Source organism: Emydura macquarii, unplaced genomic scaffold (genome assembly GCF_026122565.2).
Source record: "Emydura macquarii macquarii isolate MOO-44397 ecotype Brisbane River unplaced genomic scaffold, CSIRO-AGI_Emac_v2 contig_3506, whole genome shotgun sequence".
Classification (NCBI taxonomy): domain Eukaryota; kingdom Metazoa; phylum Chordata; order Testudines; family Chelidae; genus Emydura; species Emydura macquarii.
The window spans coordinates 9965396-10037484 of NW_027133643.1; the positions used below are offsets into that span (position 1 = coordinate 9965396).

Here is a 72089-nt window from a genome sequence, read left to right on the forward strand (position 1 = left end):
ACATACTTTCCCACAGTGTAATCAAAAACCTGATCTGAAAGGAAAGTTGAATTTCCTACCGTAAAACATACAAATAGCCACCGACCTGTATACATTACTCACATGTATTAGTAATAGCTCATATAGGAAACCAGACTGCATTAAGAATTGATGTGATACTGTATATGTTGTATTATAGTCACTCTAGTGAACTATGAGTTACCAGCTCCCTGCTGAGTGCATACTTGTGTCAATATTTCTGTTAATTGTTGCATTACAAATTGTTACAGATCCCAGTGGTGGGAGTTCACATTTATTCCTGCAGTGGAGTTGACAACACCTACACACAATCCCATGAGGTTTCAATATACTGTGGGATTTGCCTTTTGAAAATGTTATCACAGTTTATCAGTCCAATGTCATTCCACTTAGCACTAACAGAACATAATCTAGAACTATGCAATGATGCAATGGATTCTCTCAGTCTTCTCAAGCTTTGTGTAAACACTGTGTGGTTAGACTACCAGCATGAAATAGCTAAAACAAATTAATTGAAGGAAGTTTGGTGCTCTTCTACTTTGTGTATGGGTAGATTACTGATCATATTAGGCATAGAGAGTACACTTATAAAGTTTGCAGACAATACCAAGATGGGAGGGGTTGCAAGTGCTTTGGAGGTTAGGATTAAAATTCAAAATGATCTGACAAACTGGAGAAATGGTCTGAAGTAAATAGGATGAAATTCAATAAGGACAAGTGCAAAACACTCCACTTAGGAAGGAACAATCAGTTGCACACATACAAAATGGGAAATGACTGCTGAGGAAGGAGTATTGTGGAAAGGGATCTGGGGGTCATAATAGATCACAACCTAAATATGAGTCAACAGTGTAACACTGTTAGAATAAAAAAAAGGAAAAAAAAAACAAAAAAAAAAAAAAAAGCAAACATCATTCTGAGATGTATTAGCAGTGTTGTAAACAAGACATGAAAAGTAATTCTTCCGTTCTACACCACAATGATTAGGCCTCAACTGGAGTATTGTGTCCAGATCTGGGTGCCCCATTTTAGGAAAGGTGGACAAATTGGGAATGTTCAGAGAAGAGCAACAAAAATGATTAAAGGTGTAGAAAACATGACCTCTGAGGGAAGATTGAAAAAATTGGGTTTGTTTAGCCTGGAAAAGAGAAGACTGAGAGGGGACATGATAAGAGTTTTCAAGTACATAAAAGGTTGTTACAAGGAGGAGGGAGAAAAATTGTTCTCATTAACCTCAGAGAATAGGACAAGAAGCAATGGGCTTGAATTGCAGCAAGGCTGGTTTAGGCAGGACATTAGGAAACACTTCCTAACTGTTAGGATAATTAAGCACTGAAATAAATTGCCTAGGGAGGTTATGGAATATCCATCATTGGATATTTTAAAGAGCAGGTTAGACAAACACCTGTCAGGGATGGTCTAGATAATACATAGCCCTGCCACAAGTGCAGGAGACTGGACTAGATGACCTCTCAAGGGCCCTTCCAGTCCTATGATTCTATATTAACTAGCACCCTCTTTATACTGTGAATACAATTTGATAACGGTGGCATACCTGTTATAGAGATGGCTGAAAGGGTCAGATTTATTAAAGGCAATATTTTATTTGAGTTTCAAGAGTTTATCTGATAAAACCCAAAAGTCTCACTGACTTCAGTGGGAGCAGGATTAGGCCCCTGGTGATCATTGTGAAATCTCTACATACGAGTGCCTGCAAATGAATCAGAGGGCTGCAGATGTTGTAGAGGGAAAAGTCCTGTGGGTTAATTATCCTGGCAAGCGCAGGGTTGTTCACTACAGTTTACTTTTTTCGTGCTTTCTTGCAAATGGCAAGTATGATGGATGGATGACATCACGTTTCTATATTTAGACACTGGGCAACTATTACTACAGCAATATTTAGAGTAAGTATTTTAAAATTTGAATTGAGATGAACATCACCTGTTTGAGCTAATTAAGGCAATGAAAAATCTCTCTCCATCATGACAATGACAAATCTGACTCACAGGCAAACTTGCTGTCCCCGAACTGTGCTGATAATGAATTCTCAAACAAAGGTGAGTTGAGGAAAGCATTGTTACCGCCCATAAAAAAAAAAAAAATCATGGGTGGTAGCTATGCGCATGACACTGAATTTTCTGTGACTTCATCTACCTGTGTGGTAAGGTTTTCTACTCCCAACCTCTGTGCACCCTCAAGGGATCTGCTGGAGCCACAAAGACATCTGGGTGAAAGCCCAGTTCATCCACTTTGCTGTCAAGACCCAGCCTTGCTTCCTCTCCAGATCCCTTGCAGTGTGGCTTTGCGGGGAGAGGGGAAGGGTTCATTGCTCCTGGAAACCCTCATGCATGGAGATTCCACAGCACGAAAGGGATTGTGCAAATGGCTAATTACAGCCTGGGGCTGCATTAACCTTTTGTGTGGATTCCCCACTGGGATCTCTGTGTGTGTGTGTGTGTGTAAAGCACCCATCCCCCATCCTTGTTTTATCTTTTCTCTCCTGCCCCCTCACCACAGGCACAAGGGCCTTCTTCAGAGTTGCAGGATAGGTGGGTGTGAAATGGTGCCATAGAGACATCTGACTGCCCCACTGCTGCTCAGGAACAGATATGAACTGTGTATGGGTCCCTTCCATGATCAGAATCTGCAGGGCAAATCTCTCAGAAAAATTGAGAGTTGGGTTGCTTATTGAAATGTGCACTTTACAGAGGGCAAATGCATGAGGAAGGGTCCGGAGTAGAAAGGAGATAAATGCTTTGTTAGAAGTGCAATTGAGATCAGGAGTAGTAGTAGTATATAATATAATATAATATAATAATTAATAAATTAATTAATTACAATAAATGTTGCGCACTTACATAGCATTTTTCATCAGATCATTCAAAAGTTCTATAAAAAGGTAGGTAGGTATCATTATCCATATTTCAGAAATGAAGCACAGAGACGTAAAGTGACTTGCTCAAGATCATCAGATGAGTCAGTGGCAGAGTTGGGAACAGAAACAGTAGTGGTTTGGAATAATAATTGCCAGTCCACAGTAAAAAGGCGTGCTTAGTAAGTGAACTCAAAATTACTCCCACAAGGCTTGCCGCTATAGTGGCTACTCAGGCCAAATGAACACAAAAGTAAATAGTGATTTTTGCCTGAGTTTGACTTGAAGGATTGGGCCCTAAGGGATTCCGCTAACAAATCCCTGACCTTCATCCATCCACAGGGAGGAAGGCCCTGGTGGAATCATTAAAACGATATTTCTTTAATTCAGAAAATGATGTTTTCTAGGTCTCACACGTGGAACTTTGCACTGTGATAGGAAGCTGGGCTGCCCTGAGCAGCTTGCATTGCCTCCTGTCACACACCGACTCACAGAACTGCCACGTCCCACCATCGGCACTGTTACATGTCACACCTGAAAACGGTCTGGGTACTATTGTGATAATAGGCATGCCACCAAAGCAGCCCCTTTCTATAGAAACACCTTCTGTAATAAAGCCCTGATCTTTATTAACTCTCCCCAGGGTAAGTTGCCCTCTTATAGGAACTTCTTCCCCAGCCTGCTTTTCATGGTCTGGTTCTTTAAATTTGGCAGAGCCAAGCAGATGCAGCCCTAAAGTGGCCATTTTGTTACGGGCAGTTGCTTGGCTATACCTTTCTTTCTTTCAGGTGAGTGACTGTCTGTTCTATAGCACCTTCTTACTGTGGGGAAGGAGAGCCTGGGGAATAAAAACAATTACTGTAAGCAAGGCAGCAGAAGGTTTGGAGTCAGGAGCTATGCCTTTTCTTCCCAGATCTGCCACACACTTGCTGTGTCACCTTGGCTCAGTCTCTTAACTTTTCCGCACCTGAGTTTCCCTGTGTGTAATACGGGGGATGATGATATTTACCCACCACTGTAAAATGCTCTGAAGTGCTTGGATGAAAGCTGTTGTATGCTAATGTTATTCTTCTTAATCACACAAGTTTCCCTATTATCCACAGTAGACCCCTACTTTAGAATAATGTGTCATTTTTCTTTTAAAGGAGAGTATCAGAGAAACAAGTACTAATAATCCAGTATGATCATTGGGGAGCGATGGGATTCACTTTGGAAAAAGCAGGTAGCATAGAAGTAATGTGAACCAAATGCAGTAGTTACAGTAGAAGTAATTTACTACTAGGAAGTGTGGATGGTATTAAAATACGGGCCAAGGAATCAGGATACCCGGATTCTATTTCTGCTGTACTTCAGATGTACTAGGGGGCTTTGGGTAAGTCTGTGTGCTTCAGTTTTTCCTGTCTATGAAATGGACACAATAGTTACCTGCCCCATCTGGTGTTGTAAGGTTTAATTCACTGAGGACTGATCCTGCAAGACTTGATTTCAGTGAGTGCTGGGGCACTCAGAGCTACTTAGGATCAGGCCTGGGCTGTACTGGGCTTTGAGATCCTCTGAGGGAAGCTGCTACAGAAATACGATGTATTATTAATAGACGCTGATTCCTTCAGGTCAGTTTGGAGGCATGCTGAAGGGAAAACACAGTGTGTGCTCCCACTAGAGCTCCTTTTTGGAAATAAAGAGAACATCTGAAGCACATTCCTCAGTCTATTGTACTTTAAGAAATAGTCATCTAAAGAATCAGACATTTTCTATTAAAGTTTTAAAAACATAGCTTTAAGTCATACATTACATGGACCACTTTCATATGTCATCTGATTCAGTAGGTTTTAAACCCCACAGAGGTCACATTTTGAAACACTAGTCACTTTTTACAGCATCTCCAAACATTAAATAAAAATAAAAATTATTAGGAGGAATAGAGGCATCCACAGAGGCTAATAATGTGTCACTTTGACATTATTATTAACAATATTATTATTTCTGGTACATATTAAGCAGCTCATTATTGCTGATAGCTATACACTAGAAAAAGTAGCCTTTAATTTTGGTCCATCTATGTTACAGTTATATTGGAGTCGGGGATCCAGTTACAACCCAGTTGTCCCTGGACCCAGTTACAACACCCGTAACATTAACAGTGTCCCAGCATCTAAACTAAGGTCTGGAAGTGTGCAGCTCAGTTATGTGACCTGGTTACAGGAGGGTAAGGATGCTTCCACACAACAGATTTTAAGTGTCTTGTAACCAGTTTAAGATGAACCTTTTGTGGTCAGGATCCCTGATCAGATAGTTTAGAGGTAACATAAATTGGGCCTGTGTTCTTATTATGATTGGTGATGGGAAGGGAAAAAACCTCTCATCACTTATCTTTATAAATGGCTGAAATAACAACCTGGATCTGAAAAGCACCAAAAGCTGGGAGCACCCCAAATCAGAAGTTCAGTGTTTGTTCTGATTTGAGTCCAACACTCATAATGTTTCACTTAAAAAACAAAATGACTCCTTCGAATTCTACTAAGCACAAATACAAATCTTGTTGTGTTACAAATGCACTGGGATCTGCTGTCAAATACAAATTCAGGCAAATAATATGCAGGCAGCTTGTATTTAAATGTTAAAATGTAATTATTTAATTAATTAAATTAATTAAAACAGCAAACTGTTGAACTGGTCGGGTTTTCTAATCTCTAAGGCTGAGTAACTGTAGGCAGCCCTGCGTTTTTTACTCTGTTGCAGTTGCAGGTCATATTTAGTGTTGATGATTTGTAATTTATCCAACAGGTATAGGCACATTTCCCTCAGGTAACATTTGTAAACAGAAATAAAGCTGGTGGTTTATTGTTTGCCTCAGAAACTCTGCAAACTCTGTGTCATATAGCAGGCAGTGATGTGTAACCATGACCAGTCATAAAAAGAAACTACCGTTGTTTTTTTTTTAAGGGAGAGCTTTAAAACCATACTGTGTGGATTTCCATGGTGTAGTGGCCGAGCCAGAAATGGCTTTTTTTTTCTATAAGAACTAGTTATCTGATTCTCTTTTGTTTCCCTTATGCCAATGTTCAGTTGCATTTTAGTGTTCAGAGCTATAAGGATGCATTGAAACGTATAGAGCCTGTCATTTTAACTATCTCATCTTAGCATGGTTCATCTCAATTTACTTTCTTCAGAAATGTAGTCTAGAAGAATATGAACCATCTGTTTGGGCTCACTAGAAGGCTGCATTAAAGGAATACAATACCAGCCAACTTGTAAGAAAGGTTCACTTATTATGGGGCCGATCCTGCAACATAATTAACGCCTCCTGGGAGCTGGGAATAGCCCCAGCTCCACTAAAGGTCTATGGGATTGGAGGGTACTCAGCCTTCATCAGACCCTATTTCCACACTGTGCTTCTAGTTAGATAATAAACATTAGCAAAAGAACAAGTAACAAGTTAGTAGTGTCAATGGTTAAGTACTGTGAAGAATAAAAGAACTTCAGGTAAACATGGTGGGTTTGTAAGACCTAGCAAAATCATGAATCCGGGATCACACTAGCTTCTGTTCAGAAAACATGATTTTTGCACTGTGGATCCAACCTGCAACCGCATTAGGGCAGATCCTCAACTGGTGTAAATTGTCATAGGTCCACTGACTTCAGTTTATTACTTATTCCCTGACTTTAAATAGAGCTATGGCATTTTATGCCAGCTGAAATTCTTCCCCTTTGCGCACAGCTCCTATGATAGCCCAAGGGAGTATCACATACAGACCCCTGGCAGACTGGACCTTTATGATGTGTTACAGTCATGATGCAAAATGCTCTAGCTGGAGCAATCTGAACTAAGGCATAGTAAACTGCCACAGGAACACATTTTAGTGTTTTAGACTTGATTTCAACAGAATTCAGATTCACCTGAACAAGTACTAACTATAATGTACTGTGGGTCCTGCTACTCTGTTAGCATAATGAAGAGTCAAAACACAAGCAAATATCATTAATGTGTTGCATTATATGAATGAGAAGCTATTAATGTGTTCAGAAGACACCAAACTTTCTCCTTCAAGAGTTCAGTGACACTTTGTCTGTCCCCTTCTCCCTCTACATTTGTAGTCACTGACACAGTGAAACAATAATATATCACAAGACCTGACCCTTTGGCCTTTATGAATTATCTGTTTTAGAAAGGTGTGAAAACTACCTTTTATATCCAACATAATAGATATTTAGACATTGTGGATCAATAGTGAACAAGTTTGCTGGTTTTAGTTAATGGGTGCCAAAGGGGCATTCTGACATTGACCTCTGACACCCTTCTTGACAAGAAATCTATAGAGGGGGAAAAAAATAGGAAAGACTGCCCGTTTTTAAAGTTACAAATATAGATCTACAGCGAATAATGGTAATTTTCACTGAGCAGAGATTTTTCACACTTGCTGTTTCAGAGAAATTTCTCAAAAATCCTTATTTCTAACCAATGTAAAATTAATAATTGGCCCTTGGTGAACATGCGAAGACAACTGCTTTGCTATATGACACATTTTTCCATTTGTCACCCATATGATATTGTTCTGCTGTCAAAGAAGACTTTTCCCTTTATAAATGGGTCGTCATTTATAATTCCAAACAGGCACAGCTTATTAAACAGCCACATCATAATGAGTCTCTATAAGAAGAAATACAAGCTCCTAGTCCTTGAAAGAAACTAATCTAAAGAGATTTTTAAAAGAAATTAAGTTTTAAAAAATTGAATGTTTAGGATTTTCTATAAAACTTGTTGCTAGGACTATATATTGCCAGTGGAGTATTCAACTAAATATTTTATTATCTATCTATTGAATACACTAGTTAGCTTCTCATGTATTTAACTGATGTAATGAAAGACTATCAATAAAGATGGCAATGGCTACTGATATAAAAGTATATTGCTGTATCACATACTTCATGGTACATGGTAAAGAAGGTTAGATTCACCAATCACTGTTTATCTGAATCAAATAAATAGCGCTAATTTCTAACAATCTGCTCTAGATGGTAGCACAATTCAGTATTCATCCTGGTAATGAAATTAGCTTTGTCATGTTGAGCCAAAATGAAATCTCTGTGAAAGGGAGGGTGAAATTCCTTCCAAAGAATATACCCAACAATGTATATACTGTATTATTATGTCACACTTCAGTAGCACTGAACTGAAGTCTCAGTGGTCTTCCCGCTGCTCAGCACCATTGAAAACACATTTGTCCTGACTGTTCTTTTCTTTTAACCCCCCTCTCATCTTGTGCAAGATGAATCACTGCTGGATCCAGACTGACTCTGAGGGCAAAGCCAGGTCTTGAGGAGGTAACCTGCCTCCTATGGCTTAAACATTTTAATTAATTTTAACACTAATGCACAAATGAGAGTTAATCACTCTGCTGCAGTGCTTTCTAATTTACCAAGTTTATTCATTAAAACTTTCCTCACTGAGCTTTGATTGAATGTCATGCTTTCTTAAAAGGCCTCTAAAACAGCCCTGAGGCTTTTTAAACTGATATCTCAGGCAACTGCTGAAAATCTCTTTAGTATTTGCTTTGCAGGCAAGAATGTGAAAGTTCGGTAGGTGAGGATTACTGAGAAAAAACAAAAGAAACCAACAAGGAAATATAATCCTTAAAAAAAATTATAGTAAAAGTAGAAGTTACTAAAATTTTCTGATAAAGAGAAAATTACTTAACTTTTATAAATTCTTACCAAAACAAATTAAGAAGCAGTACACTATATATATACATTTACATAATCATGATTTTTTAATTAGTACCCTTCTTTTTTAGTTCGTACAGCAATATAGCATATAATAAATACGAATAATAATTTTACTAGGGTGTTTTTAATACTATAAATGCTATATGGTTATATATTATATTGCTGTACTATATAATGAAAAAGCAAGGTGATAATATTATGTGTATTAGGTAATATATTTGCAATGTGTTTGCTAATGGTATTATTTTAGTATCAATATAATAAAATCTTAAGTACACAGTTTGGTCTATTAATTGCTATAACTAAAATCTGAAATGTATTGTTTAAATGGATTCTTTATTTCAAATTAACTCAACCAAAATGTAATCTTTACCTTTTAATTAACTATATTCAATATTAGGTAACAAAATACCTCATATTTCAGTTTCTTAATGAAGGCTGCAATCAGAAAGGCTGACATTCAATCATACATTTAATTGGATTTTTTTTTTTAGTCATTTACATTATCTGGATCTACCAGTATACTCAGACTAAGAAATGAAAGGTTCCATGCACGCAATTTTGGGGGAAATTGACTAAACTATTACATCCAGAATATTGGTGGACAAATACTTCAAACAGTGTGTAAAGGTAAAACTTTATACCTGGCACTTCTGTATGGCTAAATGTTATACACATTTATTCCTTCCCTCCACTTCCTCATAGGCACATCAGGCTCTAATCACTGTGTGGGCTGCCTAGGAGGATTCTCCATGACCCTTTTTGTGTGGCAATATAGAATTTACCTTGTCCGCATTAGGAGTTTGCACTCATATAACTATGCCAGTACTCAACCAAGCCTATAGCTGCTGGCTTCTGCTGAAATGGCTGCAGACTTCAATGAGTCAGTATTGGGGAACTCTTCAACAGAGCCCCCAAACAATGCTCCTGTGTTTTATCCCAGACTGAAAAAAGATTGTAAAAATCTTGGCCTTTTAAAACAGATTAGGTGGAATTATCTCAAGAACTTTGTCACACAGAAATTGCATCAGTTCCAATACGTTTTTAGATGGTGGCATTTCAGCTCTAACTTTGACTCTTCAGGATTTGTGCCTGACACTATGTGCCCCGAGAAATGTGGTTGAATTGTCATAGCACACATTTATACTTAACTGAGTCCAGCAGCCTCATTTCCTTTCAGAACTTGTTTTAACCTTACATTATGTTCTTTCTCTGACTTCCCATAAATTAGAACATCACCCATAAAAACATCTGCTCCTGCCAGGAACTGCAGAATCTCCTTCAGATTCCTTTGAAAAAAATGGGGGGGGGGGGGTGGGGGGGTGCTTGTGATACCAAATGGAAGGCAATATCTTCCAACATTGGAAAAGTTGTCAGCTTGGCACCATCAGGATGGACTGGAACTTGCCGCCATCCACTAGCTGTATCTGTTGAAGAGGACATTGTTGCATCAGTTAACCTGGAGATTATATCTTCCATATTGGAGAGTTTATACCTTGCTTTTCCTCCTTACTGCTTCCCTGCATGTCTTTCAGTCGACACAGATGTGTCCTCCCCCCTATAATAGGCACTATGGTGTGCACAGCTCTGTCCATACTAATTTGTTCTATTACACTTTTCCTCTCCACTCTTTCTTTATTTTGGGAAGCAGCTGGATTGGAACCTTCTGGCCTGGCCTATGGTGAGTGTGTAGGATATGGTCCCTTCCTTCATTACAGTCTGAGCTATTTCTCCTTTAAGCAGGCCGTTTTTACTGAACACTGTCCTGACTTCCTCTCTTCATTCTATAAGCCCCATATTAATGGCTGTGGGCAAGTCAAGGAAGTTACTTATGTTGGCTCCATTAATGGTGAAGATGACAAAGTGATACTCCTTGCCTTGGTAGCTAGTATGGGTGTTGGAATTATTCAGGTAATGAAAGTGTCCAACTTAAGGCTATGGATAAACCCCTTAAAATTCTCATTACAAATCAGTCACCTCTGGCCCAGATTCGGTTTTAAATATATCAGCATTGCAAATCTTAAGCTTGACAGTCCAACCCTATTCATGAATTCTGGCTTTAAGATACAAATCTCAGAAAACAGGCACCACTCAATACTTGACCAGTATTGTCTCATTGTTTCCAAGGACTCCCTCATCCATCTGTAACCATCTTGGTCTCATGTCTTATATTTTGGTTGTAAGGTCTTTTTGTTCTATGTTTCTACAGCACCTAGTACACTGAGGTCCTGGTCCATGACTAGTGCTCATAGATGCTATAATTAATAATAATAATAAATAAATCTCCCAATTCCTTGGTAGCAGATGTGCTTCCAAATCCCTTATTCTTAAAATTCTCTACACAACTTCTACTAACTAAGCAGACTTTATGTGTTCCATGTTCTCCCCTGCCACACCTACTAAATTTCTACCCAAGGAATTCAGTGCTTTTAAAAGTCCCTTTTAATGGAGTTTCTCTTGCACGTGGAAATTTTTTCTTTGATACTTCTGCATTGCATCACTTTCTTATTGGGTGACTTGAATTCTCACTAGCCCTGACTGTCATGCCAGTTGCTCTGCCTGTTCCAAAGTTACCTCCGATATTAACTGTGATTTTACTGGAAGTTCCCTATTTAAAATTCTAACTGCTAAATGATCTCTCTGGTGTCCTTTCTCAAGGACACCAAAGTCACAGTTCTCTGCTTATTCATATGGTGCTCTTTTAAAGGCTTTCTGGGCCTCTAATCCCTTTTGTAAAAACACACCCATTTGTCTACACTTTCCTTTTTTGGACTGAAATGTCCATCAAACATTTTAAGAACGATCACAGAGTGATTCTAATCACCTGCACGGGAAAATTATTTATCAATATTTTCAGCTTTGCTCCCTGTTGTTTAAATTAATGGGCTGGCCTCTACGTTGCTATGTTGCAGTTTGGGTTCTGGTGAAGTGATGGTCCTGCCCAGGCCCTTCTGTGAGCTGATCAAACTCAAAGTCTTGTGGAGGGTTGAATTTTTACATTTTCTTTTCCTCTTAGCTATGGTGTGTCAAGATGAGTCAACTTCTGGCATCATGACTCAGGACAATGGTAAGAAGAATCTAAAGAGTTGCTTTCTTTTAACACTGAACTAGGAACTTAATCAGAATAAGGAATACAGTGTTATCCTTAGAGCTACTCTGTCTTTCTCTCTTGGCTTCTCTATAGAGTTTCTATCTAAACCCTTTCCCAGACTCTCTCCCACTCAGATTTAAAGAAGTATATATAGCCTCACAGTAACTAGTAACAAATCATTTAAAGGTATAGCCAAAGTGAATAGTTAGTGAATTACTTTTAGGCTCAAATACATCTGCATGGAGTGTCTGTGAATTAATTTTAAATGTCAAATATCTGTAAAAAACAAACAAACAAACAAAAAGTCTGTTGTTAGAGAATTCCCAAAGAATAAACAAAAAAAGATTCCATTCTTCAGAGACATTATGAATTATGAATAGTTCACCCAGCTCTAGCCATTACCTAGTGATGAAAAATTGACAATAGTTATAAGCATAATACACTTAATTTAATTAATAAAATTATGAAGATTCACTATTAACCTGCATTTGCTTAGCATGCCAGAGGGGTGATTAGTTAGAATGGCGCAGAAGGTTTTACAGTACTTACTGCTCCTATAAGAACTACCTTTCACCAGTTAGGATTTTCCAGAATATCAGGAATTAAAGCAATTTTTTATGTATAATATGTATACATATACCCGAGCAGTGGTTCTTAAACTGTGGTCTATGGCACTTCCAGTTAGTCACAAACGTGAAACATTTATCCCTCTTCAACCAGAGATTATTCTTGCTCCTTATAGTTCAGTGCAGATCCCTTTTAGGGGTGTTCAGAGATAATTTTGACCATCTCTGGCTGCTTCACATCTTTCTTTGTCAGGAGTTGCTTTTTTGTAAATTCAACCATGATTAAATGGTTGAACAAAAATCTCCAAACAAAATCGGAAGGTAGCAAATACCCAGGAGGACAGAAACAAACTGCAGACTGCCCTGTGAGGGGTTTGAGCAGAGAGAGGATATTCATTATTAATCTATGTAAAATCCTGCACTCAGGGGAAGGAAATAAACAGTACAGATACAAAATATGGTGATGTACTAAACGGTCATCCCCAATGTATTAAAGTGAATTTATTTCGATCTTGTTGCTGTAATATTGTCCTGTTCCAGATAATTGAAAACTCCAATTGCCCCAGGGGAATTGGAATTGCGAAATTTGGATAGGCGATCTTAAGAAGTGGTCCACAGACTGAAGAAATGTGATAACTACTGTGGAGACAAACCAGATGAAGCATTTAGATTTGTGAATGAATAAACATTTCATTTTGATTGCAGAAAATGTATCAACTTTTCCAAATAGTATTGTTTCACAACTTTCCATAACATTAAAAGGTTTATTTGCCCTGTTTTGAGATGAAAATAAATATCAAAATATCAAAACCTTCCAGTGGATGAATATTCCAGTGTTGATCAGTTCTACCTAAGAGTCATGGTCTAGAGATCTGAGCACAGAAATGGAACCCAGGAACTTCTGAATTCTATTCCTGGCTCTGACATTGACATAGTGGTGTTAAACAAGACAGTTCTATTCCTCACTCCCTGGCTTCCTGTTGTTGTAGTTGCTGTGAAGACAAATTAGTAAATGTTTGTGGTTAGCCGTATGGGCTAAATGTTGTTATATAGATGCTAATGTGGGATTGAAACAGATCATTTGGGGCCAAATTCAGCAACAATATATCTGACTTCAATAACCTGGAAGACCCAACAAAAGATTATTTTTTATTGCTTCGTTGCTGCAGAAGCTGCCTGTATTTTTTCCCCCTGAGGCAAACCTCCAGGTATCAGAACCAAAGTGACAATATACCATCAACACATGAAACTACTTTGAATTGTTTCTTTGTTAGGTTTTTGCTAATATTTAATTAGAAGGGGATGGATCTGAACCAAAACTCTAGATTCTAACTTTTAAGCTACTTCTTTCAAAATCCAACTCCAGATCTGGATCCAAATTTTACAGTTTGAGCCCATCTCTAATAGCTAGTACTAAAAGGATGATGAAATGAATGGAAGCTGGTTTGAATCCCCATATCACTCCCACCCCACCCCCAAACACCACATACATTCACACACGCTCCTGAAGGGTGAGAAAGTAACAAGAAAATAAACTGAGAATAAACAAAAAATAATTGTTGATCAAAAAGTATTTTTCTTAATGATAAACTGCAGACAGGAGCCTATATTGTAGCAAGATATAATGCTGATTTTCTTCCATAGAGTAATGCATGGCTTCTCCTCTGCTGACTTTGTTTTTGGATTGTCAACTCTTTGGAATAATGGAGTCATATGCACCCAGAGGAAAAACAATTAATGGCTACACACACACACACACACACACTTTCTCTCTCTCAGGGAGAAGTGCAGTTTCTCTGCACATATGAACCAGCAGAGGCTGCTACACACCTCATTAAAAATATATGCCAACTAATAAATTTAATTTACTGGGAGAATTCTAAGGGGGAGCTAAATTCTGGGCATTCCCAAGAGGTGAGTAATCTGCCAGACTAGAGCATGTTTTTTAAATTCACTACTAAGAAGTCCCGTCTAGGGTAAACTGTAAACCCAATGGTGTTGAAAGAACAGGACAATGCAGCAGTCCCCTGCCACAGTTCAATCATGTTTTCACTGCATGGTGGAACTGTTTTTAATTGCACTGGAAAACTATTGGTTTTGTAGATTGGGGCTCATCCAAACCTTCATCCAAAAGTTTGCATGTCTTTCAAGACAACCTGGGTCCAGTTCCGAGTGAGATTGAGCCTACTTTCAAGAATCCTGTGACAGGGCATCCATCCTGCTCCAATCTCTTTCTAGCCACAGACTGCATAGAGACCTTCTTCTCCTTAAACACCTTGTGCTATTTATTTACAGTGTCCTTTCCCACCACCTTTACAAACTTGTGCAGCTCTGCATTTACAATAGTATGTGGTTCTTCGTTCACTCAGCCAAGGAGAGGGAAGATGAGGTATCTTCCCCCTGAGAGATCTCTTCTGACTTTCAAAAGCCTGTCTGTGTCTTTCCCCAGCACTTCCCTCCTGGGCCTTTTTACTTTCTGGGCTAATGGGTTAATTAGCCTCATAGCTCTCTCCAGTCCATCCCCAATTTATCACTTAGGCATAGTTTTGCACTTCAAGTTTACTGCAGGGCAATTTAATTGGTGATCCAGTGATCAGAGTGCTGGTAGAGGCCTTGTTGGCCGCACTCTGTCACATGTGCCGTGGTGAATTAACAGGTTGAAATTCAGTGGTTTTGACAGTGTTTCACTTTGAGCTATTTTTATGTTCATTCAGAAAACAAAATTCAGCGGTCCCAACCCATCCACATGGAAACACAAACCAGAACTGCCAAATTTCATAGAATTCAAAGGAGGAGGGAAACATCCCATCTAGGAAGACACCCAAGTATCAACATTTGGATCAACATGATTTTGCCACCTGCAACTGAGGGTATTTGAATCAGGATTGGGGTTTGGGCCTATCTCTGCTCCATACACAAGAAGCAGGGAAGTTATGGTCTTTGGATGTACCTCTAGAGGATTTCACTTTTTACAAGCATCTTTGTTACCAAAAATTCGTCCTTTTTCACCATTGTTTATGAGAAACTATGTCTTTTCATTTTGTCGTGTCTCAAGGGCTGACACATCATGTTGCTATGAGAAACATCTGATTTTATAATTTATATTTCATTAAACTAATCAACATGTCACAAAGTGGATGAAACAAACAAAAAGAAAGGCAGCGAGTTCAGTAAGACCTGAACAGGATGGAAGGAAAGAACTGATTTTACTTTTTCTGTTAAAACACTCTTGTGACAGAAAGAGAGAGTGCCTAAAGGACTGAAAACACAAAAATTGTGTCTTCAGTAGGAAAAAAGGTGAGTTCTTAATTCAAGTTAGCTAACTTGAGGTAAAAATCTGCTGAGATCAGAGCAGTTTATAGTTTTCAAACAAGTTAAGAGGGCAAATTCAAGACTATACTCCCCAATAGTCTTTAATTCAACCTTCTGATTTGTGTGAATACTACACAATGCCTGGTTTTCACTAGGATTTTACCTCAAGCTAACTTGAGTTAAGAACACATTTTTTTCCCCCTATTGAAGGCCAGGACAGAGAGGGAGAGAGATGTCATGCAGTCGCATGAACACAAGACTGGGAAGCAGGAAGCTCTAAAGTCCTAACCACTAATCCTGCATCTAACACAGACTCCCTTTGTTTCCTTGGGAAAATCACTTGGAACAAACATGAATACTCAACACCTCTGAAAATCAAGCCATTGATTTCAGTGCTTAAATATGGATGGTGATATCTTAAAAGGAGTCCAAAGGATTAAAAATTAAAGCATTAAAATGAATATAATATATGTGTTTAAATTTTCTAGATTGCTTTGAAAAATCTCTACCCAGGAGCTTCTCTGCAGGCTTCTAAGTTTGAAAGCGCTGGCCTTAACCTCTGTTTTGCCATCTGTAAAATGGAAATAACACTTTCCTCAGTGGGGAACTGCAAATATCATTTAAGATTTAATGTTTGCATAACACCTTGAGGACGAAAAGTGCTAAGTATTTTATTAATTTTACAAATACTTTAAAGCTTTGTTTCATTTTCTTTAAAAGGGACAGATCATGAACAATTAATGTTAATTCCCCCAAATGTCCTGGGTAATTGGTTAGAATTTCTAGCAAGTGCTAAGTATTTAGGATAAGAAATTCTCCTGACTTCAGCATTATAATCCAAAAATTCTCATTAGTTTCAATGTATTCAAATATAATTTCCATCCTGAAGTTTTTAGGTGATGAGAGAGATTAAAAATGATACCATAACAGTCTGTACAGTATTTTACATTCACTGACCTTTTGCATAATTTGATATGTTCCTTTGGATGTCTATTCGGAGTGTGTTGGGTGAGAACTTGATTTATAAACAGTGTATGCACACAGGATTTTTATGTACTTTGTTCACATTAACCGTTTTTTCTTTAGTCACTTATAGTCTATTTGCAATTCATTAAAGTACTTTTCTTTATCATGTAAATTGTCATTTATTTTTTATGTTTCCAAACTGAGGCAGATTTTGTAAAATGGAAAAGTCCCAAAATGTTGGGTTTATTTTATCTGTCATTGAGTTCTTTGCTTGTGCATTGTATTATGGAACCTATTGCTCTACCATCACAGGGGTAGATTTGGGAGGGATTTTCAAAAGCACTCAGCATTGACCTGACTCTGATCCCACTGGTGTTTGAAACTCTCAACCTGAACTTTCTATTGTACCTTTCAGCTGAGGATTTTAAAGGACAGTATAAATGGTAATTAAATAACCATCACAATACACCCTTAGGGAGCTAGATAAATATTGTTTTACTGCAGGGGCAAAACGAAGCACAGAGTAGTTGTGTGACTAGCCAGAGATTACACACTGAGTCAGTGGCAGAGGTTTTATTAACTCCCAGTCTCATCACTTTCTCCCTATTGAGTACGGAGTTGCTGCCCAAATTTGCTGATCTTCAGGGCATGCTGCAAACCCTACCTATGTACCCAGGCTTTTGAGTAGAGCCACGTGGTGGGGCTGTTGTTTTTGTGAGGAAGGGGCATATTGTTGGATTTCATTTTTGCGATGGTTTTGTTAGTTTTGGCTCTTGAGTATGTAGTAACTACTGGCTTCACTTTTCATTTGATTGCATTATAAATTTTGGCAAATTAATGGAGGATTTTCCTATATACTAGTCTGTTATAAATCTAGCATTGCTTTAAAATCCTAACTTTTGCATTGCCTTAGTTTTGGTGGTGTGGATAGTTTCTCACTTTTAGTCCATATAAAAAATTCGAATTCCCTTTCCTTGTCATCGACAAATAACTTTGGTCTTAATAGCTATTTAAGTTCTATCGCAAAGAGAAATGTTAATAAACTTAGAAGTCGTGAAGGTAATTCTTCCTCCTCTAGCACTTGTCCCTAGTTCAGCACCAGTCTCCAAAATATCTTATGCTTTATGAGAATTCAAGGAACATGTTGGCCTCGTCCAAATTATAAATTGGAGACTTTGTCCTCTTCATGATTGCCCTCAACTATGCAGAGCAAAGAACAGTGGTGTTTTGTCCTTTATACCATATTGACATGGCTATCTTCTTTCCCAGCTGACTTGTCTTTGTCCACGTTTGGTGTGATAACAGAACGTTTAGTCCCTGACACTCAGTACCGCAGCTTGTCTAGTTATCCCGATGCTGCATATGTCCGGATCATTCTGTAATCTACGCTATGCTATTGCATCTATGCTTGTTCTAATAAAAACTAAAGAGACAAGGCAGTTTTAGGCATTCATATTTTTAATTGTCTTTTGAAGAAAGACACACATTTATTGGGACCACTCACATTTGGAACAAAGAAAATCTCTTGTCTCTTCAGTGACATCTTCCATTTTTTATTCTGGCTACATCCGAGGCATTTCCTCTTATCTCCACAGATTTTAAATATATCTCTTCTTCCACCTTTGGTGAGGAAGGTGATGATAGAGAAGACTTGCTCATATCTGCCATATGTTTACAGGATGGAATAATAAAGTAGGGCTGGTGACTAACAGCCAGGGACCTGGGATATGTCTTCACTGCAGATTACCTGGGTGGTTGGCACCTGGGTCTGAACACCTGGGTTAGCCTAGGCCAGATGCAAGCATAACCTATCCATGATACGGTGTCCTCAATTCTTCTGCACTTGCCTGAGTATGCCTGAAGAATATCCCATGGTTCTTTGTGCTGAGACACTGTAGGATTCTTTCCCAGTCAAGTGTGTCAATTACAGAATAGCTTGACTGTCCTGCAGTAGGAGTTGCAGAAAGACCACTGGAGAATTTTGTGCGTTGCATGATTTTTGTGTGTGCGTTGCGTGATTTTGCCTGTATGCTCACTGCCATGTCACCAGGTTCTAGCCTGATTTTAAGCAGAACTTGGGTTCTAACTTCCCCTTTCCCCCGACTGAGTAAGCTAGCCTGGGCTTAAGGATCTCCAGACTCCGGGGAAGGCCACAGCGCCTTCCTAAATGGGGAACAGCATCTCTGTATATGTCATAGTCCGGACCCTCCGGGAGGGCAGACTGTCCAGTAGTCTATCGCCCCAGTCCTCTGGCAGGGCAGGCAAACAAGCAAGCAGTGGGTCCACTATCTGCAGTGGTATGGCTCTCCCGGGATGGCTAGGGAAGGGGGGGAGAGGAGGACGCAGGCCCACCCATCTCCACTGTGTCCCAGCCCAGGGCCCTAGCAGTGGCAAAGGCGTTGCCACTGAGTCGGTGGGGCTCCCGCCGCAACACGCCAATGGGGTCTTGCCCCTGTCTAAGCCACAGCTATGGCTGTCCCTGGGCCACTTCCTCCCCATATCCCCAGGTACCTGTCTCGTCAGGGTCCTCAGGGTCACTGGGGTACTCGGTCTGGGGTAGGCCTGCCAGTCCCTCCTTGTCCACAGGTGGCAAGGCAGGGAGCTCCTCTGCGAGGGGCAGCTCCTCCAGGTCACAGGGCTCATGGGATGGCTTGGCCTCAGGCAGCTCATCCAGGTCCTGTCCTGTCTCTGGGGGCTCGGCGTCAGGCAGCTCCTCCAGGTCCCGTCCGGTCTCGGGGGGTATCTCCCATCCGGGTTGCTCAGAGGTCTCGGTCCAGTCCTGGGGTTCTGGTAGCTCGGTCCAGTCACTGTGGCCTGGTCCAACTACCTGAGGGCCCTACCCAGTCTCCAGGACCTGAGGCAGCATCGGGGAATGGTCGAGGTCTCTGTTCCGGGAGGTGAGCGTCCCTGGTGTCGACTCAGCTCCACTCCAGACTAGGCCTCGGGCAGCACGTCTGCCTCCAATGGCAGTCTCCCCCTTACTGAGCTCTGGGGCCTGTCTTTTATACTGCCTTTTCCTGTAGGGACTCCGCCCGCTGTTGCTGGTTGGGCTGGCCGGGTGGTCCTATCACGGCCCGGCCTTTTGATTGCCAGGCAGACTGGCTTGCCGGCCCTATCACAGCCCGGCCTCTCGGTTGTCGAGCAGACTTGTCTGCTGGGCCTGTTTCGGTTCAGCCAGGTTGCTGTGGCTCTTCCTCAGGTCCAGACTCCAGGGACGGCCACAGCACCTTTCTACGTGCAAGCATGATGCTCCTTCCCTGATCAGCCCACATTGATATCAGTGAAGTGTCTCCAGGGATTCACCAGTTCTTACATAATCATAGAAAAGTAGCCCTTTCTGTTGATGTATTCTATGACAAGGTGGGCTAGGGCCAAAATAGGGATGTGTGTGCTGTCTACTGCCCCACCATAGTTCAGGAACCCCATAATGGCAAATCTATCCACGATGTCCTGCACATTGCCTAGTGTCACAGTCCCATGTAGTGGGATACAATGATGGGCCCTACACACTTGGGAAACTTGTGGATTTTCCAACTCCAGACTGATTTCCCACCGACCGGTAGCAATCTGGCATTGCAAGATTCCACAATGTGATTACCACTTGCTTCTCAACGGCGAGTGCAGCTCTCATTCCGGTGTCTCATTCTTGTGTAAGCTTGGCACACAGATTCAGGAATTTGGCCTTTTGCATGGGAAAGTTCTGCAGCCACTGCTCATCATCCCAAACCTGCGTCATGATGCAATCCCACGGGTCAGTGCTCGTTTCTTGGACCCAGAAGCAGCACTCCGCTACCTACAACTGCTCCCTGAATGCCAGCAACCTTGAAGTTTTCGCTGTATCCCTCAGCAAACTGCCCTCAAAGAAATTGTCACATCCTACATTGTTGCTGTACTTCCTGTGGCTCTGCAAATAGCAGAGGATTGTTTGTCCTGATTTTGCAATGTTCATGACAATAGCGCAGAGCTGTGCAGGTTCCATGCTTTTGTCAGAGGTAACGGACAATAGAAAGTACCGTGCAGGTTTGTGGGACGTTTTCAAAAAAGGAATGAAAACTATGGGATGGAGATGGCATTATGGGATGAAGAAAGTTGCATGTGGGAACTTAACGTTTTGCTCTCAGCACCACTGTGCAACTTGTCCATGCCCCACAGCATGTTGCAAAAATTCCCCAAAAGGCATTGTACAGGAGGGTGGTGTGTGGCACACAGCGATACCTACTGACAGTGCACCACATTGATACAAGCATCCCTGGTGAGTAGGAGCAGCACCATCCCAAGCAGTCAAGTATACACATGCATGAGCGATATACTAACTGCAGCAGCTTTACACCAGCGTAGCTTGACCAAACTTTGTAGTGTAGACATGGCTTGAGTAAGAGACTGGGTTAACTGTGCGGTAAAGACATACTCCTAGAGGAAAGTCAGCAAATGCCACTTTGTAGTGTTCTGGGGATTCTACAGTGGGCTTGGTTGTATTCTGTACTTCTGCTTAGACTTCTGTTTCTATAAAACCCATTTGTTTTGTTTCTTATAAACTCTGAACCTTAGACCTTGAGAAGAAAGCCTCATGTACAAAGTTTGCTGTCTGGAAGACTTTTTTCTGTTGGGCCAGTTGCTCCTCTCCCCCAGTTTATAAGGAATTTGGATGGAGAGGAAGGATTTACTTATCTTCTTTGGTATATCAGCTAATGCAGAACCTTTAGTTGGTCTTTGAAAGGCATTTTCTCTATCTGCGGGGGGGGGGGGATTATTTCTGCTCCCCAATGTAGCAGTTAATAAAGTCTCAATAGTCTTTCCCGCATTTCCCTCAGCAGCTGTTAGCAATCCTAAAATTCTGCTATTTCCGTCACTCTTCAGCCTCTCCAATCTTCTCTTCCAAATGATGTTTTCCTTAGCAAGCGCTTCCAATGTCGCCCCAATTGTTTCAGTTTTATTGAGGGATTCCTCCTCAGTGGATTTTTCTATATCGTTTTAACCACACCAGCAGCCACGTTCTTTTCAAGCAAAATCATGTACAGCTTCTCAAGATTTAATGGCAGTAAAGTTTTTAATGCTACCTTACTGGAGTCCCTTGAGCCTGCAAGAGGCTCCTTCTCTTAAAATTCCATTAAGTCTGACATGCTCTTGCCAGCCATGGAGAGAGATTGCATCTTGCACGCACAGCTTCCAGACTATCACTTGTCCTCCCTTTTCTAAAATACATCCTGTCTTTTTCCTGGAGGGCATTTTGACTCTCTCTCTCACACACACACACACTGTATTTATAAATGTTTTAACTTAGGTTTTATTGTTTTCATTTCTTAACATTCATAAACGTGATAAGAAAATGAGTTCGTTTTTGGCAGTGTGTATATAGGTTATCATTTATGTATGACCGAAGTGGACAATTCATTTTGACTGCACAATAATTCTTCAAAAGAACTCAAGGATACTCCATATATTCTACTATTATTATAATGGCACTTTGTAGTACACCTCTCTATCTCCCTCCATCCAAGGATCTCAACAAATTTATAAACTTAGGCCCTGATTCTGCAGACTCATGTGCATGAGCAGATTCATGGGCCTTCACTGAAGTCCGCAGTGGTCACCATGGGTTCTGGGGCCACCCGCACATATGTGCTGACAGGATCAGGATTTAACAGAGGAAGGCACAACCTGTAGTTAAAACACTTTACTAGGACCTTGTCTACACTACAGGTTACTTTGGTATAACTTATGTCACTCAGGGGTGTGAATAATCCACACCCCTGAGTGATGTAAATTACACTGACCTAAGTTACGGTGCAGACAGTGCTATGTTGGTGGGAGAGCTTCGCCTGCCAGCATAGCTACTGCCGCTTGCAGAGGCAGAAGTTATTAAGCCAACAGGAGAGCTCTCTTCCATCAGCTTAAAGTGTCTCTGGTATAGTGTTGCAGCGCTACAGTAGTGTAGAGCTAACCTAAGACTCAGATGAGCTGAGTTCAAATCCAAGCTGGGCCATAGGCAAACATAGGTTAAGCCTTATAATATTCCTGTCCTACGAATTTTAAGGCAGGGAAGCAATTTAGTGTTTACATCGGAGTAATTCAGGGCTTGTCTTCACTAGCAATGAGGTTGTATACAGGAGCTGTGGTAAGTAAAATGATTGATTTAGCACTCAATGTAGACAGGGACTGTCATGTTTAACACTGAGTCAGCTGGTTGCAGTTAACCCTAGAGATAATGTTACAGGAATGTTGTGACAATTAATTAATACTTATGAAGCCCTTTGAGATCCTCAGACAAAAAATGGTATGGAAGGTAAGTGCTAAACTAGTATTATGTCATCTTTATTAGCCAATAAATGAAATTGCTGTTTTACTTAAATTTCTGCAAAGAATCAGCAATACAAAGTTACAACCTGCATATCTGGCTCATCTGCTCCATGATCCCGGCATTGTGTCATTTTTTAGATTTGGTATTTTTCAGACCAAAGATTCTGGATATGTTGATTCCCTATAAGAAATCCTCATCTGCAAAGATTCCATTAAACCCAATTAAGAATTTTGAAGGCTAAATATCAAATGCTCTGGCTCACAGCTGGGCCTGATGATTAGAGTATCATCACCTGTATCATTAATAATTGTTGTCTTTGGAAACAGCACTTACACTACTTGGACAGTCACAAAAGGTATAAATCACCCCAGGACTCTTAATTACTACCATTAACAGTTGTTTTGTTAGCCTGTATGTGGAATAGTAATGCCACATTGTGAGTTCAATGGCACAGGTGTGGCATTAAGCCAGTGTTGTGTTACTTATGTTAAATGGGTAGGAGGATTGCTCCTCTGGATGCACAGATTTTGGGATACAGAGTTAACTAGTAGCCCTATTACTGGCCTAGTCTTGTTTTTTCATCTCCTGCTTCTACCGTTTTATTTTCAATCTTCTGTTTGATATTATTCTTATCCGAATTCCCTTATCTTTAGTTTGATCTACGCTTAAAAAATTAGACTGACCGAGTTACATTGCTGATTGTTTTAGCAAAACTAGCCAGCTATTCTGGGATTGTAGATTGTGCTTGAATAGAGTATTAATGCTTTCCCACCTCCAGTCTGGTCTGGTCTGATTTCTAGGACCTTTTACACAAGAAAGGGTTTTTTTTTGCTATAAATTTAGGTATGAATTTGAACTGATATTGTTTTATTGGTATAACCTGTGTGGACACGCGTATTCTCAGACTGGAAATAAAGCATAAATTTTTAATGGTGAGCGTAATTAGCCTCTGGATCAATTTACCAAGGGTCCTGATGGATATCAATGACCATTTTAAAATCAAGACTGGAAATTTTTCTAAAAATTGTGCCCTAGGAATTATTTTGGGGGAAGTTCTAGGCCTGTGCTATACAGGAAGGCAGATTAGATGATCACAGTGGTCCTTCTGGCCTTGGAATCTCTGAATATATTCTGGTATAGAGTGTCTTTTCACAGTTTATCTTATGTTGCTTGGGAAGGGTTTTAAGCAAAACTGAAAAAAGCCACTCTTATTCTAGTATAAGAGTGTCCTCCTTGTGGGCTGTGTGTGTTACACTACTATAACTATGCCTGTATTACTGGTAAAACTTTCTGTGTATACAGGGTATAAAACAATTTAGTTAAATCAGTGTAACTTTTGTGTTTAGGTAAGGCATTTCTCAAGCAAAAATCCCATTGATATCTTACATATATATACAATACAGGTACCTGATGTTATCTTCTTAGCTGTTATCTCTTCTCCTATTAATGCTATCAGGAGGATATTTTGAGCAAGATCAAAAGGATTCAGGCTCAGGTGAACAGTTCTGCTATACCCAAAATAAGGGCATGATAAATAAATACACGTGTTTTATTTCTATCTTCCGTTTATAAAATTCACTCGTGTTAAGCCCCAGATTCACGTACAATGCATAAGAAACAATAAATATAAATGATCTGATACACAGGTTTTGGAGTGGTCACTTTCACTAATTTCTTCTACCATTTTGCTTCTCCTATCGTCAGGGCTATAATCTCTGGAGCACTTCTTGGTAGAATCATTTCTGGATATAGAGACATAAAATGTAAGGCCGGGAGGGCTCACCAGATCATCTAGTCTGCCACCAAAACCATCACAGGCCACCAAAACCATCCAGCACCCTCACATCAAACCCAACAACTGAAATTAAAACAAAGTACTACAGTCCACCAGAGACTAGACTATTCTGTGTCACAGGCAGAGACTAGGAGGAACTGAGGCACACTAATGTCTGAGACGCCCCACAATGGCAGGGAAATTATTAAGTGAGACATACCCAGATAATCCTGGCAAGTGACCAGCATCCACACTCTGCAGAGGAAGGTGAAAAACCCCCAAGCTCACTCCCAAGCTGACTTGGGACAAAATTCCTTCCTTACCCAATATGTGGTGATCAGTTAGACCCTGAGCATGTGAGCAAGGACCAGCTTGCCAAGCAGCTGAGAGAGAGAATGCTCAGTGTCACCTCAGAGCCCTGGCCCACCCTACCCAATGTCCCATCTCAAGCCATGGCCATTTCTGATGCATCAGAGGAAGAAGGCAACCCCCAACCCCCAATGTATGGAGGGTGGGGGAATCCCTTCCTGACCCCTTCAAATGGCCAGCTGAAGCCCTATCAGCTTTACTTTACTTTACTTATTACATCATCTTAATATTATGTTAATAGTTATATTAATATTACATTATTTCTATCATGTCCTCTAATGTCTTGTTATGTGTATTTACTTTATTTAACCTCAAAAGATAGTTAGTTGAATTTAAAATAAATTAAAATTTGGTGCATAAAACCTGGCTGAGACCTGTCCTGGGATTCACAGGGAACATGCTGGATTATGCTATCTGGCCGTGTTGTACAGCCACTCCACTGCAAATTTTCAATAGCTGTGTCTACCCTAACTTTTTTTCCTCACCAAATTTCCCTCTGTTGCTGCTGCCAGTTTAGTTCCACCAGTGGCAGCAGTAGCATGAGACATTACCTAACAGTGCTTAAAGATGACACAGTGGCAATGTTTTAGCTAAAATAGTTCTCTCACCATTGGAAACGCATCAGCATCAGCAATGGAGGGAATTTGTGGGGGAAAAGGGTTGGTGTAAACCAAGCCATTGAGTTTAATGGAACTTCCATGCACAGAGTAGCTGCAGCATCCAAGCTCTTACGCTTTATCTTGGAATACTTCAGTCATGTAAAAAACCTCTGACCCAATGTGTTGTGAGGAAAAAGATGAGTTTGTGGAATCACTGTGAAAGAAGACTCACCAAAAAGTTATGCATCTTTCTGTACACTTTCAAGAGTGCTTTAAATTGTCATTGTACCACACCTATGTCTGGTGAGGAAGATTGTATGGCTTTAGAGTAACTACCTAGTGCAATTTGTATGCAAATGAAGTGTTAATATGGCATATAAAAGTAAACTTCAATAAGCTAAGTCTTCAGTAAATAGTGATGTCACAGAAATCTGGCCATTCTTTGACTTTTCCTCCTCACTGCGTTTTTGCTGAATCAGAGTTGTCCACATCTCTGACAAATAATCTCCCATGCAGTTTATTTACATCATGTGATTTAGGAAATAAAGCTAAACAGCATCTTTACTGCTAAGGATGTGAGACACTGGTTTTTATTTGTGCCTGCTGCTATTTAATGACCTAAATATCTTCAGTACTTTTGATAGCTTGGGTAAAGACATATTGATTTCCCTTTAGTTTGTTGCTTGAATTGTGAGGAACTCCTCTTACTAAAAAGCAGTGACTCAGCTAAATCTGAACAAACCGGAGTTGTTAACATGTCTGGGATGGGATACCGTGGTGAAGAAATTATAAGAGTAAGAAATCCTGGATTAGTGCCTTTTGTAAAAAAGATGGGAGCAATTCAGGACAACAGCTCTGATAGTCTCCTGGTAAAATTCACTACCATGCAAAGAGCTAGAACCAGGCGTGCATTACTCCTAATCCTGGGGAAAGTGGGAGTTCTCCTGGTCTGGGGGAGATCAGAATATCAGAGTTCAGATAACTCTCAGATTTAGAGAAGAATTTTGCAGAGCAAGTAAAGAGGTAGGTTAACTTTGAAAATGTCCCTTAGAGTATTTAACCACTTATAATCATATTTTGTAATACTCAGAGCACCTTCTATCTGATGATATCAAATCACTTCACAAACGTTAATGAATTAAACACTTTGTATATAGGTATGTTTTTAACCTCATTTTATGGAGGATGAATCTGAAACACAGAAAGATTTAGGCCAAAAATTTCAAACTTTGGTGACTAAAGTTAGACTCCAAAGTATGGATTTAGGTCTCCTATCTCCCAGTCTTATGTCTTCACCACAAGACCATCTTTCTTCCTTGGAAAGTTTTATTTGAGATAATATTACATTTATATTTTCCCCATTCCTGGAGTAATTTCGAAGCATAACATGCCAGATAAATAATTAAATAAAAATGTTTCACTAACCTTGGTTTCAAAAGCGAATGAGCACATGTCTGAAGAAAAATAACAGCTTTTACTTTAGTTCTGGAGTGGTTCTAAGTTCTGAAAGGTTAAACAAATCCCTGAAGCATGCAGCAAGTTTTAGCTATTCTCTGTCTGGAAAAATATCTGCCCGCTCAGGAAGATCACTGAAATGTTGAGTACCAAATAAAACTCACCCTTATTACAAGATTTCTTTAAACCAGAACAAATGAAAGCAATCAGTTGGTTCCTCTGAGCCATTCATTTTATAAATAATATTACTTATCATTTCTATGGATTACTTAAAAAATAAAGGACTTTATAGGCCCAAGACACCTGTGGCCAAAGTCATCTCTGGCGTAACTACACTGAATTTGGCCTGTTTGACTGTTTTGCTTCGACAGAACAATTCAACTATGTTAAACATTATTTCTTTTGATTTGCTGAATGGTATAAGACACATTCATTATTTATTGATTATATATGGTGAGCTGCAAACCCATTCTGGCAAAAATGAAAGGACCGTTTATGAAAGAAGCTTGTATGCAATGGTCAGTTATGCTAAGAATGTACAAGGGTCGTGCCTAGTTAAAACCCTTGCATATTCCGGGCATAATCCTTGGATTTTTTTCTCAGATACCTTTTGCAATACTATTGTATTGTAACCTTCTTTCACACATATACACATCACCTATCCTCTCCCCCTGCCTCCCACAATATTTAACCCTCTCTCTCACACTTAATCTCCCCCACAGTCCCTTTTTCCACCATATATACCGCATTCACTTTATCATCACCATCCTTATTATTATTTATGGTGCAATAGCACCTATAGGCCAATCAAGTTGGGGATCTGTTGTTCAAGGTGCTGTACAAACATACTGAAAATGACTATCCCTGACCTAAAAGTTTATCATCTAATTTCCTTTTCTATGTGCATGTTTTATATGGCATAAGCCTTCTTCACTTTCATCATATATACACCAATATTTACCATCATATTTGGCCCACATTTTTGGACAAGCTCGCCACCGTCACATCCTGGTTTTACATCATATGCACTATAATGCTTTTGTTACATTATGCATAACAGCAAACCACCTATTCCAGCATATTTTACGTCTTTCTCCTTTCACGGTGTTTGATCATTGCTGTGACATTAAATGTTGCATTGTGCTGCTTCTCTTGCATTTCCAAAGCAAACATGTACTGCAAACCTTTTTATCACAGATCAAACCTGGCATAACCATTCTTTGTCTAATCTTGTACATTTGCAAGAAAATGTCCTGGTCTTTGGGGATATTTGTTAGCCCTGATCCTTTTACCCAATCCATTCTAAAATATATAGTGTATAAACTGTACAGTGGTAATACATGTACAAAAATGATGGGAGTGACTATGACAGAAAGAACACTATCAAGTTAATCTCCTAAAATTACCTAAATAAATAGAGGAAGATATAACTGTTACTAACAAGTTATGTTACTGTAACTACATAACGCTTTTTGTTCTGTTTTAAAGTAGCTAGGTGAAACAGAAGAGTCAATGTTTAGAGAAACTGGCCTTCTTCAGGATTTATATACAGAGTGAACATTTATTGTACCAATAAACTTTAAAAACCTGACGTACTCCATCCAGTCAGCATTCTTGATCTTTGAGGCTTTTCCTTTGGAGCAGCACTGACTTTTCCATGGCACTGAAATGCTCAAAATCTTAAGGCTGTATCTGCAGCCCTGGCTTCTGTTGTCGCTTGTTCACATTTTGTGTGTGCAGTGGATTGTGGCTGCACAAGTGTGTTGCAGTACGGCTATCAGAACCCTCTAGGGTTTAGTTCTTGAAGGGATTTGTGAACTAAACTTTCAATCTTGGTTTCCAGGGTTTGGAATTATAATTATTAATATGTTTTATGGTAGCATTCAGGACCCCCAATCAAAGATCAGGGCCCCCTTGTGCTAGGCTCTGCACAGACACACACAAAAGAGGACAGTCCATGCCCCAGAGTATTTACATTCTAGAGGTCAGACAGGATGCACCTGGTGGAAAGACAGACAAATGGGGTGGGTGAGAGGTCTGGTAACAAAATGAAAAGAGTTCATCAGGAAACTGGAAGTCTACCCTTTCCATTTGGCAAACTAGTGCGAAATGGTAATGACGTGGAGGCATCACATCAGAGATAAATTTTAAGGAGGGATTTAAAGGAGGATTAAGTGGTGGCTTTTCAGAATAGAATTAGCTCTTGTAAATTCACTTGTAGGTTTGTATTCAATGAATTCAAGGCTCCAAGGAAAATCCTTTCCTACCTTCAAAGACCTATTACATTTTGCAATTGCTTGACATCTATTCTAAGGTATAATAATTATGATAGTAGTTTCTCTATCAGCATAAATATTTATAGTTACATTTTTAGTACTAATAACAATGCCATTTTCAGAATATGAAATAACCCAGGAAATTTGCTGGCTGTTCTGGTACTGTAGTTATTTGTAGGTAGGAAAGATTTTGTTACATTCTGGGGGAAATAAATTGCAGCTATCTTTATTCCAAAATTCCTGTGCTCCAAAATGTGTCATTCCCTTTAATCATCCCATAAGGCAAAAGATTTCTTTCCACCCTTTTTTTCACGATTGGGATATTTGAAGAATCTCCCTCGATTTGTATTAGTGGTTGTTTTGTTTCACTTCTTTTACTAATGACAGGGAGAAAGGTGGGTCATTCCTTTTGGCTGGAGGGTGGAATAAAGTGGCTTCCTTTAAAAAAAAACCCTTCTATTATTTAACATCCAAAGTGGGCTAGGTGCTTTTTAGACATGAAGGAAGACATGATCCCTGAGTTTATGTAATAGCTGCCATATTGGCTGACATACCAGGGATTGAACTGGGGACCTCCAGAGCTAATAGCATGAGCTGCTTGAGCTAAAGAATTGCACACAACTGGTTGTGCGTACACAAATGCTTTAACCAAAGGATAGGCTAAACAGAAGAAAAATTAAAGCGAACTAATCAAAGTGATGTCTGGTATATGCCTTTTTAGTTTCATTTTTTATTTAATTATTTAAAGCACTTCTCATTCTTATCAGTCAGCAGTTCCAGAACTCACTCATTTCACAATGCTTGTCCCGTACTCAGAAAGAAAGAAAAAATAAATATACATTTTTCAAAGAGAATTCCACTTGTCAGGGATTGGATAGATCTAATCTCAGTCCACCCAACTTTTTAACAATCCTGTTTTTGAGACTCATCTAATGTAACATGATTGATACTACTCAGTGTGAATTAGCTTGCCTCTCAGAGACCAAGTATGTCATCTATGTGACACAGCTAGCATCTACCTGGGGAATTAGAGCCCTGAGATCGCTTCTAAGACAGAAACTCATGCCTGGGAGTAGGATGTGATGTCTGACCCACCCAGCTGGCCTTCGTCCAAGAATGAATACAATGACAATGATTCAGTCTTAGGGTACCTAAACCACATAAGCTGTTTTCTCACATTTTGTGATGTAAACTGAACCCCGAGACTGAATTATAGCCTCACATTCAATCAGGGATCATTCATTCTTGCCTATGTTATCCATCATTGATACTCCATGGCTCAGATGAGAGAGCTTCAATGCTCAAAACCTAGGGTGCTTAACACCTATCAATAATAGTACTGTTACACAGAAGAATTTTCCTCTGTACGGGGGAAAAAAGAGAAGTTATGATAGCTATCCCAATGAATATCAGAGGTCTAATAATTGTTTTCAACCTAATGCACAGACTAATCAGTCACACTTTAAATACTGTATCATAAGGATTTCATTTAGACTTAGTGCTGTGTATATTAAATACCAAATGATAGTTAACCATTATTTCCTAGTAAAAATGTCATTGATCAATGGATACTCAATTACCATACATTAATAAGCATTACAATAAGCATTACATACCATACAATAAGCATTACATCTTACAGTGTGCCCATATGTCCATATGACATGTTCCATGCAATAATGGCTATATTACAGGTACTTAAAAACATTATTTGGGATTGTATGTCTCAACACTAGATATTTATTGGTAAACCTGTATTATAAGTTTGAAATATCTCAATAAACATGATCTTAATAATTCATTAGTCATTAATATGAAATCTTTATAAGAATATAAGACTTAATGCACTGGATTCTGCACTGTAGGTCAACTGCTCTGCTACACACTGCTGGCTCAAAGCAGCCTTGAAACCAGCACAGCTAGCTACAGAGCCTCACTCCGGTGTAGGGGGATTCTCTAGTGGCACGCAGCTGACATAGCGGCTCCTGTGCCGACCCCACTCCTGACTGTCAGCATAGGGGACGTAACTGGGGCTTATGAGGCCTGGCAAAAGCTTCCCTGCACCTTGGCAAGCCCCATCTGTCACTGGAGCCATTGGTCACTGGCTCTAATTTACTTGAGGGCCTTGACCGGGCCCAGAGCCAGCCCAGGATTTAAGGCGTGATAATCTGGTTTAAAGCCATCTTTGCACAACCACTTTGCTGAATTGTGTTGTGTATTCCTGGGCCCCCACTATAGATCTGGGCCAATGATGTTTTAGCCCTTACATAGCACATTATCTCTTCGGAGCAGGGTAGAAACCAAATTATGGCCCTGTGCACCTCTGGAGGGCTGTAGTGTAAAGGAAGCGCTGCTTGTGCTCCAGTGTTGGTGGAGCGAAGCATTGTGTCAGGGACAATACGCAGCACTAGCCAGCTTCCACTTCTCACGCACACGTGAGAGCTGCCTCCCAGGTAAGTGTGCTGGAGAGAAGGGACTTTCTCCTCTTGTGCATCTGAGGCATAAGTTGGCCCGAGCTGATAAATCTGACTACCTCTTCATGAGGTACATGTATATGTGTATGCAGGATAGGGGTCTTAGGGCATGATTCAAACCCACTGAAATCAATGGAAAGGCACCCATTACATCCTTGGGCTTTGGATCTGACCCTTAAAATACTAGTGAAAATTCAGTACAAATATTAGGTTTGTAATACTTCATACATACAACCAGGATCAGAACAACTGATCTGAGGAATTAAGCACAGGTTTAGAAAACAGGAGACCTGGGTCTAATTTTGACTCTGCCACTGATTTGCACTGTGAATTTGGGCAAGTCCCTTAACTTCTCTCTTCCTTACTTCATCTTTAAGAACAAGAAATGATTAAATTTACCCACCATCGTATAGTGCTTTGAGATCTTTGGATAAAATGCTATATGCTATGCATATAGATCTTTAAATGGAAGTAATATATACATTTTCTTTGCATGTATATGCCAGTGTAATTCTATGTTGTGATGTGAAGTATAATAATCATCATACATTATTACAATTTTAAAAACTTATCTATTGTCAGGACACTATTTATAATTAGCACAGTGTTTCCCTTGAGTAGTGTTAGCAATTAATCTCAGAAATCTGGACGAATTGAAAACATACTTGTGCTCCCCTGTGTAGGCATTTTTTAAATTAAATGATTACAGAATATTACTTTTTCCACAGTGGTTTTTCTAAATATTTTACAATGATGAGGTTGCACTTACAAAATCAAATCAGAAAAAAATTGGCTATGTTTAAAATGCCTGGATGTTAGTGTTAGTAAGTGTTAGTGTTAGTACTTACTAGTGTTAGTATGAAAGAAACTTTCACTTTCGCCCCATGAATAGTCCTAAATATGAACTGTTTCTTCTTCCTTTCTCTTATTGTCTCACTAGACCCTCATTGTGAATTTCTTCAGCAAACAGATCAAGTGGATGGGCAAATATTTGCCCAGCTTCCCAAGTATGTTTGGTCTGAATTTTTTTTAGCTGGTGTTTGCTCAGTTGTTTCCTTTTTTTTTTTTTTTTTAAGTAAATGTAATTCTTTCTGTATTTTTCACTGACGTCTTTAAAATTCAGTCCATTTTTATATGAATCAACAAAGATATAACGAGCCAGATTCATTCCTGATATAATTATTTCAGTGGTGTTATGATAATGAATTGGCCCATTGTTTAGGGAGATAACTTACTGATATTTTGTGGGATTTGGCTAATTTACTGTTAAAAGTTCTATCTGTCTATGTATCTGGGGTGAAATCACGGCGAAATTCGGCAGCAGTCGACAGGAGTTACGCAAGCTACGTAGAATAACTTGAGTATCTCCCGTTGACTTCCTAAGTTTTTATTAGTGTGGCATCCCCACTATGTTGTGCCGACAAAAATGCCCTCCCGCCAATGCAGCATTAATCTTTTTGCGGGGGGGGGGGGGGGATTTATTGAGTCGACTTCTGGATCAACTGAGCTCAGTTGATCCCGAAGAATCGATCCAGTGGCACCGACAGTGCTGCTGTGAGTGAAGACATACCCTGGGTAAATGTATGTTCATGTGTGTATATGTACATATGTATGTATATGTATATCTAGATATACAGGCCTGTAGTTTGTTTTTGTTTTTAAAAACCAGCTAAAATGCTCATGAAGCATCAAGGCTAGTCAGCCCTGGCTAAGTATTTCCCAACCTACTTATCCTGGGAACCTGCACCTTTCCCTCTTGAAGCCCTAACCCTCTCTTTTCCAGATTCCCATTCATGCAGCATGCATCCTTCAAACTAGGTGAATGGCGTGAAACCTCTTGGGAGGCTGAGGCAAATGATGTTGAGTGCCTGAAGGTTCTTATACAATCAGTGGCCACCACCCTCTTTCCTGCACTTGAATCAGATCACCTCCATGAACTACACCAGCCTGAACAGCATAATACCCAAAGCCACGTCTGACCCCTCCACTGCGGTACCCACCGCAGACACCATGCCTCCTGCCACTTATTTATTTAATGTTAATGCCTTGTTATCTCAGCAATCATAATGTGTTGAGCCATGCGAGTAATTAAAGTTAATTTCTGTTAGGGGGTCAGGCACACTGACTGTAAATTCTTATTCATATTTCTTTCTTGTTTTGTGATTCTCAATTGGAGTTTTCTAATAACAGATCATTTCTTTTTGTCTAACTTTAATCTGGCCCTGCTTGACAAGCACCATCCTTTTCATTGAAGGGTAAGACCACTTAAAGAAAGGCCAATAAGCCCTTGCACTGCTCAGCTGACTAGGGTGATTTGTCACCCTGTGCAGTGGTGGTCACACCAATGGATTTATCTCAAGGTAAATGGAGATGCTGAGACCTGGGACCTGGAGCTTTGATTAAGGCCCCCTTTTTGTAGTGTTGATAGATGTTGCTTGTGTTTATCTATTTGAAATGCCACTAAATCTGTGAATACAATGGAAAAAGAGAGTAGTTTGCTGCTGAAAACATATTAGTGATTTATGTTTCACTAAGAAGCACAATAAAGAGACAGAGGCTATTAAGAGGAGCTATTTTCATGAGAAATAGTTCTGTTTTAAAACATTATCAACCACACCTTGATAAAGACCTACATGCATGCATAATCATGTTTACTTATTCCTTTAGTTTAGCACACTATACATTTGCAATGCATAGCTCCAAATTATTAATAAGCTGGTAAGCAGAATCTTTAACACACACACACACAGGAACAGAATACTTTGCATGTTAATTGTCTTCTGGAGTAAAGGGACACATAATACACTGACCCAGGACTTTAGATGGACTCCACATCCCTTAAAACAGTTTCAAATCCTACTGACCAATATTGCCAGCATTTATTCACAACATTTTAGTAGAAATAACCAGTGGGGTGACACAAAAAGATTATAATGCATTGATATAACTTATAACATGAATCAATGTCAACAAGACGCTCCCATTTAAATGAATAGGGTCAGATGAGAGTGCTGTATCACCCTGACTTGTGTGACAGTTACAAATGCATAACCTAGTATGCATAATAGGAGTGTACAAACCAGTAGAGATTTGTAAACTTGGTTCATTTCAAGCAGAACTGACCCTCAGGAATGGAAAAGGCAACTGATATGTCTAAAAATAAGTGATTCTGTAGTTTGCTGTTTAACGAAAAGCATAATGAGGTTTCATTTTCTCAAGCTTGAACAGAGAACAAGGACCCAAAATGCTATTAGGTAGCCAACCTGCTGCTTATCTGCAACGTCCAATTAAAAGAAAAAGATAATACATTTGGTTCCAAACACATTCCTATTTACAAATGCAAAATAATTCTTCAACAGTCTGTCCTGTGTATGCAAATACTGCAGTTACATGTGTGGAATTAACTGTGCTGTGTATGAGTTATTTAAGTGTTCTCAGGATTTCTCTTCAGCACTAATGAACAATGGTGTGGGGTGGGAAAGGCTGTATAATGTGTGTGCACCTGGAGCATGAAAACTAGTACAGTAAGTTATGTACCAGTAGGGTGATACTCTGTCTATGGCTTGGCACTGCAGTGTACTGACAGTCTAGTAAAGCTCTTAAATCTGGATAACACCTGCACCTCATTTGCTTTACAGAAGCGCCATGACCCGACTGCTGATGGTGAGCCTTCCCTTTCATCCTTAGGATTATGACAAGTTATTAATTGCCACCATTAGCTGCAGCAGCCTGCCTGAGATCTCTGCTGCTCTCTGGAGGTGAGAAACTGTGTGCATGTGAATGCAGAGAGAAAGGATGTGAAGCATTGGGGCAAACCGAGCAACAATCTGCCCAAAAGGGATTGTGAGATTGTGAATAATTTATTAGAAAACATTTTTCTTTGTCCTTCCCACAGACCCACAAATCCTCCCCAAGCGCTCTTTACCAGCCTTGCAGATAATGTACTTACACATCTCAGAGCTTGCTAAATAGACTGAGCAGGCCACAGAGTTCACCCTTAACACTGCTGTTTCAGAATGCCTTGCTCAGACGAAACGCTTTCATTCTTTCCTGGAAGCATTTCCTATGGAATTTAATGTAATTAGGGAGGAATATGAATGCAAAATGACAGTGGAATACCAGGGTAGTCGGTTTTTTTTTTTTTTTTGGGGGGGGGGGGTGCAACTATGTATTGAGTTTGTCAGTTACGAGATATGGTGGGCCAAATTCTCAGCACTGATTTACACCTCTTTCCACCCCCTCCCAAGGCATGTCCTGAACTTGCCTCATTTCCTGTTTCAGACACCAAACGTGATGTCTCATAATCTAATAAAACAGTTTGCAGTTCATATGAAAAGATCAAATAAATTGCCAGCCCTGTTGCATAAACTCTTCAGAGCATGGCCTGCATATTCCTCTGTGTGGACAGCACCTAGCACACTGCAGGCACTAGTGTAATAATCATCAGAAGAAGAAGAACCAGGATGAAAATCTCACAGACAAAAAAAGGTAGGTATAACTCAGCATAGTTCTAGTGACTTTGATGGAGCTATGCTGATTTACACCGTCTGAGGATCTGGTCCAATATGTGATATTATTAGCTGGCTCAGTGACCTAAAGCTCAGGAGAGGACTTGAGTTACTTGCTAAACAGGCCAGGGAAGTCTATTCAACAGTTAGTCTTGAAGGGAAGGGGAAGTAATATTGAAGGGAAGAGAGGTATCCTGGAGGTCTTATGTGTAGACTGGCCTTCTGGAAGATCCCCTGAAGCTTAGGAGAGCGTACAATAATATGACCAGTGTCTAAAACAATAGCAGGACCAGATTCTTGTACGCCACACTGATATCAACCTGGAATAACTTCACTTGTATTCCCCGTATTTACACTGGTGAGCACTTTCTATTTTATTCTATATAGATTATTATATTAGACAAGTAGCCCAATTGGTGAATATATGCTTGGTTCTGAAACCTGACTAAGGACCACCTCCCCATGTCTTAAACAACCACTTGAAATTATTCTCAATATATCAATACAACTTTATTTGATTTACTGTAGAGTTAGAAATCTAAAACCCACTTCTTCTTGTGATCAATTTTTGCAGGTCTTTTGGTTAGGTTCCTAAAATAAGATTTTTCCAGTCACGGTGTGTATGTGTGTAAATAGATTAAATAAGGAACTTGGGAACTTTAACAGCCTTGTTTTGGGCAGGCTTAAAAAAATGGTGCATGTTTCCTTTATAGGATGGGGATAGACAGAATCAACTTACAACAGGGATCAAAGATGATAAATTCCAGGGAGTCTAGCAGAAAGTTCCCCCCAAATTACATAATGCTTCTCCATTTATATATTTTTGGGTAAACTTCATTACGCAGATAGAAGAGTATCTAGCCATATTGTTTTTTTAAAGTGTACCACAAGACTCTGAAATGAAACATAATAGGCAGGATAGGTAGAACTTGCCCAGATTTTAAATAATAGTGTATGTGAAAACGTATTTCAAGCCTTGGTTTGCAGTAAGGTCTATTTATGGCTTAGTTTATACTTCTAAAACTCTCAAATGTTTGGTTGGAATGGATGTGCCATGTGACGGCACTATGAAATGCTGGTCTCCACTAAAGGAAATCTGCAAGCAGTCTTCAAGCAACCATAAGTACATTCATTATGGACCAGACACTAGAAAGCAGTGCACATTCAAGTTGTGAATCACATTTCTCCTTTAATGGGCAAGGAATCTTCCACTTAGTTACTAAGGCTGCAAAGTGGTTATGGTGCAGGAGATTCAGAGCAGAGCTCAACTCTTGTTCCTGAAACAATGCTGAAGACAGTTTAGTCCTGTCTATGCTTGCAATTAACTCATTTTCAGCATCAGTTCAGCTGCATCCATTGCAGACACCCATGTCAGCAGCAGGTACATATCTTCCTTTCAAAGACCCTAGTGATGGGTGGAAGGAACCTTGGTTTGAGGTCTCATTACAGTGGGAACTGGTTTGCTATTTAGGATGTCTTTAGCAATATTAGTTGGGTTAGAAGATAGATTAAGATAGAAATCACATTGGAATTTTGCCATCAAATTAGAGTAGACAAAAAAGAACTTGAATCTAGGGGCTTCGGTTACGTAATGATGTGTAGCAGAGATGAAGATGTGAGCAGATGTGGGTTTTGGTATGGCCAGTATGTGTAAACAACACCTAAATTGAGCCAGATGAACAGAATATGAACTGTAGCAATTTAGTACAGTATTTTTGCTTTCCCCTTTGCTTGGCTGTCAAGTAAAAGAATTTATAGAATTATTTGCTTTTCCATCTTTAACCACTGCCTAATAAAGGAGGAAGAGGAAACATCTAGTTCTACTTCCAATGACTTCAGTGCAGTTATCCTGATTTGCACTGGTATAAATAGAGGAGAAATCAGCCCCTTATGTTACTGAGTGTTTTAAGTTCGATTGGCACAGATTCTCAGTATTCGCAACAGTGGCAAGTTGTGAGTTTCAAGACTGATCTGATGAAGAACTCTTTGACTGGAGCTGCAGTTCAGCTGCTACATTTGTACCAGGCTTACTCAGGGAGAGTTACTTGTTTATGTGAGATGTATTTCGTACCTGTTCTGATCTTTGTGCTTAAACACACACGCACCAAAATCTATCCTGTAACTCCTGATTCATCTCCCATTAAACTTAATGGAAAGACGCTCATTGACTTTAATGGGAGTTGAACTGGGCCCTTAGTTCCCACAGGGGTCTTCTATGTGACTCAGCTGGTGTAGTGTTCTGCCCTTTTGATATGCAGACTGCATAGGTATGCAGTGCACTGGCATCTCAGCAAGAGTTTTCTTTTTGCCATTTATTTCAGAGACAGTCATTGGGGAGCACCTGCTTTTCACCTAGTATGGTCCAGGAATAAATCCAACTCCAGAAATTCATTGTTACTCTGAAGGACCCTATGAATATGCAAAGGAAACAGGAAAACCCTCTCAGGATGCCGTACTCAGAGAAAGGAGTCCCTGCTGAGGCTGTCTCACAAATTTAGGATGCTGCTTCACAGAATGATATGACTAATCTGCCTATGTTCGCTTCTCTTTCACATGTCCTAATCCATTGCATAATGCCATTTAGTTATGCTTTGCTATGTGCAAGAAATGCAAATGCCAGATGTTTTTCATATTCTTTACATAAAAAGTGTGCACTTATTCCTAAAAAGGTATGACTTTCTTTGGAGGTGTTAAAATGTTTCATAGAAATGCAGGAATTGTTTCCATAATGAAAAAAGAATCCTAGTTTTTATTGGCCTGTAGTTATACTATAATTTTTTTGAAAAATTCATTTCATCTGAAAGATTTCTGTAAATGTTTTCTAATTCTTTGTATGCTTAATGAAGTAAAATGAAGAGTGATTCAAGTAATGATTAGATCCTAAAACTATAAATGCCTTGGAGCAGAGACTTTCCTTCCTGAGTATTTGGAAAGCACCTAACACATAGTGGGCATACCCATAAATAAATGAAATATAATAATGAGAAAGAGAGGATTATAAACCATGTAGCATTATCATAATTGAGTAAAAAGAATCCTTTATTTTAATTAGGATATTGACACAAGAAATTATTGGCTGATTGTATATACTTAAGGTTGGATTTTCAAAGGCCCCTAAGGAATTTGGGCATCTTAGGGCCCTCTGAAAATCCAAGAATAGATTTAATTAATCGATTAATATTTATAAACAACTAAAAGAGCATTCATGCAACTAGAGAACCTCTGAGCTTTGTAATATGTCCAAAGAATAGCAGACCTTCATGCAGCTATACCACCTAGTGGTGTGATCTCGTTAGATTCTCACGAGCCAAGGATAATGTTTGGCCGACACAAGTGGTGAAAGAAGATGCTGTAGGTAGTGACGTAGGTGGCTTTCAGACTCAGCACTAAATTGGTGCTAGTGTTTCCTCCGTGTAACCAGTGGAAACAATACCACTGCATGGGATTAGGAGGCACAGTGGTATTAGAAGGGCAACGTGATGGGGTGTATAAACCCCATACTGGTTACCATGGGTTAACAGGAACCTGAGCCCAATTAGGCCACTGGGTGGCACCTGGAGCAATGCATAATTGATAATCAAACCCAGCTGGAGTGGAGTTGGGCCTTCATTAAGGGAAGGAGCTCTTGGCAGTGGAGTGGAGGCCAGGGAGGAGAACCCGGTGAGAGGCATTTCCTTTCTTGGGCTAAAGGCTGAAAGAAGCCTTTAAGGTTTGGAACTAGACCAAGAGGGGCCTGAGCCAGGAAGACGCCTGAGAAGCTGTGCTCTGAAATAAGAGCAAGAAAGTAATTTGTAGGCATTAGGCTGAGCCCCAGCAAAAATCCCCGGGGAAGATGGGTTTGAGACCTGGAAAGGAAGCCCAGAAAGCTGATGATGTCAGGGAATGCAATGAGAGGCAAAGAAACCCTGGTTATGGACAGTTAAAAGATAAAGGCTCCAGGAAATGGTGATTTGGACAGCGAGCCCAATATGGAACTCAGATGGCAGGAGATGAGAGGTTCTCACAGTGGCAAGGCCAGGCCAGGTTTCAGTGAAGTGCTGGAAGTTAAGTGGGCCGAGAATACTTGAGCTGAGGTTTCTCTGAGTGGTCAATATTGAAGATCCCAGTTGAGGACCCAGGGGTCAAAATGGGGAGCAAGAAGGGCTAAAGAGACTGAACTGTAGGTATTGTTTTATGTGGACTTGGGATTGTAGTACCCTGAAAGGCGTGCTGAGTGAAGCCATCACCTGGCCAGAAGGTCAAGTCACAAGAAGAGGCAGACCATTACAGGCCTGGAGTGACCGTTGTCAAGAAGCACAAGAGAAGCCAAAGGTGCTTCACTTCACCCAGCTATGAGGGATGTGCACCCATGGTGAGTCCTCTTTTCCACAGGCTGTGAAATAGAAGTTCTGACCTCTCATGATCATTAAATATCCCATAGCACAAGAGAGAAGCCAGCAAACCAACTGATATCAAAAACTGGAAGAAATTGCAAAGTTAATAGAGGATGGAAGGCTTCAATTAATCCAACAGAAAGTTATTTTCAGGGTCTACTAGACACCCAGCTGAATATGTAAATTTGGATCAGAGGTAATGACACCTGTTTGTGACACTTTGGGAAGTGGGGAACTTAACATATCTCTTTGGACTGTGCCTAGTAGTTCAAGTATTTTGGGAAGAGGTTAATGCCAAGCTTAATATGATACTATACAGTCATAGCCCAAGGAACACATGGAGTTTTGGATTACATGACCGGGATAGAGTTTCACCACTAAATGTGCTACAAAAACAATTCTTGTTGAGAGCATCTCACAGAGCAGAGTACATTGGATTGAGAAGATGAAAATCTGCATACTTCTAAAATACTGTTTAGAGGTGCAGAATGATGAAATGAGTGCATTGGTGAATTTGGAGAGTATCTTATACTACTTGAGAGAGAAGACTGTTTTTCATGGAATTGAACCTTTTTCTGGGGTTTATGAGACCAGTGTAATAAATGTACTGTTATCTAGGTTATAACAGTTGGTGGTAGGATTTGTAAATAAGTCCTACATATTGGGCCTGATCCAACTTCATCAGAGTGACTGGAAAGACTCTCAGTGACAACATATACCCCGCCCTACATGTATTATTCCTAGCTTTTGAGTGCTTGACTTTGCAACCAAAATAATATTCTTTTAACTTAGCTTTTAAAATGTAATATGTACAAATTCCCTTTTCCTTGTCTTTCCTTCTCCTTTAAGAGAAACATTAACATATTTTAAATAGAAAAAAATAAAATCACATCACCTTTTACAAAAGAGGGGCGGCCAACATGTTAATGACATTTTACCTACTGAAATTCTGCTAATATAAACTGGATAAAGAGTTCATTTTTGTCTTCACTCCCTAACTGTTCAGTCGTGCTGCATGTCTACATGCAGGTTTACTGCATATCCACACACATGCTGAAATGGTCAGGCTGGTTTACTGCATCCTGTTCCATGTCATTTTGCAGTGCTGAGCCTGGGGTTTGCCCGGTTTGAATTTTAGTTCTGCTAATCGTTCTAGAGTAGCAGGGCGAGAAAAGGGGGAAAGGCCAGCAGGAGAGTCATAGGGAAGGAGGGTGAACTTGAAAGGTGCAAAATTCTCCATCTTTCACTAGACTCCAAATCCAGCTCTCAAACCCAAACCAGGACTGTGCTTTCCTGATGGCTGTTTTGAAAAACCGAACCAAAGATAGAACATTGTGGCTGACAAAGTCAGCAGCAAAGTGGTTAAATCTGTGGTGCAAGCTGTGTACACATGCAAGGTATGTTTGTTTCTGTAGGAATGAATAGAGTCACTGTGAGGAGCAGAGTGTTATTCTAACACCTATTCTCTCCTTGACTCTGTGGCCAGTTCACATGCAACTGAGTGCTTCCGTGGAGGAGCGAATCCATCTGTGTTTTCTCACCTGCAGGTGTTGGGGCTTTAATTAAAAGCTCTATCGAATATGTCACTATTTTGTGAAAAGATGTGAATTATATCAATGACAAATTATGAATGATGAGAGGCAACATGGGCATCCAGTTTAGAATCTCTCTCTCTTTTCTTGGTAACAAAGAAAAATGTAACTTAATGAAATAACCAAGGATGAGCATTAATTTACTCATATGCCCTCTTTGTATATGCAAACAAGATAAGTATATTTTAATCTTACGAAGGGGGCAGCATCCATTTAATGCCAGTGTTTAGTTTTCAATGACTATTTACTTCTACCAGTACAAAACCAAACCCCAGTATGTCAAGTGGAGATGATGCTCTTTACAAAGGGCACAACCAACCCCACCTTTCAAAATGCAGGTGCAAATTGCAGCCGTTGGGAGCTTGTAAATAAAACTACTGCATTTGTTCATGCATGGAGGTTTTATAAGATCCTGGGACCATTCTGCTGTGTGCTTTTGGGTGGGCAGGACTGACCACAATGTTTCCAATTTTATACAGATATTGTGGCTATGTCCACAAGTTGGTATTTATATTTGTTTTAGACGAGGGGGAAGTTCAGATCCGAACATCTATAATATGAATATCCCCTGCCAGCAGGTCTTTTCCCCTCTCACCATGCCATTGATGTACCTGGCACATGGAAGGACCCACCTCCCTACCTCAAAATTGCCATGGTGGATACTATTCAAAATCTTTCAAAAATGTCTATAGTTGAACCAACTATAAGGAGATCTCATAACATCCTGCCCCTGGTCCTTGCCTTAGATCACATCTGCTCCTTCTGTCTTTGGCATTTTGCAGGGACTAATAGCTAAAATGCCGAGGCAGCCACAGGGAGGGGCTTAAAACTCAACATTGGTTATGGAAACCAGTGGAAGTTGTAGAAAACTAAATTCACTCCAGGTAGTTACTGGGGTGCACCATGAAGGACTACATAGACATAGAATATATGAGACAGAGAGCTGCGACAAAATTCCAGAAAGGCGTAAGTCTGTCTCTCCCTAACACACACACACACACACACACACCTCTAAAAGAACAGCAGATAAAGTCCATCCTGCCAAAAGAGGTGCCTGTTGTTAATCATAGACAAGAGATGCTGCCATAAGTAGATTTCTATTCTATACAGTTTCTTATACTGGGCTCATCACTGTAGTATCTGAGCACCTTCTAGTAGTGCATTAAGTAATGTGACTAGCATCTGTCATGTGCCGTTTGTTCTCTCATCTTCTCCTAGAAGTGTGTGCAGTGAATTGTCTTGTTTTGGTAGAGTGGTTTTTTGGAATGTACATGTTGCTATGTATTTATGTTAGAGAAGGCAAGGTCAAAATGTGCCTTGCACTTTCACAAATGCACCTTTCAAGCATCAGGGAGTGCAGGAATGAGAGAGAAGAGTCATATAGCATATGGTGGAGGAAAGGGTCTTAATTCTTTGGGCACTAAAATGCTTTTGGTTGCATCAGCCTCTAAAGTCTTTCCTATCCAGAGCTCCTGCATCACCCCACTCTTCAAGCTTGAGAGTCGAACACTTGACATCCTGCTTCCTCTCCCTGCTCCTTTCATTTCATTCTGAATGGACAGCAGTGCTCCCTTCTGTGTATATGTCCGGAGCGCTGCCTTCCTGGGCCTCTCTGGGCCTCTGTGTAGCTTCCAAACTCCTTGACTCCCATTACAATAGGCAACTTTGGCCCTTGCACTCCCAAAACTGACACGACACAATGACGCATCTGAGAAAGCAGGATTGTTGCAGTATCATTACTGACATTATTAGCTGACGACCCATGGTGTGCTCAGGACTGTGAAAGACCCTGAGGAAGCCAGATCCCTGTGCCAAGGAGTTTACAATCTAAATAAACTTAATCTAACTAAATCCTCAGATCCACGCATTCAGCCTGCAATGGGATCCACCAGGTGGACCTTGTATGTCCATACGGGTTCCCAATGGGACTTCAGTGGACCTCCACAGGACAGCCTTAGTATCCCATTGTAGGACTGCATCCTATACTATTAAAATATGTTAATCAGAGGCTTATCATTGGCTTAAATAGTCAAGATTGGGCCCCTTTTTTCCTGTCTGTCACAATTTATATTCAGATGCAACTTACATAAGCTTTGCAAGTCTAAAGGTCATGCTACCAAAACTATAAATCTGCTTCTGCTTCAATATACCAAGTGGTCAGAACTCTCTTGGAATACAATGGTAAACTCCAGGTCCAGAAGCAGTATGGATATACTAGGCATAGTGGCCATTTAAGCAATGGGAGAGCGTAGTGACAGGCATCACTTTCATGTGTATTTCTTTTTTTAAGTAACATATATCACTGATAATAATGAATGGATAGTGATTGTAAGGCTAAATTTCCATCAAGGGGTTGATGAGTCATTAAACCCCTCAAGCTTTGTTCTCGCAGTTTATTGCCTCATTATCATCACCACCCCTTCATGGAATTATAGCCTTTTAATTAGCACTAGCCCATTCATTACCATCTATATTATTACAGAAAGGGAAACGAGGAAACAGCTAAAATAAAAGTTTTTTGGTTACTTCTCTGTGCCTTGGAAAAAAGATGTTAACAGCTAGTAATTTAAACCTAGATGACTTTTATGACAATGCAAACTGAAAGTTCTCCTAAGCCCAGTGAGATAGAGCCTCAGTCCTAGGTAAGTCACCTTTGCATGGTTCCAGCTATGCAATGAGACTTAAAGCCACTCTAAAAGGCCAGCTAGAGATTCCCCTGACACAGGAGTGTCCCCAGTGGTTTAAATGACCACTCTCAGCCTCCCTGCACACACCCAAGCAATGTTTGGGGATTCAGGACAATGGGAGCTGGGGCATACAGCACTCTGTTGAGCAGAATGGTCTCTAGGAGACTATTCCCATTGGTGTGGTCACAGCAGCCTTGTGACAGCTCTGACTTATGCAGGGGGGCCAGTGTGGCACCTGGCTAGGATGAGGTAAGGTGGAAAGGTGGCTTAGAACCATCTGTGCTTCCTCCTCAATCCCGCAGCTGGATCTGGTCCAATGTTTCTGTCTGCAAAGCTCAGACCTCCTTCAGCTTCCCAAGAAGTTAGTAAATGTGCCTGCCGCTAGCTCCAATATATACGTATCTAGGAGTGAAAATGTGGAAAAGCTACAGATATATCCATATTCATCCCTGAAGTAACATCATTGGCCTATAGTCTTCAGCTGGAGCAATTAAAGCCTAATTGTGACATAATCTGCATTCAAAGATTCTGAAACTACAATGCTTCTCTCTTCATTTAAGAGACCTAGTCAGCCTCAAATCCAGCCAATCTGAGAAAATGAGTTAAAAGTAGTTTCAGATATTACACCTTCCCTTAAATTTTCCCACCTTTTCTCGTGCATATGTTATTTTTACAACTACATTTTTAAATATTTTTAAAATAAATTTCTCTCTTCTGTTGGTGTCTGAAAGTTCCTCCTAAACATAGGAAACTGATTATTGTAAAGCAGATGGTACAAAAAGGGCTGGCAAAGGCACAAAGTAAACAAACTGAAAAAAGCTTTTCTCAACGCACTTTCATTTGTAGAAATCTCATTGGTTTCATGTAACAATGACAGTTCAAAAGTTTTTAGAGATAAGTGTGATTTGTAAATTGATAGCAGTCCTTTAATTGGAATACAGAATGAGGATGTTTAGTTATTTGCAGGGATTTTTTGTCTCTGTTGGAAGACGTTGATTGGAATATGTAAAATAGTCCCACTTCCAATTGTCTCCTGTATTTACAGCATGATTTAATATGTTTCATAACACTGGTATTTGTAGTTATACTATGTGTATGGATAGAATCAGAGAGAGCAAGCACATATATTATGTGAGAACTGCATTATTGATTGTATATTATACAGTGCACAAGAAAATTAGTTAAGCATAAAGTTCATTGATTTAAAGATGGCAGTAAAGTTTAAAGGCATTCTGTTGTGAAGTTAAATATAACAGTCATGAAACAAATAGAACAATCACTTTACAGGGATTTCCCCGGCAGCTAAGGAATTCATGGTCCAGATTCTGCTCTCAGTGACACTGGTGTAAATCCAGAGCTACTGTGGAGTTACTCCAGATTTACACCAGTGTATTTAAAAGAGGAATTTGCTCCTATGTGTTTTAAGGCTTATGTAATAAAAGGGGAATTTATAATGGTTCCCAGTGGAGTTTGAAGGAGAGTAAAGAGCCCAGTGCTTGTATCAGTGATGTACTTAAATGCTCAGCCTCTCCAAGTGTATTTATAGGAAGGGTTTGTTTTTAAAAAGTGAACACAGAGCAGCATAAACAAAACACCTAATTAAAACAGATACTCCTGTGATGCGTTAGCAGCATACTGCACAATTCTCCATTTTCAGTCAATTCAAATTGCATTTCAATTTTTAGATTGGTTCTTCTACTAACTGTGGTGTCTGGCTGATTTGGGCATGGCTGGAATGCCAGGAGCTAGAAACCTACTGTGGGTGTATACAGATGATGAGAGAAGACACTGCATAGAATGTTGCGTTTAGTCTAGTGGTTAGGACCCAAGACTGATATCCAGCCGTCCTAGATTCTACTCTCAACTCTGTGTGTATTGCTGCTGCTACTTTTTGTGATCTGTAAAATGAGGGCAATAGCTACCTCACAAGGCTGAGGTGAGACTTAGTAGATGTAAAGTGCTTTGACTCTATCAAAAATGCAAAATAATATTATTACAAATAGTGGCTTACACTGGTCCACTCTTTGGGTGTCATCTTAGCTCTGGACCACCCTACTAGCTAGATGTAGGGTGATGGAAGTAGTGGTAACAAACAGGAAAAAATAAGGGAATGCAAAAATATTGGGGTGATGTTGGAAAGAAAGAAATAATTCTGCATTTAATTCCGCCACTGGCCCCCATTTCATACTAATGTGATCTACTTTAATTTCAAAGAAATCTCTCTACTCTGAAAGCTTCGAAAAGGTTAAAATGCAATTTTCTGAAACTAAGTAATTAGATAGAGGAATATTAACCTTTGAGCCCCATAGACTTTTACTCTTTTTTAGCTCCTTTTCATTTTTGTTTCTGGGTCTATTCATTTTTTGTGATCTCCATCATGTTGCTAGGTAACAGACACTTAGTGCGCAGGCATGTTAGTTTATCTGTCTCTTGGCTTAGTCCGTCTGGCCCAGGCTACCTACTTCCCTAGCGCTTGCTGCCGGCAATGCAGTCTCTTACAAAAAAGCATTTATCACGGCATAGCACAGTAATGGCCACTCAGTGGAGGGGAAATTGAGCTGACCCGAAGGCCAAAGCTGTTAGGGAGACTGGTGGGAAGGGTAAAAGGGTCACAGTACCCTTTTCCCACCCACTTAGTGGGCAGTAAGCTATAGAACAGCAATGCCACTGTTTTCACTAACGTATCCTCAGGCTTTGCACCTGAAATAAATGTTTGTTTGACATTAACAATAAAAAAATAAAAATCTGACTTCACCGCAGAAACTGCTCATGCTATTTAAACTTTAGCAAGCCAGGAAGTGATTGGGTGTGGGTGGGAGGGAGGGGGTGGGGGTGAAATGCTTAAGATTTGATTTGTTGTGCACTTCAGACAATATAATTATTTCCTTTTTATAGCAATAACTCCTGTACTTCCCGTCTCCTTTGATTTAGAGAAGGCAGGAATAGAGAAACCAAAACAATAAGTCTTTAGTTTCTTTTGGGTCAAAATCACCACTTACAATGAGTACCTGAAAGAAACCAGAATTCTTTTGACAAATTAAAAAAAAAAAAGCGCTATCTAAGTACAAGCACAGTCAGATTTATGTTCTGTGATTTATGCTTTTGAATGGTTATACCTGGGCTTTGTTACCCCACCAATCAAGGTTATTCTTTTGGACAGAGCTCTGAATGACTTCAGTGGCAGATTTGGGTGCACATAAAATGCAGGACTGGAATGGTAAATGTAAACTCTTTGAGGCAGAGAACTTCTTTTTTTGAACATTTGTATTTTAAAGAGCCATGTTTATTTATCATGCCAAATGAACTCTATAGATGGGTCCCATGCCAAATGTAGCTACTCACATGAGTAAGGATTTCTATTGTAATAGTTTTCAAGAACAGGCCTGTATTTAGAAGCCTGAGTTGGTGACAGCTATGAATAATACTTGGTATCTATTTATAAATTAATAAAACACCATGAGTTCATATTGCTTTTTCTTATATAGATGCACAACTTCGCAAGACCTGAAATAAGAGATCTGTTTCTTCTGCTGTATCCAGTGCTTTCAAACAACAATATTTAACCAACAAAAGAAGAGACCGAGTCAATCTCAGTTTTAGTGAATCCCTGGAAAGTCATCACATAAAAATGTGAACTTTAAAATTGATCAGGATTAATTTTACTGACACTGTATCATAACATATATCTCTTTGGAGACTCATTTGTTGGGCTGCAGATGCAAAGAAAGTAAGAAAAGAAATAAATCAGAATACAATAAGGCAATTAGATTTTTGCCATTGATTGAATACTAAAAATGTCTGATTTATCAAAGCATAACAAACAGAAGTAAACACAAAACATATATTTTCTTACAAAATACCTGGTAAGGAAAAATAAAATAATAACCCTGACCATGTTTATCAATCAATTTAATTTCCCAATATGCTCACCATAGATGCTATTTCATCTGCTAATTTCAAGAGCCAGCAGCATAAAATGATTTACCATCACTTGAGTAAAATCCTGTGAAAAATCTCTGTGAAATTTCCCTGCATAGAGCGTAGAGTTCTGTAGATTATACACACTAATATAATAGAGAGATTTACATATACACCAAGCTAACCCCACAGCCTTTACATGGCATCTCACAGATTAGGATAATTATAAACAAGATTCTTTTAAACAATGATTAGGAGCTCTGAAGAAAAAACTATTCCAGGATTTAATAGAGATTAAACAATTGTATTGCTCCTCATAATATTACTAAAGGCATGAAACTCAGATATTTCAATGGTTTTTCAGTTATAATAATGCAAGGAAAACAGTTACTTTGCCTGTTGTAGTGTTCCTATCCCCGGTTATAGTGAGGTATAATCTAAATGATCTGATATACAGCTGGCTCATGCCTCATATTTAGCCTGCTTACTGTTCTTGAACAGTAGATGTCAAAAGTGTAGTTCAGAGAGTGCTTTTGTAGCATCTGCACAGAGTTAAGTCTTAATCTAGAGACTAAATGGGGTGCTAGTTTTAATGAATTTTAGAAGTATCTAATATCAAAGGGCACATTTTCATATCTGAAGTGGAGATGATGGTATATACATCACAGGAGATCCCTACCAGGGAATTTTCATAGAGCTATCTATCCATCACCATGGTATCCAAATACCTCCATGGTATCTGTGCATCTTTATCACTGGAGAATTTATCCAAATGCCTGAAGATTCCTTCCCCAAAATGTTTGTTTCTAGGATCAGACCTTTTGGGTAGAAGCCTTTCAGAAGGAGGAGCAAACACAAATTAAATTAAATTAAATATTTTAGAGAGACAAGTAAAGAATATAGATTCTGAGCAGAGTTGGTCAAAAGTTGGGATGAACTTTTCATGAATATTTTACCTTTATTTTGCTCAAAATTCAAAATTTAAATGAAACTTTTTGTCAATTTTGAATTTTTAAAATAAGAAAAATAAGAAATTTAAGAAGCAGAATGACAAGGATAAAGCAATGTAGATAACAAAGGGAAATTCAGCACATGTAGGACATAGTACCCCTTCATATCACCAAAACACAGCCTCCTAAATTTTACATATACATTTTCCTTTTACACTTGTTTGCTCATGCAAAACCAAACTGCATAATTACAGGTAGAGCTAACTTATGCATATGTAAAGATTTGCTGTGCAAATTTCAATGCTGGTTTCAAAATGTGGCCTTCAAACTATATTATTCTGTAACTATATTGAATCGAATCACATTCTGTCACTATTTTACACCTGTGTAACTGTATTGATCTTTTATAGTTATCTGGGATGTAACAACTTGATCCATCTCCCATTAACTTCAATGGAAAAACTCCTGTTGACATCAGTGGAGTTGGATCACACCAATGCATCTGCACATGAGATTGCAAAGAAAGACAAATACTAATATTAAACTATGTTTTGTCTACTACTAAGCATTCATTAATGATAAATGTCCAGGAAACCTGACCACATGTCTTGGAACATGCCAAATTTGTTGTTGCACTGATAGCAAGCCTAGGAAGAACAACCTAAATTGTTCAGAGCACCATACCTATTTGGTAGGTCCCAAAATTTGTATTTTAAAACAGAATTGCAAATACTGAATTTTAAATAATTTTATGCATTTTGTTATTTGTTTCTTATATTTCCACTGTTAGAAAGATAAAGTACAAAATATAATGAAGCCTAGTTTCATTTTTACACTGAGATAGCTATTTTGATGTAAAATCCTAGTGGAGTCAAGGCATTGTAGAACTTATAGGATGTAGCTAGCCACTATAAACACCACATGGGTTTAACCTCAACTAGCTACAGTGACTTTTTTTTTTTTTTCAGTGAAGACCAAGCCTAAATGGCCACATTATTTCCCATTTTTGTGCAGAATTGTGCTGTGGAATCTACGCTTTCACTCTTAAAAAAAAGTTGTAGAGAAAACCTTCAAAGTGGGACCTAAATCTAATCAATGTAGTGAAGTCTGTCTGAGTCTGAAGAAATCCTGAAACAATGCCTTTGCCAGAAATCTGAATTGATCCTATTCATCTTAATAAACTGTTAACTCTGAAACCTAGCAATTGCTATGTAAACATCAATACTGTTAAGTATTTCACTACTGCTCAATAGAAACCAGTGTGCATTGTTTTCAGATATTGAGACAGGATGCAGTGAGGTCACCTAGTTGTTGTCAATTGTTTTTGTGATAAGGTTTAAATTCCTACTTCCCTATCTTCCCAAATTTTTGCTCCTGACCAAAAGATGATGGATGCATCACCTCCCAAATACCAAATGCTTCAACTGCCTTTTGGGTACCAAATATCCCCACTATGCCCCCAGCTGACAACTCCAGCATTTCTCCTGGCAACTTCCACTACACCTCCATAAAAAGCACTGCGGCAGACTGAAAATATGGAATCAGAATAACGTAAATTTAATTTAATATCAAATAAAAAAAACTGGATTGGCCTGGGGGCAGTAAGAGGGTTTTGTCATATAACTCCAAGGTCCCTGTGGCATGATTCAAACTTAATTAGGAAGATTTTCAAAAGCCCCAATGACAGTTAGGCACCCAACTCCCATCGAAGATCAAGGAAGGTTGAACACTTATCTGCCATTTGTACCTTTGAAAATCTCCCTCAGAGTGCTGAACATCTCTGAAAATCTTGGCACTTTTATTTAAGTGCATAAACATAGATTATGGGTGAGATTTTTTTGAAGTTGCCTAAGGAAGTTAGGCACTCAACCCTTTTGACCTTTAATGGACATTGGGTGCCTAAGTACCTTGGGCCTCTTTGAAAATCATAGCCTTAGGTGACTAATTTTAGGCATCTACATTTGAAGCTCAGTTTTTTATATTCTTCTGTGCAATCCTGGCGACTAACTATTGTAGCTCTTAATTCTACTAGCTTTAAAAGTGTCTAAATATTATTTAAAACTATGGTCCCCTATTCTGCACAATGAAACTTCCCCTGGAGACAGAGTTACACTCTCTTTCTCTCTCTTTTTCATGCAGGATCAGGCCAGCTTGTATGTGGTGTCCTTTGGGATGAGGTCAGATTGAGTGGGGTTGACTCATCACACTACAAAACTAAACAGCAGAAGTAAGAGTGGGGAATGTATGTGGGGGAATCAGCATTTTTCCTCTTATTATTGTGTGCAGTATGCTGTATCAATGTTTATCGTTTTTTAAAGCAGAGAGAATATTTAAAACAAACTTGCAACAGAAGCGCAGGAAACCTTAGCATTTTTTTTCCACAGCATTAGTTAATACTAGAAAAATACAGCTGTCAGTTCTCACATAACAGCTGAGATTCGGTAGTTCTTAATGAAATACAAGCTGCGTTAGCACGAGGCATGTTAAAGCTGTTGGTTCAAATATGTGTTACTAAAACAGTCAGTCGTAAGCTTCACATGTTCAATAGGCTGTTTACAGACCTACATACCACAAGTCCAAGTTAATGTGAATAAAAACTGAAACTAAAGTATGAGTGATATCCTTTTGATGTGGGTTATGTGTGCACTTTCCTTTTATAGCTGATGGATATTTTTCTTGCAGGAGATTAAACGATAAATTGGAGAATGTTTTCCTTGACGTTCACCACTATGGACTCATGATCCTGACAGAAATGAATGTGAAAAATGATTGTGAATGTTTTTTTAATTAAATTATTTATCTTTATGCTCCTTGAAGTTTGCAAACTGCTGAGCGACGCAGTGCTATGCCTCACATTCTCTTCATAGGTTCTATACTGGGTAAATTAATTACAAGACAAGCCTTCGGAATTAAGTGTATTTTAAGTTCAGAGGCATCTGTTTAGAGTCTTCTAATACCTCTAGTCCCTTTGGAAATGTACTTGTTAGTACAAGTGGTATAATTTTCATTTCCGCTGGCATGGTTATAGTAGGACTTCTTTAGTTTCAGCCACACTCTGGTTGACCTCTCAAGGGCATAAACTCTAAAGATGTTCTCACACCATTTTTGTTTTCCCAGTAGATAGAAGTGAAAAGACTAATTTAAATATAGCCCAGTGTATTGTATTAAAAAAGACATATAATGTTGTTTTTAAAAGACATGTAAAATGCAAGGGAATGAACTTGCTGGAAAGTTAGAGAGAACTGTATCTGACTTCTCTGGAATCTGTACAAGAGTAAAATATGCAATTAAAATTCCAAATATACTATTTTATTAAGTAGGGTGGTGGTTTATTTTAGTAAGTGGGGTAATTGAAAATGAGAATAAATTAGAAATAAAAAATGAGACTTCAGGATGCTTGGCTTTAAAGCTTGAAGTAGGTTTTGTCTTCTAAAAAGATAGGACTTTTGTTTAGTATTGCATAATTGCGCAGAATTTCTCCATATCGATACTTGATTGAAAGAATAAACAGTGACTTCCTGAACCAGCTACTTTCAGAGAAAGAATTAAAGTCTTGTCTATCTGAGCAAAACTGGGATCCCTGTTTCCCTACTGATGAAGCTCCATTAGCAGTAGTAATGGTGGAAGCTGCTATATAGACTAAGCTCAGACATTTTTACTACTGTTTACACTATGGCTCCAACCACTGGTGGACCATCACTCCTGGTATGAGTGGTGAATTATGGGTCCTATTTTTGCCAGCGTAGATGCAGCTTAACAGATATCAGAGTATCCTTGAGCTACAACGTTTGGTTTGCCTGCTAATAGCAAACTGGGGTTTAATAGGTCCTACTTGATGAAGAATAGCTGCAACAATGTGTAGATAAAATACATTGGGCTAGTCAAGAGGTACTTTTGTCACCTGAGTGCTCAACTTCTGCAACTTATTCTGCCTGGTTCTACTCTGGAAAATCACATGGAAGCTTTAGCTAGTGCAGTGTGCAGCCATCTGTCTTTTGAGTAAGGTAGGTTCTGATCTGTAATATTCACATTTCAGGGTGCTGACTATAGACTATAAATCCTTAAGCAGTCTAGGCCCCATTATTCCAGTGACTTTGTCTCCCCTGCTTGGCAGGAATATTTTGACTGTATGTAGCACACGCTGAAGTTGGGGAACAGAAAGGGCATACCCCACAGTTGGTCCCCTCTCTTCTGGAATTTGGTTAATCAGAAATAGGTCGGACCGTGAGCCTTCATGCTGTGCAGTTGAGATTAGAGAAGGCCTGCCAACTGGAGCCACCTCCATGTAAGCAACAGGAACTGGCCAGCAAAGCATTGTCCAAGAAAGACCCTTGCATTTGGAACTTGTTCCCCTGTATTGCACTAGAGCCCAGATTTGTTAACACACTGCAATGTCCACAGCACTGAGGGGTTTTTTTTGGGCTTTTAAACAAGGCTTGACGGGTTTGGTGGATGTTTATTTATGCACGTGAAGGCTTTTGGTATTGTGTATATTAATTTACGGATAGGTGTCCAGAGCACAGGATGGGCAACCATAAAGATTTTGTATAAATGTAAAGAAAGTGTAATAAACTTCCTTCAGGGCAGGCACTGGAAATCTTACTGCTATTTTATACTATCTGCAGCGATGAGACTTGCATCTGCAGGTATCTTAAACCCTTCATGCTCATACGATTACTCTTCTGTGTAAACTGGAAATGGTTTTAAATGTCAGCAGAGTTTAAAAGGTCTTCAGCCACCAGGGTTCCTGGCTAAACCGGATATATATCCTGGATTTAACATGTCAGCTAGCTGGGATTACTTGTCAGAGACCCTATCTTCTTTACACTCAAAGGCACCTGAAGTAGCAAGAATGGGAAAAAGAATAGATTATTTGTGGTACCTAAACTACATTTCCATGTCTTCCATTGTTTGGGTGTTTTAAGTGTAACCTTATCTTTGAATTTCCTGATATTCAGATACTTACTTTCAAAACTACAGTCTATTACCTTTCTTCCTCCACTTAAATTATTGATATGTATTTACAACCTTACCTCCAGTTTAATGAAGTTTTTTGTCTGGGAATTACATTGTGGTGATAGTCAGTGCATAGTTAGGTGGTTCTGTGCAGACAGTACATTGAAAATATATATGTAGAGTAAATCTCTTTCTATACACTGTATTAATATTCTGCATATACCCTATCAGCCAGTAATAGCATGGCATCATTCATTTTTAAATCTCTGCTCATCCATGTTTTGCATCAGCACATAAAACTCCTGAATAATATTTCCTAGAAAACCTAGCTGATACTGAGTAAACCAGGTTGATGTCAAGAGGTTCTGTTCATTGGAATCCAGGGAAAAAATAAATTTGGTTGGCACGTTTTACCGAACATAGCAATAAGACTCCAGTCTTCAGCCGAGAATATCTGGAATTTTGGAACTCACTAAAAAAGTTTTCTCCTGGAAGATGGATTAAATTGATCATTTTTTCCTAGACGTAGTGCACGTCAGGCTCATTTTGCTTTGTAATTAAGAAGAAAGCCAGAAACATCATTTACACATTAAGAATTTAATAGATATATTTTTCTAGCTTTATGCATTAGCACAGGACAGCCTATTAATGAAATAAGTCTTCCTTCAGGGTCAATTTAGATGGGCTGTAATCTTCTGCAAATATATTGCAAATGAGGATCATTTAATGATCTTAAAACTAACTGCCAGAAAAGGATTGTTATATCTCTCCAGACAACAAAAAAAAAAGAAGGGTTTTGGCATGGCTTGCAGTACCTTTTTCATTAGCAAACATTTCATTTCAACCCGTTGCATTACAAAATTGCAAATATTACCTTCTGTTTTGGTCAGTTTTAGGCTTTTTGATCTGAGAGGTTAATTCTGAGAAAGGAAAGCTCAGAGCTGCATAATCAGTCTATAAAACTCTAGCTCGGGGCCAATTTTCAAACCTAGGTGGCTCAGTTTGCCGTCTGAATCCCACACTTATGTACTCAAATCCTGAGATTGCAAGCAACTCCAAGTGAAAAGACTTTTCTGATGGGAAACAAGGGAGTGGGGGGAATGATCTTTTAACTCCATGATCAAAGTAGGCCAAAGTGACTGCATAACCAAGTCACAGGCACAATTTCAAGGTCTTAGAATGAGTTGTAGATGAAGTCCATTGCTCCCTCTCCCACTTCCACAGCTTTCTGACTATGTGCATACTCACAGTGCACTGACCATCTAGCCCAGGGGTGGGCAAAATACGGCCCACAGGCCAGATCTGGCCTGTCTAACTTTTCTGTCTCACCCACTGGCCCACCATATAGGAGTGCTGCGCTGGAGAATCAGGCAGCTTTCGGCCAGTCGCTACCCGAACTTCCTGCTTCCAGTCATGTGGCCTGAGGGTTGTCAACCTTGCATTTTAGTTTTTACTGGCATTAAGATCTGAAGTTGATTTTTTTTTTAACCGACATCACTAAAAATACCATAAACAATACAATAACATCACAAAAGTGAGTACTCACTTGCGATATTTTGTACACAGGAATTTGGAATTACGCCATTGTTTTAGCTGCAGTTGATTGATCAATCGGGTTCTTTGAGTGTGTGCAATAATAGAAAACAGGAAATTGACAAAGTCATGGTCAGTGTAGTTTTATTATACAAGAAGTGATTCTGAACAATGACAATCAATGTAAAATACAATATGTTTTATTTTTACCCAATTTCATGGACATTTTCATTTATTTACTGATTTACGGACAGTGTTAAAATTGTACATTTTTTTACTGACTGTTTGTAAATTTATGGACAGTTTGCAACCCTGTCTGAAAGCAGGAAGTTTGGGAAGCAACCGGCCGAGAATCACTATGCTGCCCAATGCTTCAGTTGCCAAGATAACTTGAGCGTTGGGCAGCTTAGTTTCTCGGCCGTTTGCTACCCGAACTTCCTGCTTCCGGTCATGTGACCAGAAACCGGCAGTTCGGATAGCAACTGGCTGAAAGCTGCCTGACCGCTCCAGTCTCATGTGGCCCACAAGACTTACCAGAATTTGTGGAGTGGCCCCTCTGCAAAACATATTGCCCACCACTGCTCTAGCCACATCCCTGAATTTTCTGCTCTAAATGGTGCTATATAGACTTGCCATGGGAGATCATATAAGGTCTAAGGCCTTGTTTTTTTTGACTAAGCAGTAGCAGCCATATTAGGAGAGACAGCAGCCATACTATCCTGATAGTACCTACCCTCACCCAGGCCCGCTGACAGGAATTCCGGGCCCCAGGGAAGAACAGTCCTGCCCCACCTCTTCCACCCCACCATCCCCTCCCCTGCTTGGCCCACTCACTGCCATGTCCCCCCCTATTACTCAGTCCCCCTCCTCTCTTCCACACTCCACCTTCCCCAGGTGGCCGGGGCTGAGCAGGGGTGGGGGATGTGGCAAGCAGCGGCGGAGGGGGACAAGTGGGGAAAGAGAGGAGGGATGCACGTGGCGAGCGACGGCAGGGAGGAGAGGGATGAGGTGAGTGATGGCGTGGGAACTGAGCGGGGAGAGGGAACGCGACTGTGGGGAGGCCAAGTGGGGAAAAGAGGGTGTGGAAGAGGAGAGGTGACCCAAGGGGGAGGTGGGCTGGTGGGGAGGGATGGGGGTGGGACCTGGGGCTGAGTGAAGGTAGACTATGGGCAGAGCCATGGGCAAAAGAGGCAGGATGGGGAGCTAGATTCCCTGAAGGGAAGCTTTCACCCCACTGTCCATGGCCTGCCACCGCCAGATAAAGATAAAGAAACAGATTTTAATATCTTTAAAGAAAACTTTATTGGATGGCATTTTGTTAGGCAAGGAATCACTTATCAACACTTGTGGTTGTAAAATCTACACTCCGTATTGTTTTATCTTTATGGTACCCACTTCTCTATTGTTTATCTGAATGATTTCTGTCTGGTTCTTTGATAGTTATGCAACAGACAGAAACAAAGTGTGCAAAATTTAAATCAGCTAAGATGGTGGCATATGATTGGTTGAACTGTTTCATAATGGGCTAGGATTGGTGTTTTGTACTTTCGTTTAAAATGATTGGTTAAGGTATAGCTAAGCAGGATCCAAGTTTTAACGATATAAGCTGAGGTCCCAAAGGAAGTTCTTTGGAACCTAACTCCAAGACATAGCCCAAGATCAGAGCTATCAGACATCAACACCCTGCCAACTGTTTTTACAGAAGGTGGAGTCCCCGGATGATCTAATCCTGATTGGCAAGCAGGAGAAGTTGTCTACCTTATTGGGAGTATGTATTCTGTTTTGGTAATTGTTAATAAATAGAGAATAAGGATATTACTGTGTAAGATTCCTTCACTGGTAAAAGACCCCACAAGCCTGTAGAAAATTATGCCCAGAGCCCTACAAATTGGGAAAGGGTGGGTACTTAAATTAACCAGGTTACGCGTGGAGCCCTATGGACTGGGAATGGATGACCCTGAGCCCTACAGTGTGAATTGGGTAAGGGTACGTGCCTTTCCCCGGGAGCCCTACGGATTGGGAAAGGGTGGGAGTGCCTTAACTGAGTTATGCCTTGAGCCCTACAGACTGGGGTAAAGGTGTGGTGCCCTAGTGTGCGGGTAACAATCACGTGTGTCTGTGCATGTGTGTGCATACCAGTTGTACAAGGACTCTGCAGTTTTTGTAACCCACACAGCAGACCCACCATTTTAAGCTACCCTTCTCCTTTCTATAGGTATGGAAGGCACCTCCAAACTTGGCCTTTTGGTCCTTAAAAATCTGATGCTGATTTGAGCACACCAGTGCAGCATTTGGACATAAGTTAGGTGTCTAAAATTTAAAATTGGGCTCCTATTGTTCAAAGAATGAAATATGTCACTGCACTTGTAGATATTAAGTCAATTATCAATCCATACCTTGTTTTATGTCCACAAATCTATTTCAATGGAAATATTTGGCATACATCTCATTCATAAATACAGATTGTCTGAATAATAGCAAGAACAGTGAGCTCTGTTACTATTCAATAAAGAGGGGTGCTCTGTTTGTGCTGTTGATCACAGAGCCCTAACACGGTCTTTCCTTTCAGCCAGTGCACAGAGAATAAGGTGGCAGAGCACAGTCTCCCCTAGGTATGCTGCACCACATTGCATCATGGTGTGAAGAGGTTTGTGACAAGTATGGAACAAGATACAAAAATCCCTTGAATTTTGAGTAGTTTTGCATTTGACTATTTTGCATCACTCTAATCGTTACATGTCTTATAGTCTGTGCCCTGTGTGCCGTGTTATCATTGTACCAGGCTATGAAAGTCAAATGGCTTGTTTCTATGGGCCCAGTACTGACTTCCCGACTTCCTCAAGAAATTTTTACATGCCCCACATGCAAGGTTAGGTTCTAAAAAAACATCTGAATAAACCTTCTAGTTCCTTTCGGTAGCCTACACGAGGAGAAATTCATGTGCTTTTACCAGCTTGACTTACGGTCCTTCTGACAGAATTTCTAAAGTGTCTTTCAAATAAATGTGAAATTTGCCAGCTCCATTTTGAAGAGTTGGCCTCTGCCGCACGTCTCTGATTTCTTTCCCCAGTAAAAGCCTTGGAACAAATCTTATGTTAGCACAAGAAACATATTCTCAGCTCTATAAAACATTTCCAGTATCTCTCTAAGCTTGTGAGTGAAAATTTAAAGTAAACCTTTTCCATGTTTTCTTATTTTTATTCCTAAGTATTTTACTTCAGTTGGTTTCTTTCTGTTTGTTTGATTTATTTTTTGTTTTTTTATACATTAAGAGTACGATTTTTCAAACGTGCTCAATGTTGGCCTAACTCTGCTCCCATTCAAGTCAATGGGAATTTTACCATTGACTTCAGTAGAATCAGTCAGGCCAGTGCTGAATGCTGTTGAAAATCCTACCCTAGTCTTACTTGATTCACTGTAGTTTGACTAGGTAATCCTGTTTATATGCATACTTTTGGGGTCTGATCCTGAGAGGTTCTGAACATTCAAAATCCCCATTGATTTTGGTGGGAGCTGAGATTGCTATGACTTTACAGGATTGGGCCCTACTTTTATTTTGTTCTAGGAAATACAAGAGGAAAAAGTAAATTGTATTTTCCAGTTACATGTAAAAGGCTTCTTTTTAGTACTGTTGTCTATCTGACCTAGTACTAAATTAGCCTGTCGCTAAGCATCACTGAATAATTGATGTTTGTGAAATTGGATCAATTTGAAAGATATTTACCTATTAATCTCATAGAGGTCCTGATCCTTTTAGTAAGTAGTTGCATGAGTAAGGACTACTCATGTGAGGAAGCGTTTGTGGGAACAGGGCCTGAAGCAACTAATTTTCAAAGTTATCATTTTAATCTCTGTTATATATATTTTAAAACAAGATGGATTACCCAAAAATAGAATGGCAGTCATTCTAGTGAAAATTGTTTGCTAGCGTGACTACTTTAACATGACTACAAGATCTAATAAACCGTACCTTTATGTAAGTCCCATACATAGCCTGCATTGTTACAATCAATTGAACTACTTAAAGAAGAAAACCTTTGAGGCTAACTGGAGGCATTTTGTGCTTCCCTCTGTTTTATGGCTCAACCTTAGACACAATGTGTAAAAAGGTCAAGACATCATGTAGGTTTTTGCATTAAGCAGCAGAACACTAATTAGTTTTAGTAACAATGAGTTTTTGTGCATGTATTCTAATATTTGGATGTTTCACTTTGCTTGAAAACAAAGTAAAAAAAGATACAAAGCATCTTCTATTCTTTTGTTGCCCTGTTCGAATGACTATTTTAAAACCCATCATGTATTTTCCAACGTTAGTGGTAAGAATCCTAATCCTACTCCCTCAGTATCATTCAGTTCCATTTGTAAAGCCAAATAACCTAAGAAAATAGAATGACAGGCACATCTTATTCTTTTAGTGTGGTTCTTGTAGAAAAGATCAGGTGTTATTTCTGAATTTTTCTTAAAATATGAAATTTTTAGCCTACGGGCAAGAATTTTAGCATCAATAATATTAGTTTAACCAGTTCTGTCTTTTAAAGTTGTGGTAATGATGGCTGGTTGTGGTATTGTCATGATGCACTTGCTCATTACACACAGGAAATATTTTTGCCTTCTTTTCTTCTATGGAAACTGGGCCCAGATACTAGGATGATGGATGTCTTATAAAAGTTTGGAATTCAATAATAATTACCTAAAGTAAGAAGTTAATAAGTAAGCATTATGGATCAAGTGATCTTTTTTAGGTTTCTTTTATCTAGAGATAAAAGTATCATTAAATGTGCTCAGAATCTAACTTGTCTATGGGAGAACATACTCTATAGGCCCTGATTCTGCCAACATATGCATGCTTAACTTTACATCTTGAATTCAATGAGACTATTCATGTGTAAAGTTAAGCACATGCATAAGTACAGGATTAAAACCTTCGTCCGTTTGCTCTTCTGCGCCTTCATATGTGTACATACAGCACCTAGCACAACAGAGCCCCCATTTTGACTGAGTTGCCACTGGAATATAAATATTCAACATCAATGTTAATAATAATGTTGTAATGCAAATCCAAGTGCTGGAAATCCCTATCTTTCCACCATTAAAAGCATAACTTGCATTTTCAGTTTAGTATAACACTTCATTCAAAACAGTGATACTGGATTAAGTACAGTACTTAAGAATGAAAGTGTACCAGAGAACCGGGCAAATTCAAAAGCACAATTCAATAGCCACATGACAGACCCAGAGGCAGCTGTAATGGCAGCAGTACAAAGGTCTAAATAGCTTAAAGAAGAAAGAAGTCAAAAGCTGCCACAGGAAAGAATCTGTCTCAGCTTAGTATCTGGATTCCAATAAGCAAAGCATGGTGTAAAAAGACTTAGATCCATCCTGTTAGCAGAAACCAAAGGAGATAGCATAAGACAAAAAGGAAGCAAATAGATTGGCACTCTTTCATTTTATTAAATACAAAACAAATACTGTATGCCTATTTCAACCACAAAATCACAACAGAGCATTAATGCTAATGCTCTTGGTTGTAAATCAGACAGTGTCCTACTACTGAAGTACTGCCAACGCCAAATGCTCAAAACTCACGAGTCAGGCCTCCAAAAATCATCATTCAGTGGGATGAGTCGTGGAGTGAGATGCAACTCCAAGTGAGCAAGGTTGGCAGAATCAGCTTCTTATTTTGTGGATTTGGGGAAAATTCTAGAAAAAAGGCTTAAGTTGTGGAGTTCAGATCTGAATCCAAACTTTCCCACAGTTTGGCAGTGTTTAGATGCCAGGTTCTGGTTCCAAGCCCATCCTACACACAATCCCAGGGCATAATGTTCAATACAGAATCTGGATTTGGAGTCCAATGGCTTCACATCTTGCAAGGATCACATCCTGGGCTATAACTTGGCCTATCTCTTAAAAAAGTATATCTCTGTATGTTTTAGTCTGTGTTCAGAATCTAGAAAAGTTTTCATATTGTCTACCTGGTAGGGTTTAGAGAGCTGACTCAGGAGTTTTGAGAACAACAAAAAGTTACTTATAATCTAAGAGTACCTCTGCAGGAGGGACCGTGCTTTCCAACTCAGATAGACAAATATGTGCTAACTTTGCTCACGCTAGTGCACTAAAAATAGCAGTGTAACTAGATGGTGGCTTGGGCTAGCTGTCCAGTATATATCCAGTGGGGCTGAACAGGTTTGTACTTATGGGGTTAACCTGCCAGCCGCCCATGCTGCCCCCCAGCTACACTGCTATTTGTAGCACGCTGGTTCACGCAGAGCTAGCATGTCTGTCTACCTGAGCTGGGAAGCAGAGTCCCAGCTGCAAGGTAGGCATACCCTAAGTATAACTCCTGACACAAAAGGTGGATACAGAGGAAGTACAAGGAAACATTGAGATGACACTGATACAGGTCATTGGCTTTAGCAGACCAACTGTTATGTAGTTATGAACAAATTACAGTTCTAGATGTGATATTTCCTTTCAGAACAAAGGACGGGTTTCCATAGTCCTGATGAGGGTGCACAAGGGAAGGGGGTGGGGCACAAAGATCCTTCCAACCCCTTGCGCACCCCACTCAAGGGCCAAGCTGCCAGGGACAATAGTGGTCTCTACCGTTGGTAGTGGCTCTGAACTGCCCCTTCCTCAGGGCTGTGGTTAAATGCCAGAATCTAAACTAAAGCCCATTAAGGGCCATGTTCCAGCATGCTTAATTGTATTGAGTAGCACCTTACTATACGAGTAGTCGGATAGATGGCAAAGGGACTGCTTGTAGGGTATGGTACTACCTAATGGGAGTTTGGGTATCAGAATCTGGTCCTCAATCCTTTCGGGGAATGTCACTGACCTATCTGCATCATCCCTTTCTAGGCGAGAGATCTACCTATCATCCCTTTCTAGGCGAGGGATGACAGTTTAGTTCCCCTCATTGTGCTCCTCTGCATATTTGACTTGGCTAATGTCACTCGGAAACTGGTTTTTTGTTGTTTTTTTTAAGCCTACATTTCTTGCTTGTTTTTACTCACTGTGTATTTTGGAGGCAAAACAGTAAATATTTCTAAAGAACGTGGTTACTAGTGCATCGTGATACTGTGTGTCCTGTTACTGAACTCAATATTTTTAATTACTTGACTTTATTGGTGAGACAAAATGTAGAGTCAAGTTGCGAATAATACCTTTTATTGGACTAATGCTGCAATATTGACAGTCAAGCTTTAGGGATGTAGAAAACTCCCCTTCAGGTCAGGAAGGGATTGACTCTGAAGAATGGATTCCTATACCCAAAGAGCTTGTTTGTCAATATTGTACAGTTAGTCCAATAAAACGTATTACTCAAAAGTTGGCTCTAAATTTAGTCTGTAAAAAAAAAAAGAGCTTTTAGTCCACACAGTTAAGACTTCTTATAAATATCTATTTTGTGCTGAATCACCCCAAATTTGGAGGCTGATATTAGTGGCTACCATTTCTTATTGTAAAAACATCTCTGTCAGGCACAAATTGGTGAAGCTCCATTCTGTCAGTGTTCATGCTGATTTACACAGGCTGAGAATCTGGCTTGGGGTTCTTTGAGTATTCATCATTAAATTCAGTCCAAGTGAACTTGTTATAGTCATATACAGATTTCTCATTCAAATTACAAGCAGCAAGGAAGTCCACCTCACAGAAGAGTTGCATTCGTTTGTACCCAATCTGATTTGGCCCATTTATGTCCTATAGTACTTAAGATGGGGCAGATATATCTACTACCCTTCATTTTTATGTGTATTATAGTCAGGATCAGTTCTCCACTGTAGTAAGTACTGTTCCAAGATAGAGTTAAACACAATCTCTGACCCAAAGTGTTTATCATCTAAGGCCCTGGTCCTGCAAACTGCTCCGTTTGGTGGGCCCTGGTCTGCACCCACACAGAGCTCCACCGATTTCCAAAGGGCTCCACATTGGCACAAAGGGTCTGTTCACACTGAGCAGCTTGCAGAAGCAGAGCCCAATTTAGGACAAATGGCTGTAGCAAACAAATAGTGGGAATGGGTCAGGGGACATGATGGTACCAGTGACAGGAACACACCGTACACAGATTCACTGTGTGAACCAAAGGCTTTTTTGTTGCTTGTTTAGTTTTAAGACTTTAAGACTGAAAACCAAGAACTCATAACGTCAGTAGCCCCTAATATATGAATTCTATTGTAGTCACCATTAACGTTAAAGAGAAAATAACACCAACAAAAGACCACAGAGGGTGTCAGTGGCACAAACTGGAAAACAGGAGATTGTGGTTCTCAGTCCTATGTTGAGATCGTTAAGCTTCTTTTGAAAAACTTATTCTCCCAGACTGAAAGCCTCAGAGGTAAAAATGAATTGGGTAATGGAGTTACAGTATAAGCTCCTGGAAATAGGGTTTTAGAATATAAACTCTAATAAAATCTTAATTATAGTGGCATAACATACTGCTATAGATAATGAAATCTGGGCCAACATGAAGCATAGTAACATGCAAAAGTGATGTAACATAAGTAATGTCACTGCTAAATGTTAAAGGGGTGCACATTTTTCTCAGACAGAATACCCGCTATCAATTCAGACAGCACATATCTGATCTAGATTTATGATAGTGAATAATAGTGTCATGAATGCTAAAGTGTCCATGGTTTGGCAAATCTGTACTTCAAACTCAGTTCATAAAGAAAACACAGTCACTCCTCCTTCTAAAATAATTACAGCTAGCCTAGCATATATTTATATTTTAAAACAGCAGGTGTTTATTTTTAATGGAAAGTGTCTTTGTCTTCAGTGCTCGGAATAAACCAACTGAAGAATGACATGAGGTATTGACTGAAATATCTAGAAGAAACAAGAGCTACACACCAGGGAAGACAGGAAAAGCTCTCAGCCACATGGACATTATTCAGTGCTCAGAGAAACACTGGGTTTGGGGTGGGGAACACATGTTTTCTCCTTTAAAATATAGGGATTTTTTTTTTTTTTTGCATTCAACTCAAAATCAGCTTTGATTCTAAACATCAGATTGAGAACACAGTATAAATGTAAATTTTGAAATGTTTGAAAGACATTTGACTAGAGATACCAGAGGGCCAAGGCATTCCACAAAACTCTTCTGCACATGCTCAACATTATTATTAAGTCAATAGGACTGAACCATGGGCTTAAATGGACATTGACTATCCATGCAGAGCAATGAAGATGCTGGTTTCCAAGATTTAAAGAACACACACATGCAATATCTAAATGGAAGTCACTTTATTGATGACTGAAAGAAAGGCTGAGTCAAATTTGCAGGGTTTTGAACTGATAGTTCCATGTACTCTACAGGGGTTAGAGCAGATGTGCAATTCACCAAGCCACTTCTCCCTCACAATCCAGGGAGTTTCTGCCATCTCTGCTAGGTAGTTTCTCTATTTAAGTATTTACATGCATTCATCACAGGAGCCCCTGAGCAGCACCAAAGAGTGTCAAGAACTGGGTGGGTATTTCTAAAAGCTATTTTTGTTTTACAAGAATATATCCAGATGGCTTAGCAGTACATTTGTGCATAATTTAATGGGTATGGGTTTGAGTCTTCTTTCACTCACACTGGTGTAAATCAGGAGTAACAAATGAAATCTATGGAATTATACCAGTATAATTGGTGTAAATGAGTCAAGAATCAGGCTTCATATATGCAAAAATACTCTCATAAAGCCAAATCACTCCCAAGTTTCTGTAAGGGCATAGTAGTTTAGACCAGAGTGGTGAGGTAATCATATCTACTCATTTTGCTATTTATATTATCATTATATATATTATCATTTTTCATGTGATTAAATAAAGCCCACAGAACACAATGGGCCTGGTCAGAAAAATGATTTCTTGCACATACATTTTAAATGAAATGCAATGGCACTTTGTGATTCAGAACTTAGTAGGCACAAAATTTAGAATAACTCTGTTTATCTGTGCAAACTTTCCTTAGCCTGTTGCAACTTCAAATGTCTTAACTGTTACGCATGGGTGTTTGGGAGAATATACTAAATAAAAAGTTTACAAAGACTTAATTTTTCTCCTTCCTACAAAGGACTCCAAATCTTTACTATTCAGCACAGCTGCCTAGAATAGGCAACACTAGTGCTTTTGTCCAGTGATTCAAACTGAGTGGGAGTGAATACCATTAACCCTTAAAACAGAATTATCTTATTCTTTTGATTTCACTGCACACTATACTATGCTTGTGGCCATATTTGGAACACATCCGGCTTAATCTAGAAGGACACAGGGATAATAGATATCATTCAGATCATAATTAGCCATGTACTTGTAATAGCGGGATGTAAAGTAAAAGGAAAAACACTAAAAATGTTGTTTTTTTGGACCGTGACAAAGAGCTTTTTAAATGAGTTTGGGCATTTTTAGTGTCTGACTCATGTCTGGAGGTCTTTGCTACACTCCAGAATCCTTTAACTTTTGTGTTTTTTATTTCTGTCTTTGACAATGACATGCTAATAGCTCTGGGCTTTCTACTGCCTTCAAGTACTTATTGCTCTCCTTTGTTTTCTGTTAACGAGAAAATGTCAGAATTTTAGGTAGCATTGTGTCTGACCACGACTAGAGTTAAGAAAATTTTAGCCTATCCAGTGACAAAAATTAGACTTCCTTCATCCAGGGTTTTTGCTAATAAATCAAAGTTTACACTTTAGTACAAGTTTCTCATTTCAATTTTTAACTTATGGTTCTTATTGTTTTTCCTGTTACTGCATTATAAATACACAAAAGGCACATGGGAATACTCTGTGGAAATATCATCTGTAAAGGGCCATTGATTTATCAAGCCTATGTTTATGTAAAGAACATGCAAATATATTTCTACACATTTTTATCCAAGTTTTTCATAGGCCAATACCTGGTAGGACAGGACTTGGGGAGTTTAAGGACAGAGGGCCCAATCCTGTCTCACTGAAGTCAATAGGACCTTTACCTGTGACATCAATGGGCTCAGGATCATGTTCAGAGCCTGCAAATGCTTACTATTAGTTATAAACAAAGGAAACCATGCACGACTGTAAGTACCACAACTAACAGACCTTGCAGGATCAGGCCCTCTGACCCCAACCGTGCAAACACTTAAGTATGTGCATAATTTTTCCCATGTGACTGATCATGTGAATTCAGTTACACAGACTTAAGTGATTGGAGAGTCAAAACTTTAGTAGATATCCATATACTATAAATATGGGGTAAAATTTTCAAGAGCACCATTGGGATTTAGGACCTTACATTCTCTTGAAAGTCACATGGGGATTTTGAAAATTTTATCCCAAGTCCCATTTTCAAAAATAATTTAGGCCCAGATTTTTAAAGGTATTTAGGCATTGCTGCATTCAGTGTTTCAGTGCTAGTGGATTTAGGATCTTAAATCTCATTTTCAAAAGGGATTTGGGTATGTCAGTTAGACAACACTCAGCGCAGCAACACCTAAACACCTTTAAAAAGCTGAGCCTTAGGAGCTTACATGCCAGTGACTTTCAGTAAGGCTTAGGCGCCTAACTGCCTAAACCACCTCCCTAAGAGGCAGTAGCTATGTTGACGGGAGAAGCTCTGCCGTCGACATAGTACTGTCTACATGGGGATTGGTATAACTATGTTGCTCGGGGGGGTGTATATTTCACAACCCTGAGTGATGTAATTATACCGACATAGGTCTGTAGTGTAGACCGGGCCGCTGTCTTTCGAGGAGATCCCGGTAACCTGGGACAAAATGCACGTCATCCTTTGCAGTCTTATTCTGACTGAAATAGAAACATGGATCGGGGGTAGGCATTGTCTGAGCAAACAAAACCTAGTCAACTTGGTTGTAAAGCCAGACTCCTGGCGTCCATAAAGGAAGGTAAAAGGTATAGGAAAAGGTGGCTTAGAAAATCTCAGCCTAAAAAGTCAGGTTGCGTCAAAGACAGATAGGCTCTCTATTTCCAATCATCCCATACGTTATATTTTGATATAATATTTCACTGGTTCATGTTGAATCCCATTGATCCTTGAGACAGAAGACTCTGAACTGAACAGCACACTGTCAATGTACACTGCACTTTACTGAATATGTAACAGACTGGTCCCAGCTCAGCAGAGTATACAATCTATAATAGACAAATACCATATAGGGTGCAAAAAAGCACAGCAACATTGTGGTGAGGACTTTAACACAGGCCAGCTTTGGGTAAGAAGTGGGTATTAAGGTGTTAGATGGAGAAGAAGGATTTTGATGCTTAGCACATCAGTAATTGGGAGATGTTCCAAGTGTAGGAGGCATGAAGAGGGTGAGAATATGTGAGAGTGAGAGGAAAACAAAGGGCCTGGTTGTCCTGTCACTGACACTGACGTAAATCAGGAGTAACTCCAATGAAGGCAATGGTGTTACACTGATGTAAACCAGGTGGGAGAGGAAACTCAAGCCCGAAGAGGCAAATAAGAGTGGATATGGATGAGCAGAGGGAGTGAGAAACAGATGTAGAATGAAGTAAAACAGATGGAGACAGTAGTGGGTGTAAAAATAGAAACAGACTCAGTGCCACAATTTTGCTTCAAGAACATTAAATATTTATCGTAACATCTCAGGTTAAAAAGACGGCAGCATCTGGGCAGCAAACATGCAACTTTATGAACTACACATCAGTGGCAACAACCGCTGAACAAACGCATCTGGACTTCACCAGATGAGGGCTCTAATTGGCTGTGTGATAGTAAGGGAGGAATTCTCAGCATCACTGTACAAAACAAGAGTGTTCCAGAGAGGTTAAATTGGATCTGACCATCATCTCGTAGTCTCAGAATGAAGGTGGCGGGAATGATTAAGCAAAAGCAATGTGACGAAAGGCTAAACATTTCTGGAGGCTTTTAAAAAAAAAAAAAAAAAAAAAGAAAAAGCTTAGAGTGGTTCTTTGAGTATGGTTTTTATCTCACCTCCTCTCAAGAACTGAATGATAAACAGAGTGCTCAAATGGCATGAGAAACATGGAAGAAGCCACGAGGGACTGTGGAGATCAATGAAGAAAAAAGCAAATAAAGGACCAACATCAGGCTAGAGACCATAGTGACAATAGGCAAAGATAGGAATGCAGAAAAAATGGCAGAGCAGGAAATGCAGCATTGAAGGCCACAAATAACAAGATACATTAGCATGTGCTTGACTATGTATCTCAATTTAGAAAGGGTGTGTCTATGCTCAGATTCTTCTCAACTTGTCTGGACCCGTAAGAGGGTGTTCCCTTTAGAAAAAGAAAACACTAACAGAGAGACTAGGGATTTGTTTTCACTGCAGTGCTAGCTGGAGGTATAATCTAAGTGTTGCTCTGACACTGAGTTCTTGTCTCACACACACAAAAAAACTCTTGCTTGAGTTAAATGGGGCTTTAAGCTCAAGCTAGCTGGCCTGTTAAGGGGCATGGGCTGAAGTTTGAATGCCACTGAAGCTTGAGCTAGTAATGCAGTGGGGACTCAGCTATCGTGCTGACAGTCCCCACATTCCCTCGTAGGGATATTCCTTGTGTCCATCTCCCCGCTTCTTCCTGACCAGAATTTATTTCCATCCAGTATAAATACCCCACTTCAACATTTGGGCCTCATCTTAGTACGTGGCTCTCTGTAACTGTGGAATCTATAACTCTGGTATATTTGTTCAGTCAGATGGTATCTGAGGGGAGACTTTCTTCCCAGAGTGTGGCTTCCTGGGCTCAGACTGACACCAAATTGCTTGGGGTGGCATATGATGATGTATCATTCAAACTGTTTGATGATGGGATCCACTGGACTGGTCACCAGTACTGGAACAAGATCAAATCCCTGAAGACACTGTACTGCCAGGCAAAGGACCCCAGCTCCCAGACTGGTAAAAATCTGAGGAACTCACTAGATTACAAGCAGTTTGACTGGCTGCGCTCCAGGGCCCCATATATGGAGGCTATCTACATTCTGGCCAGTTCCAGGCCCCCTGGGGAAGTTCATGGGTGACTGAATGTAGAGCAGACTGAGGAGGACCCAGAATCAAGGCGAGAGCCAGTCACAGCAATTTTGGTTGATGTAGAGCAAGCGCTCACCACTGTGGGTCACAGATACTTCACCCTCACCCTCATCATACTCACTGAGAGGAGATGGAGGATCAGATGGGGCAGCAAAGAAGTGGTACAAGAACAAGCACCAGTTCAGTTACGTAAGGATGTGAGTCACTGTTGTTGTTCTGGTTGGGAGGGAGATGACATAAGGGGCCCGACATTGCCTGTGTAGGACTAAAGTGTACAAAGGGATGCTGTGGGGTGGAGGATAGGTTTTAAGAAAGCCACTTGTAGCTTCCCTTCTGGGTATGGAAATCATCATTGCCCCCTTGTGTCCTGGCATCCAGCCCTCCCCCTCATAGTATCCAGAGAGGAAGGGCTTTAGGTAATGTTGCTTTTATGTTACATTCAGAGTGTGACAAATACCATTCCCCCCGACCCCTGGTCTCCACACAGAGCCTCAGCATCCATCTCTCGCTCCCCTTCCCCAGATCCAGGAAGGTCACCTTTGTATCTTCTGGGAGTGACAACCACCATCATCCTGCACTTGCTTAGGATGTAGTTGAATCTTCCTCTGCCAGGGGCTCTGATATCAAGGTTCAGCTTCATGACCACGGCAGCATTGGGTAGGCTGGACCCCAAAATTAACAATGGGCACAGACACCCCATTGACATCCATATTATTAAGAGGAATAAAGTTTCAATTGTCCCAATTTAAAAAGGCCTGATCTTCAAAATGCCCTGGCATCATGTACTACCTTCATCAGTGGTCCACCAAGGCCTGTAGATTTCCATCCCAAGGGTTGAACCACAGTGATTACTGCCTTATAGACCTCCGTCATAGGGCAATAGCTACAGGCTTCTGGATGCTAAAGCAGGTCTCATCTGTGTGTCCTAGCACTGAAGGGCTGGGGCAAGTTTCCCACACAGTTCCAGGAAGCTGGCCTTCTTCATAGGGAAACTCTGTTTCCATGGCTGGTCATTCCAGGGCTGTGTAACAAGTATAGTCACCTGGTGCTCAGTTTTTGTGCTCCAGGACCGGCAGTCTACATAGGGAGATTGCATAGCACTGAACGTTTGTTACATGTCTCCACTCCTCCATCTTATCTGCAAACAGCTTGCGTGATCGCCTCAGGAAAGCATGTTGTCGGCTTCTCTGGATGACAAACTGCTGCCGAAAGACTCTTCACTGTGTCTTGTTCCCTGTACTTGGCCTCTTTGTCTAAAATGACAGTTGTATTAATATCAGCATTTCGCAAAGCTCATTGTTCAGAGTGGGATCCAGGATTTCCCACCAGCATGCAGACAACGAACACAAGAGGAAGTGACGTGTTGTAATAAGTTGCTGGGCAAACACCATTTACACCCATGTACCCAGAACAGACAGAAAACTTTTTCTGACATGCACCCTGAAAGTTTGGAAGGAGCAGCTCAGAATACTGCAGTGCCAAGAAAAGGGATATGGCCCCAGAAGGCACATGCCTCCACTCCAGTCAGCACTGCAACAGAGTGCATGCGGGGATTCAAGGATGGCTCGAGGTACCTTTGCAATGTGACTGCTCTCGCTAGAACAGGCTAGCTTGAGTGTAGCACCTCAAATGTACTAACCCGAAGTAACCAGACAGTGAAAACAATCCCTAGCTCTCAGGAAGGAAACAGACACACTTATAATCATAGCATAGGAGATTTGGATCATTATGGATAAAAGTTTCAGAAGTAACTAGTGATTTGATCATCCTCAATTTTTGCGTGACCAA

At 39.9% G+C, this 72089-nt stretch overlaps 1 long non-coding RNA gene across 2 annotated transcripts in view; it reads right to left on the minus strand.

Moving 5' to 3' along the window:
* Nucleotides 1-71179: 71179 nt before the first annotated feature.
* The window catches only part of LOC137145019 (uncharacterized), a 13291-nt gene continuing 12381 nt past the window's right edge, over nt 71180-72089 (minus strand). For both annotated transcript variants that reach the window (XR_010917539.1, XR_010917538.1), the window contains one exon: nt 71180-71554. This is a non-coding gene — a long non-coding RNA (uncharacterized lncRNA). The remainder of the gene's footprint in view (nt 71555-72089) is intronic.